Genomic DNA, 71,542 nt, shown 5'->3' on the forward strand with positions numbered 1-71,542 from the left:
AAAATAATCAAATTACAGCATTTACATTTATGTTAGACTACTTTTAATTAACTGCTTCAGCCCACTTACAATGAAAATTAAGAAAAAATCTTGTTCATGAACTGTGTAGTATGTTAACACTATTGGGAGTAAAAATAACTTGAAGTCCAATTTTGAAAACACAACCTTTTTTTTTATAAAGCTCTGACTTGTATTATGAGTTTGAGTCTGTGGTCTGGGAGAGAGTCCTGTAACTGTCTGTCTGCAAAATACAGTATATAATGACCAATGTTGGGCAATTATATAGTTACTTCTTCAAAACAAGTAACTGAGTTATGCAAACAACAACGTTTTTTGCAGCTGTTTACCTAAAAATGCAACCAAGGCGTTTTTTTAAATAAACATTTCAAACTATTTACAGAACAATCAGCTGTTCTGCATCAAATTCCACATCAGCCACGCTGCTTTGCTAGCTAAAACACTGTTGTCGGCACATAAGGACGCTGTCATAGCCTGTCGACCTTTATATATACGAATGTGAATTATGTGCATTATTGGCTGGCAGTGTTGGGGAGTAACGGAATACATGTACCGCCGTTATGTATTTAAAATACAAAATATGAGTAACTGTATTCCGTTACAGTTACCGTTTAAAAAGGTGGTATTTAGAATACAGTTACTTTGTTGAAATAAATGGATTACAGTATTTTCAAAATTTTTCCGTATTTTCCTGTTTCATATTGTGGTGGGTCAGGACTGTTTGGGTTTGTTTGACAGCTATGTTCTGTTCCTCCAGGCGGCAGCATTACGGTTGCCATGGTTACAGGATGACGCTCTCTCTCTGCGTGTTTCCTGGGTGAGAGAGCGTCTTTTTGTTGTTGTTGTGCTAAGCTGAATGCTGACAGAATGCTACTGCTCTAAAGAATGTAGCATCATGGGCAGTGTAGTCCGTGCTGCAGGGAGAATGGACTGCCATACTCGTTATGTGTCTGTGAGCGCCAGGAGGGAGAAAAAGGAGAGTGGAAAAGTACGATCTGTCATCGAGCAGAAACGGGAGCTGGAAGCATGTAAATAACCACTGCAGCCAAAAAGAGTGCCTGACGAGCCCAGTTGTAAGTAAGCTATTAAGACTCGACTGTACGCTGTGTTCGTGTTTTCCTCCGAAACAATAAGTTCCGTTGGAGCAGCCTTTCAACGCCTCTCCACACAACAAAGTAAAGCTATTTTTCGGCTACAGCCCGACATGGAACCCGAGGTATTAGCCAGAGGTCCCTTTACTATGGTTCGGACCTTCAGTAACAGTAATAAATCACACAGCAATAGTACATTCACGTAGTTGTAAAAAGCATGATAATATATTAAGTAATCCAAAGTATTCAGAATACGTTACTGTCATTGAGTAATGTAAGGGAATACGTTACGGAATACATTTTGGGGCATGTATTCTGTAATCTGTAATGGAATACATTTTAAAAGTAACCTTCCCAACACTGTTGGCTGGACTATGGGATAAGGTTCTAATCCCATACGGGAGCAGCCAGTCACTTACTGACTAACACTGCAAAACAGAATTGTTAAAGTATTCATTTTAATTTCAATTCAGGTTAGATTTTTTTTGTGCGCAACGCAGATTTTCTGTGCGCAGAGACCGTGCCAGCAGTGCGCAATTGCGCACGCGCGCAGCTTAGAGGGAACATTGCTCGCTACATGCTTCCTAACTGCAGCATTTCATCTAGGCAAAAACTATCCCAGAGAAGTAAAGCAAGTGTGTAAGCTCATCCCTGAATGTTTGCATAGTATTTACACGTTAAGCTTAACAACTGATATAGCCTATTGAGCCACAGCTGGACTGGCCATCGGAGTTCCATATTGAAGTGAAAAGGACGCGATTTGTCCCGTACTTCAGCGAGAATTAAAAAATAGATTTATAGAGTTATTCTGTCTTTGCTGCGCAGTTGCATCTACTTCCCTCATTCACTCCCCCTTCCTCTCCTGTTATGACTTCAAACATGAAACTGATCAATGATCAGCTGAAAGTCCCGTCTTTCTTGTTTGTTTATCGCCCACTTTGCGCTAGAAAGAGGAGATCAGCGGATAGACAGCAGCAGCACATTTAAGCGTGATAAGCTGTTGTTAGAATGTATTTAATATTACTTTCTAGTATCAGCTGAGGTTTGCTGGAGCCACAGCTGTAAAAGCTGCTGGTCATGATGTCAGTTTGGATATCCTGGTGAGAGGGAAACATGAAGGTGAATAAATATTTTTCTATGTTATGTCATTTAAAAACTTCGAATAAATAATTATCTGAATCTTACAACAAAATTGGTCACCTAAATGTCACCTAAATGTATAAATGTATAGAAATCCATTATTGTATATAGTAACTAATAAGTCTAATATGCACCCTAGTAAGCTATAGTACTTTTTCCTTTGGGAAGGTACCATCTGTGCAGTCTGCAATTCTGTTGAAGAAAGATGTTGAATCTATTTAATTATAGTAGAAAAATAATTGATTCCTGTGCATTTGTTTTACACTTGCATTAAATTAAAGTTGATTACATCGATTAAGGGCGGGGGGTGGTTCCCTAATATTTTTGCTGGGAGTTGGCAACCCTATTAGTTAGGTAGGTAAGTACTCTTTAAAATACCAAAATAGGGAGGATGGTGTAGGTTTAAATTTTTTAGATTAATCAGTGTTGCTGAACTATAAAATGTTTTGGGTGGAGTGTATTTTTTCCATACAGGTATAACAGAATAGCTTCAGTCTCTTGTTTTTTAAAACTTGAGTATGAACTTATACAAAATGCAGCAAGATATTTATAAAAAACTGTTTTATTGATTACAAAATACGCTATATCGGATTCATATCGGTATCAGCAGATATCCAAATTTATGATATCGGAATCGGTATCGGACATTAAAAAGTGGTATCGTGCCATCTCTAATTATTATTATTATTTATTAATTATTATTGGCTAATGATCAATACACACATGTTTATTAATACAAACTGTCTCCCATATAAACAGTAGAGTATAAATATAAGTGTCCTGAGCTGTAAACATCAAACGACAGCATGCATCAGTAGTTTTGCTGAAATATGCTGAGGAGTACAGACCTTCTGTGTGTGTAAGGAAGTGGTTTGGACGATGACACTCGGGTGAATAATGTTATTACTACATGTAGTTTGCTGCATGATTAATATTATTATTATTATTAATTTTACGTAATATTAAAATGCTTACAAATAAAAGAAAAATGCCCAAAAGCTTCACAGATGTGCTCCATCTTTACAAGCTGCAAATGAAAAGTTGTACTCCTGTTTTTCTTTTATTAGAATTTTTTCTAATTGTTGTACTTTATCAAATTCATGAATACTGTGCATACAATGATGTGTTTGTGTATAAATAATTTTTTAAGGAGTTTATTTGGAGAAAACAATTAAATATCTCTCCTTGTTACTGCGTCACTGCTGAGTTTTGGATCAGCTGAGGGGGTTTCAGGGAGGACAGTGAGGAATCGCAACAGTCCAATCTCAAAGTAAGAAATGCATCTCCGCATTCAACCGGAGGTGAAAGGTCAGTGTGATATTAAATGCTCATCAGAGAAGTTTGTGTGCAAACTGTGGTTCACTGTGATCAGCTGCATAATGGATGTGATTAGCAGTCTTTGTATGATGGAGATGGAAAATGAGTCTTATTTCTTGTTCCGTTGTCTTTTCTGTGATGAGCTGAAAGACGTGCATTGCAGCACAGCTGCCTCGGTTTCTACTATATTCCTTTGATAATAAAATATTTAGAAATGTAGAAAACACAGCAGCATGTTGAGTTTCCTTGACGCGTAAATCTAAAGCTTGACTTAGATTTCTGCAGGAAATTTAGGACCTAACTTATGTAGCAACTCCTTTTATGCCTACAGGGAAACTTCTACATCATCCAAGTCACTGTGGTACACGTGGAAGACACCAGCAGATGAAGGTTATTTTTACCACCAGGGTGTAGAAACAAGCTGCCAACTGCAAATCTAGGGAAACATTCCCATTCAGCCCCATCAGACCTCTTCATATGTCAGCATGTGTGACTCGTTAAACCGTTTGTATCTGTGAGGTGTAGTGCACACTGACGCCTCTGGGGGGCATCCGTGTGAAATCTTTAGTGTTGATTATCTGATTTGAATTTCCTGCTGAGCGTTTTCTCTTTTTTCTTTGCATTTTCCCACCTCTTTCTCTGTTTTCATCCCCCTGTTTTGAGGAATAATTACCTCCTTTCTATATATTTTTAATGTCTCACAGTCTGAGCCTCAAATAAAAAATTTACTCTGTCGCCTCAGGACTTGGGCTCATTAAACCATATTTCAGTCCATGTCATTTAGGAGTCTCACGGCAATGAGACTGCACCTCATTTTAGGTTCCGGTCTGCAGAGTCTGAAAACCACCCACACGTTAATAGAATTCATGAAAAGAGCCTTTTTCCTGTTTCAGCCAGACCGCTCAGACAGGAGGGACATAGAAGAGTCAAGACTGAATTTATTTAGGCTCAAAGTCAAATTTTATTTTATTCTATAAATGCCATCAGGGGTTCATATTTTCTACAAAGAAAGTGTTATATCATCCAGTGAATTAAGTAGCCATGAAAGGACATTAAAAAGAGCGTGTTGCCCTGATAGTCTGCTCAAAGAATGAGTTTGTTCACATTACCATGCCATGAATTACATCCAGGGTTCATAAACAGTCAGGAGTCGTAAAAGGTGTAGATTAGAGCTCACAGCATATCGCACTCAGTGTTGGGAAGGTTACTTTTAAAATGTATTCCACTACAGATTACAGAATACATGCCCCAAATGTATTTTGTAACGTATTCCATTAAGTTACTCAATGTGAGTAATGTATTCTGAGTACTTTGAATTACTTGATATATTGTCATGCTTTTTACAACTACATAAATGTACTATTTCTGTGTGATTTATTAATATTACTGAAGGCTACTCGCCACCGAGCTAACATTGTTAGTTCATAGACTGTTAGACTTAATGGATAATATTAACAACGTGCTAGCTGCAAATAATCATGTGCAGTTCTGAAAACAATACCAACTAGATTTTAAAATCTTAATATAAAATGAGTAACAGTAGGGTGGACATTAGGTAAGGCTGCACTTTTTGTAGTGATCTCGTTCTTTCTGTCTGCTTTCAGAACAGCAGCTAGCGGGTTGTAATGCAGCCTTCAGTAATAGTAATAAATCACACAGCAATAGTACATCGAAGATACTCAAGTGGCAGATAACCCAGGTAAGCTACCACAAGTAAAACAAGGTAGCTGCAGCAGGCTAACGTTAGTTTTTAAAAATGAACTTACTTCCAGATGTTTCTTTAGGTTGGAGTCTTTTGAGAGAGCAGCTTGGTTGCTCAGATTGCATCCCTTTCTTCTTTAAATGTGAAGTGGTTTCTGATTTTCCAAGTAAGAAATGCATTCCTGCTAGCTCTGTTGTGCTGGCCCCAGGTCCGTGGTGTAACTGACACCAACAACATTAACAGGACGCTTACATTAGAGCCTCTTATTGTGTGGTTTTTTTGGGGTTTACACCTGCATGGAATTACCAAAATTAGAGAGAGGCTAGAGAGGGGATAGCATAACATATGAAACATATGAATCCATTTATTTCAACAAAGTAACTGTATTCTGAATACCAGCTTTTTAAACAGTAACTATAACGGAATACAGTTACTCATATTTTGTATTTTAAATACGTAACGCCTGTACATGTATTCCATTACTCCCCAGCACTGATTGCACTAAAGCTATCAGCAGGGTCCTCATACACACATTTAAGCACAACGGAACTAAATGTGAGAAATGAAAGTATTACTTTATGGAAAAGGTATTGATTACATTTCAGTGACTAAACTAAAATCTAAAGCTTTATTTTCTTAAAAACGTTGACTTATTTACTCACTTTACATTTACTTTACATTTTTGAGAATATAACAGAAAAATCCAAGCTGCTAAATTGAGATTTTGAGATAATAACCCAAAGTTTTGACTTGTTGACCACAATTTTGTTGTTTTAAAAACTGAACCAAGCTTCTATACTGTAGGTATGTGCATGTTATGAAACTAGCTTCTGCATAAATAGAGAAAGGAACAAAAACAAAACGTGTTTTAATACTGCTTTTATTTGAAATAATGTCAATTATTAAGCGTTATTAGGCAATGCATGTCTATGCAGTAAGCGTGGATAAATTTCTTCACATTTCTTCCAATAAGGACATTTCTATACCAACATGAGTTTACAGGCAGTGTGCTTTTAAACCCATGCTGCTTCTTCAGGACTCCATGAGTCATGATGTGTATTAGCATTACTTTATTTACTGGATCACTTTAGGAATTCCTCTGGAATCACATGTTCTGTCGCAAGAATGCTACTATGGGAGGCGGAAAAGGTCATCCGTAATTGAAAACATGACATTGAAGAGGTAAAACAGAAGGATAATTAACGGGCCTCCCTGAAACTCAAAGATGAAGTTATTCTGCCCTCTAGTGTCAGCAGGAGGCAGGTACATTTTTCACATATTTTTCTTTTCTATTATATAGGCCGTGACTTGCTGATGTTTACTATCATGTCACCACCTCGCTCATCGAGCCAGTCACTGTTTAGTCTAAATTTAAGAGAATGACCACTTATCACTTATATAACTCAAACACTTCAGCGGTTTTGTTCCTGTTCAGATTTTGTGGAAGTAAATGTTTTTGAGCCAAATCAGAGAGTGTTTGTACCGGTTACCAGGTCGGCTCACGCTGATGTGATTAACCTGGATGCAGCAGTGTTGAGCGCCATACATTTGATTGGAAGAACTATGATATAAGAAAAAGATTCAGTGGGTTAGATCATCTATTATAATCTCTGGAAGTCACATGATGCTGTGACACAATCCACGATTTTTAGTGTAACACACACACACACACAAACACACACACACACACACATATTTTCATATCTTAGTGAGGACATCTAATTGACATAATACTTTCCATAGCCCTAACCATCAAAAATGAATGCCTAACCCTCAGCCTAAACCTAACCATAACCTAAGTGTAATCCTGACACTAAAACCACATTTTGAGCCTCAAAAAAATGCCTTAAACTTGTGGGGACGGGCATTTGGTCCCCATAAGTAGAGAGGCATGCCAATTTTCTGTCCTCACAAAGATGTCTAAACATGCACACACACACACACACACCACATTTTCTATCTGCCTGACCATCTTCCTGGTGACCAGTCCACCTTTACCAGGTCCATATTATCAGTCCAGCTAATACAGAAGGAATTTAACGTTTTGTAATTTGGTCATTTGTAGTTTGATTCCTTCCAAAAATGTATTAAATTGGAAAATAGCATGTCACTTTAATTTGTTCTGTACATCTCCTTTTTTCTATGTTCTGATAGAGGGAGACACTTTTACTTTATGAAACCTTTATTTTTCAAAAAAAGAATTCATACAATAGGTTTCGAGAATGATTGTGGTGAAGTCTAAAACCTGTTTTCTCTCGCTGAGCTTCTGTATTCAGAGAAACATATCTGCATAAATTCCTTTTGCCATTCCCAGCAGTACTGAGTTTCGAGTTCCTGTGAATAAACCTTTTAAAACTGCTGTCGGCCTCTGGGTTAGCTGTTTGAGTCCAACCTCTGGTAAATGTGACAAAGTTGTTTGTGAGTCATAGAATTTCTCAACTTTCACAGTGAAGAAATGTAAAAATGAAGTGATCACTTTGTGTAGACACACTGAGAATTGCATTTTGTTCTCTTCATCACAATGAACACGTGAACTATTTTTTATTAAAAAACTATTTTTAAGACTGTGCGGTTAATGTTTTTCTTCACCCTCCCCTGCACAGCATTACCCTCAGGCAATGGAAAGTTTTTGAGCCACTTGTCCAGATAATATCTACTGGAATAATTGCAGCTTCAACAAAACAGCCAAAAAAGTTTTCATACTTTCAGACAGCTGGCCTGGATGGCATTCATTCAAACCTGTGAAATATGGTTCAAATAATTCATTCTGTGTTTCTGCTGCCAATGAAAGTTTACCAGTCACTCATTTAAGATATATGAGACAATACCTCACACTGGCCAATAGCATGTACATGTGGATACACAGGAACTCCAGAGGTTATTGTTCAAAAATATAATGTGCACCTCTGTTTCACAGTTTAGTATTACTGCTTTTCTAAGTTTCACACTGAATGAAAGCTCATTATGTGATATGACAACATACATGACACAGCCGTGTATGAAAGCATGACAAAACAGATCAGACATGGGGTATATTTATTCTTTATGGCAAGGAAACCCCTCTAAGTTTACGATACTAACCAACCTGTAGATTGTTTTTCATCCATCCATCCAATTCAATTGAATTCAATGTTATTTATACAGCGGCAAATCACAACAACAGTTGCCTCAAGGTGCTAATAATAATACATACATAGAAAAACCCAACAATCATATGACCCCCTATGAGCAAGCACTTTGGCGACAGTGGGAAGGAAAAACTCCCTTTTAACAGGAAGAAACCTCCAGCAGAACCAGGCTCAGGGAGGGGCGGGGCCATCTGCTGCGACCGCTTGGGGAGATATAAGGAAGACAGGATTAAAGACATCCATCCATCCACCTACCTACCTACCTACCAGCTCTTCCAAGTCAACAATAAGTTGTTTGTAGGCCAGCTGAGATACATAATCTCACCGGGGTGTCCTGGGTCTGCCTGGCCAGTCTCTGCCCTGTGGGATATGCCTCTAACACCTCACCCAGGAAAGGCTCCCTGGAGGCCACCTAAAATGACTCAGTTTGATGTGTAGGAGCAGCAGCTCTGCTCTGAGCCCCTCCCACATGACTGAGCTCCTCAGCCTGTCTCTGAAGGGCTCATTATTGTCATCCTCACAAACAACCGAGAGCTGCACTTTGGTGTAACTTCGGCCAATAATGCATCTCTCCAGTTTATAACCCAACAGGTGTACACCTGCTACCTTCCTAACCAGCTTAAAAATCTGAGGGTTTTTTTTTTTTTACTGCTGCTTCAATGATCTATCAGTGCAGAAGTTCAGACTCAGATTCTACAAAGAGAGATGCTGCAACAGCTGGGAGATGTGACTTCCTGGAGGACAGTTCTCCTCCTCTACCAGCGCTGATATGAAGGTTTGTCTGAGCAGTGACACCCATCATTCATGAGCAGGTACCCACGGCCTCAGAGAGAAATGTTGATGTCTGCTGTTTACAAGGAACCATAATGGGGCCCTGAGGTTGAGCCCACCCACCTTTGAGGAAGCTCTTTTCTGACACTCCTATCTTCTATCTCGTTCGTTCAGACACCACCCAGAGCTTGTGTTCATATGTAAGGATGGGATAAAAGAATCAGCCACTTCGCTCTCTCTCAGCCCTCCTCTCCCCTCACTTGGGGCAGTGTCTTTCATTTTACTCACTTTTCTAAGTTAACAAACCAAAACTGTCATTGTATCGAAATCTGTCCTAATAATACAACTCTGGAGATAAATGTTTGGGCTTTTCAGACTGACTTTTATGTGAAATGATGTAATGCTTGTCTCAATCTGTAGTAAAAGAGTGACAGGAGAAACAAACACACTGTTTTGTTTTTGTTTTATTTATTTTTTGGATAAGTCAACGGGCCTCTTGGCTGCTTCCTTGTTCCTTATTATTTCCCAAGCAGGTAGATCTGTATATTTTATTTGGCCCTGATATCACAGTGGATGTAGTCCCTGACCCGGCCTGATTATCCACTTTAAGTTCCCTCCTGGAATCGAACCAAAAACATCTGAGATCCTGTCAAATTAAAAGCCTCAATAATAACTTCAACATATCAGAATCAATGGTTGCCTTGTTGTTTTGAGTTTCTCAACTTTAGGAATATTTTCTATATGATGTTCCCTTTATTTTTACAGATGGACATTAATGGATCAGCACTGAGCTCATGTATGTTTTTTCATTTCAGGGAAAGCTGAAGGGGAGGAGGGAAATAGAGGAGCTGCTCTTTGCTGGTTGTTTTTTTTTTTAAAAAAAAAACCTTTGTCGGTCAAACTTGACTCACTTGTGTTTTCTGGTAATTTTCCATAAAGTACGAAAGCGCTGTGTCTCTGTTATCAGCGTCTTATCGCAGGGTGGAGCACGTGTGGAGGTGCAGGAGGAAAGGAGGGAGTGTTCACCACAAAGACATAAGGTCATGTGATTTCAGGGGAAGTACATGTGTTTACAAATGATTTAACCCCTTCACATCCAGTTTACGTTCAGCTGGTTTCTGTTTTATCTTTTTCTTTTTTCTTTGAGGCTAAATTATATTTGTGTGTTCACTCCCAGCACAGCACAGAGTTTAAGCACATAAAGTTTAGATGTCTTCTCATTTGGATCCTTAAATTAAAGGACAGAGTATGGATGCTGCGCTCAGTGTTACACTTGTATAATGCACAAGAATGTTTCCTCAGTAATTTACATTTTTGTGACAGACTGAAGTTGATGTGTTTTTGTAGCACTTTGTTGTTGGTTTTTGTGTTCAAAGTTTTCATATGAATATTTAATATCTAACATCTCTTTTTTGTTGTCTGAGTTTATTTCCAGCTGTTGTTGAAAAATATTGCAGGATTTTGACAAAATAAGAAGGATCGATACAACGTTGATATCAGCCTCTGTTATAAAATAGAAACAAAGCTCCACTTTTGTCCCAGTAACTCACATCTGGTGCCTGAAATGTTGTTTTTCACCAAAGCAGTGAGCTGAAAAGTGGAGATGATTCCGAGCTGCCACCCTGTTTCCTTCTTAATAATTACAAGGAAGGTCAAAAGCAAAGGACAAAAGCCCCGGGAACTAATAATTAACTTCAGTTAACTTAAAAAGACCTTTTACAAGACAGCGGACGAACAGTTTCCTTTTCCATGCAGCTGAAGGGCAGAAAGATACAGGAGACAGAGGACACAACAATAATGCCGTGCAGTTTTGCCATATATCTCCAGTAGGAGTGATACAGAGAAGAGCAGCAAAGGAGATCACCCAGCAGCCTGAAGCTGCTTAACATAGAGGTGGTTTGAGTTCACATAATCCAGCCCTAACTATCAAAGAGGAAAGTTTGAAGCCTATTCTTAAAAGTAGAGATAGTTTATGTCTCCTGAATCCAAACTGGAAGCTGGTTCCACAGAAGAGGGGCCGGAAAACTGAAGGCTCTGCCTCCCATTCTACTCTGGGATACAACAAGTAAGCCTGCAGTGTGAGAGTGAAGAGCTCTGTTAGGATAATTCAGGATTCTGAATTATAGGAGAAGGATTTTGAACTCAGTTCTGAATGTAGCAAGGAACCAATGAAAAGAAGCTAATATGGGAGATAATATGGGAGCGACCTTATAACAGTGAGTTACAATCAGAGATGGGCAGTAACGCGTTACTGTAATCTGATTACTTTTTTCAAGTAACGAGTAAAGTAAGGGATTACTATTGCAAAAACGGTAATTAGATTACCGTTACTTTCCCGTAGGAACGCTGCGTTACTGCGTTACTAAAACCGTGATTTTTTTTTGCGAGAATGTCTCATGACAGTGACGTAAGCGAGTGACAACAGCTGTGTGCAGATCAACAATTGATCAGTATGAGCGTGCAGCGTTTAAAGCGTGGAAGTACTGACCTTACTTTGAGTTTGATTCCATAAAAAGTGACAAAAACATTAGTGTCCGTTGTGCGTGGGAAGAAAACTTCTTTTTACACTGAAAAAAAAACCCTAAACAAGCTCTGAGTGCGCAACGATGTAATGGGAAATTCACAGAGAAACTCGCGGATTCTTCCACTGACTGCTGCGGCACACCTGCACCAGGATAAACCTCCGCCTACGCCACTCCTGCTTTACAGGTGAAAATAGAGCAACAGGACCGCTGGTCTTTGATTTTATTTATTTTCTGCTGTGTTTTACTTGCATCTATTTGAAAGACTGAGTGTAAACACGAAAAAATATTTTATTTTATGTGCTGGAATGTGCAGAAAATAGGTTTAAATATTAAACTAATTTCTTCAAGTCAGAGAATGTTGCAGATAATTTAGTTTTTGCTTGGTGCATAAAGTTAAAAGATTAAAACTGATAAAACAAGTTTAAAAAAAGAGACTTTTCCATTTGATTACATTTTGTATGATGGATTATGCAGAAAAAGTAGAATTGGGCTGAAAGATCTCTCGCTTTATCACCTATTCAGGTTGTAAATCGTGTTTTTAAAAAGTAACTAAGTAACTAAGTAACTAAGTAATTAATTACTTTTGAAAATAAGTAATCAGTAAAGTAACTGGATTACTTTTTTGGGGAAGTAATCCGTAATTAGTTACTGATTACTTTTTTCAAGTAACTTGACCAACACTGGTTACAATACACAGGAAGTTGTTTCTGCTCATCTGGATGTTGGATTTTCAGTGGAAGAAACATCTGAGTGACTTCTTCAGTCTCAGCTGACTGCAGGTTTCCCCAACCTTATAAACAATGCTTCTGCGTAACGGCTGACACCAGCACCATGACTAAAGGTCAGGTTTCATGGTCATTAATATGCAAATTGTTGTGACCATTGATTAGCAACCATGAATAACATTCACAGATAGCTGGCTATAATCACAGCATTGTAAGATCGTGACAGATTTCCCTTCTCCTCAATTCAGAGATGGCCATTATCATGTAAACGCTGGAATACTGTAAAGTAGTACTAAATGCATGAACTAGTTTTTCAGCATCACTATGACACAGGATGTTTCTCATTTCAGAGATATCGCACAAATGGAAGAAAGCAGTCCTACATATTTGTTTAATATGTGCATTGAAGGACATATCCTGGTCAGAAAGGACTCTGAGGTTCCTCACAGTGTTGCTGGAGGTCAAGCTATCATCTGGATTTAGCATCTGGTTAGATACCATATTTCTAAGATTTTCAGAGCTGAATACATTTTCACTTTTATCTGAACTGAGATGTTTTGTGGCCTATGCGATATAAGTCCGTTTTTTTAATACGTTGTGCATTCAGCATTGCACCTTTTGAATAGCTCTGTGTTGTTGTCTAAAGAGCTTGGAAAGAAAAGCATCTGGACTTCTTTAAGTTGCTTGAAGACATTTCACCTCTCATCTGAGAAGCTTCTTCAGTTCTAAGGTCAAATGGTGGAGAGTCCCAGATTTAAGTCGTAGTGTCCCCCAAGGGGGTCATGAACCCCCTGTTGATCCTTTACTTAATCACACAAGCCAAGGTGTGAAAATGGGTGTAGGTCACAATCAGTGTTGGGAAGGTTACTTTTAAAATTTATTCCACTACAGATTACAGAATACATGCCCCAAAATGTATTTTGCAAGGCATTCCGTTGCGTTACTAAGTGAGAGTAACGTATTGTGAATACTTTGGATTACTTAATATATTATCATGCTTTTTACAACTACATGAATGTACTATTGCTGTGTGATTTATTACTATTACTGAAGGTTACTTGCCATACCAATGCCAACTAGAGTTTTAAATTTTAATATAAAATGAGCAACAGTAGGGTGGAGGCTGCACTTTTTGCAGTGATCTCGTATAGAAAACTATTCCGCGCATATATAAAACAGGTCCACTGCTCCAAACCGTAAAGGCGTAAAACCGTAAAGTGACCTCTAGCTAATACGTCGGGTTGTAGCTGAAAACTAGCTTTACTTTGTTGTCTGGGTCAAATTTGCTAGCGAGAGACAGAGACAGGCGTTGAAAGGCTGCTCCAACGGAACTTATTGTTTCGGAGGAAAACACGAACAAACTGTACAGTCCATCGAGTCTTAATAGCTTACTTACAACTGGGCGCGTCAGGCACTCTTTTTGGCTGCAGTGGTTATTATTATATTTACATGCTTCCATCTCCCGTTTCTGCTCCGTGACAACTCGTACTTTTCGTCCTTTTTCTCCCTCCTCGCGCTCACAGACACGGGCAGTCCATTCTCCCTGCAGCACGGACTACACTGCCTATGAGGCTACATTCTTTAGGGCTGTGCCTGTAACACTCTGCCTATTACCTTCTTATTAAATAATTTTTGTGAATTTTTTTTTTAATATTTCTTCACGTCATTTTGTGGGCTACAAATAGAGGTGACATGGGCTGCGAGATTGAGACCCAAGCATTAGACCCTCTTAATGCGCGTTTTGTTTAGGTTTCCACCGGCGTGGAATTACCAAAAATAGAGAGGGCACAGCCTAACATAGAACAAACAGGAAAAGACCGCCGAGTAATCTATTTATTTCAACAAAGTAACTGTATTCTGAATACCACCTTTTTAAACTGTAACGGAATACAGTTATTCATATTTTGTATTTTAAATACGTAACGGCAGTACATGTATTCCGTTACTTCCCAACACTGGTCACAATCAGCCAAGGATGAGCCTGCTGTGAAACCTAGCCCCACCGTATCATGTGACGTCTTGAGGTCAATGTATTGTTATATGATTTGAGGATCCTTACCTTATAGTATAAAGTTCATCGAGGTGACTGTTGTTGATGCCACAAAAATAAAACTGAAATCCTATTTATAAGCAGTTTGTGTAACTGCAGTCTTCAATTTGTAACCCAGGGGTGGGGAAACTCCAGGCCTCAAAGGGCCGGTGTCCTGCAGGTTTTAGATGTGTCCTTGATCCAGCACCGCTCATTTAAATGGCCAAATTACCTCCTCAACATGTCTTAAAGTTCGCCAAAGGTCTTGTAATGAACTAATTATTTGATTCAGGTGTGTTGAACCAGGGTGATCTAAAACCTGCACGTCACTGGCCCTTGAGGGCTGGAATTCCCCACCCCTGTTGTAACCCTTCTTGTTTTTATAGAAATCAGATCTTCATCAAACACCTTCTGTGATGTTCTCTTTATTATTGTTTTTTTTTTTTTTACTTTTCCCTTCAGCAGACAATTTTTATCCAGCTCAGTCTGTTTGAGTGCAGCTCTGTTTCACAGCTGTGTCACTGATCACACTCCACCATTCATATATATGAAGTGTATAGAAGATCAATATAAGCACAAGCTGCTTTAATTACATCCATGATGATCATTTTACATCACATACAGGAAGTTACTTTTTCTTGTCGGTCTTTAAGAGTTTTACTCTTATTGGGCAGGCTGAAGTGAAGTAGGAGAAAGGTCAAAGTGTGCAGCAGTATCTGTTTTTCTGCTCAGCTTTCCTCATGGCTCATTTCCATCCCGGCCTCTCTATAGGCCGCATAGCTTTGGATAGCTCACTCCTGATTGGCCAGCAGAACGGCCTCACAGATTCAGGCTTTGCTCTGATTGGTTGCTAGTGACAACTCCCGGAGTTACCTTCTATAAGACGTTTTTTTTCCTTTCTTGTGAAAAAAGTTTGGGCCGATACATGATCAGCGGGAGCCGCCGGCAGCAGTAAGTGTTCTGTCCCGTGGAGAGCGCGCAGACTGTGAGATTACTGGCGTGGGGCGCGCAGAGCAGCTCCGAGTGGAAGATGCAGACCTCCAAAAGTTTCCGCGTGGATGATTTCATCGCAGGATGGATTGCAGGTGAGTTCCTCAGTCAGACACTCCGTCAATGCGTGTTTTCAGTGGATCTTTGTGGGGTGTGTGGGGGCGAACTGAAGATGGCATGGGTGGGAGGTGGAGGGAGGCTCAACAGCGCGTTTGTTTGGGTCCAGTGAGCTTCACACAGAGCTCCACAGACACGCACAATCCTCCGTTGTTGTCCTGTAAAAACACGTTTATCAGGGGAAAAAACGTCATGAGCTCCGCGTGCATCCTCATCCAGATAAACAATGGAGGCTCTGCGCAGACTCCCACCCCCACCCGAACCCCTCATGTTCCCACAGTGTCACCGCAACGCAGGCTCACCGCCTCCGTTTACTCGGAAAGCTGCTCGCTGAATGCTCTCTCCCCTCGGGGGCTATGGATGGGCTCAAAATGTGGTCATAAATATTTTGTACTTGTAAAAAAGATTTGTATGTGTAAAAAAGATTTGTGTGTGTGTGTGTGTGTGTGTGTGTGTGTGTGTGTGTGTGTGTGTGTAAAAAAAGATTTGTGTGTGGACTTAGCCAAAAAAACCCTGCAAGTTACAAGTACGAATTTTGACCCTATTTTTCTTCCTTTCATCTGATTGGTCAATGTCATGTCAATCGCAAATGTAACAATCCAATCAGAGAACAGATGGGTTTGGCTGTCGGAGGGGCGCTTTTTTTTTTGAACTGCAGGTCTTTGAAGGGAATAAATGCCCTTTTACATGCCAACCCAGCGTTTTCCTTCATCACCACGAAGGAAAACAGTCTGTGGTCGTCCGAGTTTGGTGATTTTTGTGTCACAGGACTAGTGTTTAATACAGGGACTTCCACAGCCTTTTCAGCAGCGCTGCGGACTGCGGGGTGGGGGCGGGCAGTGTTGTGGAAATGACAGTCTTCATTACAAAGCTTTCTTCGTTATGAATTAGCATACATGTTTTTATTGAACATTTGAAGAACCAGCAAAAAAAACAGAAACTCTTGTAGAGGACATAAAGTCAGAGATAGAAAAGACAAGGAGCAGGTGCATCTAGTACAGGTAGAGCTGCTGCAAAAACCCACAGAGCTCAGCAGCCAGCGCAACAAATTCTGGATCCTTTGCTTTTAGTTAGCAGTTAGCATTAGCAGCACATCCTGCGTCTGATGTGAAAGGACTTTTATGCTGCGCACTGTGACTCACAGCAATGGTCCCGGGTCAGCCCTGACTTTGTGTTAAACTAATCCTAAAGTAATAATGGTATTTCTAACCACTGATATACCACAACTTTTTCCTTTCAACAGCTACTGAAAGTTAGGGGACCTACCTGCTATCGGATATTTATATAGAGATCCTCCAGCTTCAAACTGTATCACCCTTCAAGGACCTGCAGTTCAAAAAAGCGCCACTCCGACAGCCAAACCCATCTGTTCTCTGATTGGATTGTTACATTTGTGATTGACATGACATTGACCAATCAGATGAAAGGAAGAAAAATAGGGTCAAAATTCGTACTTGTAACTTGCAGGGTTTTTTTTTTGGCTAAGTCCACACACAAATCTTTTTTACGCACACACAAATTCTTTTTACACACACAAATCTTTTTTACGCACACACAAATCTTTTTTACAGGTACAAAATATTTATGACCACATTTTGAGCCCATAGATTCAGTCTGCGTGCGTTTTTATTCTAAGGACAAAAATTCGCTTTTTCCAAGCTTAGTGCGTGCTGTGTCAGGGCTAGCCGCTAGGGGCTTTATTTTAATTATTCTATGAAACTGAAATTATAAAAAGATGTAAAACAAATTAAAACAAAAGCACATAAAGCCCTGCAAAAACACATTATGTTTAAGCTGTCATATAGTGATATTCTAAATCCCAGCTGTAATACAAAACACAGAAAAACCCTGACATTGTTAATATTCAGCAAGTCTGGTTTGGATGGGAACCAGCTCCAGCTGAAAAGCTAAGACAGTCTCTGGGCTTATTAATTAATTTTGATAAGCTTTATTTTGCAATGTGAAGCCATGCTGCCAGTTGGACATTGCATTATTATGATGTCAGAGTCACAGCCGTGGAGCTTTTGCAGTCACAAAGAAAAGATTACACAACGAGCTGATGCCGGAAATCTATGTAGACCTACTTCTTTTCTCCAAATGTTCAGCTGAAGCAATAGCAGTGATCCTATCAATAAAAGCTTTTTGGAGGCCGATGATGAACTCAGAAAAACCCCACAAGTTTGGTTCAAGTGCAGGACTTCTAATCTGATTTTAAACTACAGTGTCCAGGGGCGCATTGCATTTTTCTGTCATCACCAAGATTTCACGTTTTTTGGCTGCTTTGCAAAATGCAATTAAATTTAAATTTAAAAAAAAAGAAGAAGAATAGAAAGCTAGAAATAGACCTTAAAGAATATCTCACAGATTTCCCTGAATGTTATAAAATGTTAAGAAATATGTCCGGCCTCATTTGCAGCTTCACTTTGTGTTTCACTGCCTTCACAGCAAAGGTGAACTGACGTTTTTAAAAAAAATATATAAATTTTGCTGGGTTACACTGCTAACAAAGCACTAATTCAATATGAAATCACTGTGATTTTTAATATTTGCAATATGTCGACCAACCTTCCAGTTCTATAGCAGTATAACCAGAATACCAGCAGCTGGCAGCCAGTTGAGTCTAGTCCCCTGAAGTTGTGCTTGATGATAAAGACTCTTTCAGATTGGTGGCAGCATGCTGTCAGCCTGTTTGCATTCATAAATTAGACAGAAGTTATTTAAAAATCCAGTCAGACTGTGACTGTTTGCAGAAAGGTTTGCTTCTATCGGCCCACCTGTGATCTAAGTCTTGCTCAGTGTGCAACACCTTCAAGCTGTGGGTAATTATTTAGTCTCCACACTCCAGTTGGTCACAGAAGGTGGAATAATCATGAGGTACCTTCATCAAGCTGTGTGTGGATGGTTTTGATGTAATGTTACGTTTGCTCTGCTTCCTGATGGCGGTGCGTGCGGCAAACCCTCTTGTTTTTTTTTATTTGATATTTGGTGTCCTTGCATCGATACAATATCGCCACACAAAATACTGCAGTACTATGCAGTATCAGTTTTCCCCGCACTTCTTGTAACTTTATGAAGTCACTGAATACTAACAGAAATTCTGTGGCCATGCACTCCTGGTTCTTATCTGGGCAACAACTGAGCAAGATCCTGTGGCATGTATGTTGTGTGTATGTTTGATACCCACTCATGCACACATACAGTGGCTCGCGTTCCCCCCTGTGATGGCTGCTCATTTGAAGTAAACTTTAAGCCCTGACTGCAAACATGCAGGTCTGATGTCCTGCAGTAAAAACAGTTTAAGACGCTTTAGTTTTTGGCTGAGACACGTTGCCTTTCAGCATGTTGGTTATGAGTAAAACTCTTGAGATTTTTGTGGAAAGTTGTCTCTGTTTTTCTCTCTCTGGCATTTTGTGCTTCATTCCTCTTTTCTTTCTGTTTTGGCTGCAGGAGCTTCCAGTGTGGTTGTTGGCCATCCGCTGGATACAGTAAAGGTATGTCAGACCTCTGGAATCATTTTACTGCAGCATTCCTCCACTTTTGTGTTATAGCTGTTATAAAAATGAACAAGCCTGCAGCTCATCAAGTCATATACACTCTGTTGCACATTCTTTTGGGCCATTCTTTTTTTTATTTACGTCCTTATCCATCCTACAAATCAGGATCTGTGTTTGTATGACACACAGAGTCAGTTTCGTCCCTATAATTATAATTGAATTGATGTTTTGATGTCACATATTTCTTTTGCCAAAAAGAATTTAGTATGTGTAGCAGCTAAGGAAGGAAGCATTTATCAGAAATGATCTGAATGTGCTCAAAACCACTGTGAGTGTTATGAACTGTCTTCAGTCAGAGATGTGTGCAATGACTCCAAGGTGAAAAGCCTGAATATTTTTGTCCAACAAACTCCAAAATAAGAAATCTGAAAACATATGTTTCACATTCGGGGGGAAAAAACCCCCAAATCAACTTTATTTATTCCTCATATGGAAATTGCTTGTTTGAATAAAGTCAGTGGCACTGTTTCAGACTCGGCTCCAGGCAGGGAATGGCTACAAAAACACTCTGCACTGCATCCTCACCATCTACAGGAAGGAAACGGTAAACATTCAAACTTCTTCTCTTTCCTCCATTTCTGCATCGCTCCAAACAGTATAAACGGTAATAAGTTATCTGACATGCTTTGAAAATATGCTTTTCATTCACCCTGCAGTATATTTAACCAAATGCTTTGTTGGCTCTGTTGTGTGTTTTATTTGGCTGAAGCTATGGCAGTACAAATGCTGGGCAGCAATCAGAAACTTATTGATATATATTGTATCTGTCCCAGTGTTTTTCCACACAACTCCGGTCAGTACATGAGAGTCCCTCAGGGCCAGGGTTAGGACAGATTTATAGGATCTGGACACAAAATGTGGTCCTTCAGAGCCTAAGATCGAGTTAATCATTTCATCATAGATTGGACCTAAAACCACGTTCAGCTCAGAGCCAGCACTGCACAATATGCAAACATCCACAGTCATTCTGTCGCTTTAAGTTGTTTCCACAGCTCCCAGTCGCTTTATTTCTCCTGTGACCCAGTTTCCCAGCTGGATGCTTTAAGCTGGACCTTTTGTTTACCACCACCATGAAAAGCTTAAACCAGCTGAGTGATGATAGCAGCTTATTTTACAGAAAAATAATACATTTAGGTGAGGCTAAATATGTGCAAAAGGTTGAATTTAAGCTGCATCTATCGGTTTTATCTCTTTGGGGTGTCATATGATAAGAAGTTTTCGGTGTGTCCGTTACAAATCACAGGCCTGCTGCTCTCAGAGGTCACATGATTTATTCAGCTATGTTTTATTCCCAGCATATGTCTCCCCAGACTGTAACCGCCTCCTCAGGTTGGCCCGAGGAAAGGTTTCCATACTATTTGGCAGCAGCTGCACCCCGTATTTAATTCTGTGCATGTCATCAGTGTAAACACCTCACTTACAGTTCTTTACTGTTCCCTCCACACTTTTCCTGCTTTTACCCGTGCATATGTATGTTTTTTCCACATGTTGTGCTGACCTTCTTGCTTCCCTCTCGACTCTTTTTCAGGTCACAGGATTCTTTAAGGGCATGTCTTTCCCCCTGGCCAGCATCACGGTCTACAACTCAGCCGTGTTTGGCTGCTTCAGTAACACTCAAAGACTCATAAGCAATTATCGCTATGGTGACGGGCAGCATCCCTGCAGCATGTTGGACCTGACCATGGCCAGCATGCTGACCGGACTGATGTCCGTGAGCCTGGGAGCTCCAGTGGATTTGGTTAAGATCAGACTGCAAATGCAAACGCAGATGGTTCTAGCAGGTAACGTGGGGATCACTTTTTTCAGGTTGGGACCTTTTGTTTTTGTATCTTAGCCTTGAAAAAAAAGTTTTGCTGTTTTTAACTTCTCTAAGATTTTGGCACATAGACAGCACACGCCCAGATAAAAAGCAGCCTTGTTAGCATAGTAACAACTTTGTCCCGAATACACCTCTGTCAGAGGAAGCTCAAATAATGGCTTTGTTTTTAATCCTCGTTCTTTTCTAAAATTTCAAAAAGAACAAGTTGACTAAGGATCGCATCAAAGAGAGTTAAGCTGTGCCCTTTCTGCTCGTTAATTACCGGCCAGCCACAAACTGCCATGTGGCGTTCATCAGATGACATTAATACATGAAATGCTGACACAGCTCCAGCTTCTGTTCTGCAATGTTTCCTTCTTATTACATCATGAGCTTCTGGGGATACAAAGTTCTCACCGAGCTGCTGTCTTTGATAGTCACACTTCACCAGCTGGTTGCAGAATTGTTGCCAGTAGGAGTACTTTTTTTTTTTAAATTTTTTTAAATAGTTTACTTTTGTATTTATTATCTAAATCGAGCAAGACCTATCTAGACTGAGTGTCACGGTAACATAGCCTCAGAACTCAATATGAATATGTCCTGATGACACAGACATCAAAACATGCTGCAGAAAACATTTCTGCTCGTGTCATCTTTTCCATAACTACATGCTGATATTCACTGATACACAGAATAACATTACAGCATCTATAAGTGTATCAGGATGTTTGACAGCATATGGTAAATATTAATAAAGAACGTTTAATATGAAAGTGGCCATAAACAGCTGCCAGAGAGGTAACTGTTCATCTAAAAGAGATCTGAGAAGAACACAGTTTCCCTTCAGTTCTACTTATTAACCCTTTATCCCTCATATGCACCAATGCAGTGCTGGTAGAGGGTCCTGGTCTTTAAGTGTGCTGTCATATTGTGTACAAAGATTTTTATTTTCTAACAAAATCTAATTTTTCTGTGTTTGTAGCATTTTTAGGACCTTTGAATGATGGATTTAAGGACTAAATGTCAGTTTTCTCCACAGTTAGGAACCCATTCTTGCATGAATACAAAGTCTGTCGTTATATTGTTTCTTGGTCTTGTGATTTCTGGCCCGCGTCTTTCTGTTAAACAATAAAATAATAAAGCCGAGCACAGAGGGATTCCAGTCAGACATTTATAGCTTTCTACATGTTTACAGTGTTTGGCAGGCTCATACATCTTCCACCGGTCACTGGGATTAGTCCATTTCTTTCATTATCTTCCTCAGTGATACTTTGGACTTGACTTTGAATAGAGCCGACTCATTTATGATGGAGCAAAGTGTCAGCGAGTTCAGCCAGGGTCAAGAAACCATTTCACTGTAAACTCAGCATTACATACTGCGATTAGCATGACTGACTTACTAAGCCCGATACTTGGTATGATCACCGTCACTAAAACAGAAAGTCATTTCACTCTAATGTAAAAGGACTGCTACATATTAACGGTATTGTGTTTGTCGGTTGGTTCTTTTCCACGTGATATGGAAAGACTCGAGCACCTTCCTGTGTTTCAGACACCAACGTTTTTGGACTGTGAGAAAGAAACAAAAAAAAGTTTGAAAAACGTTCTGCTGAGACTGAAAATCCCCTGAAGTTGAAACACCTTTGCTTAAAGTTCCCAGAGACGAGGACACGGAGAGGAGAACAAACTGGATGAAGCAGATCCCTAACTAACCTGCTCACTGACTTCACTCTCATATATTTTTGTTTTTTAAACAGAGAACCTCCACCTTGCGGGCAACATGTCGAATGGCACCAACATCCGTCTGCGCTCCGTCAGCATTCCCAGCCAGCAGCAGCTGTACCGAGGGCCCATCCACTGCATCAGCAGCATCCTGCAGACTGAGGGCCTCCAGGGCCTGTACAGAGGAGCCGGAGCCATGATCCTGAGGGACGTACCTGGATACACGCTCTACTTCATCCCTTACACCATCTTGTGCGACCTGCTGAGGCCGGACAACACTTCGAGCCCACATCCATGTTCCATCTGGCTGGCAGGAGGACTGGCAGGTAAATGTCACCAAAACAAAGTTTCCTCTGATATTTTCAGTGTCATTAGCGTTGTTTGAGTTATTGGTGACTTTAGACATCAGTTAAATTTATGCCTGTTGCCACAGACCTGTGAGTCAGATGTACAGGAAAACATTTGTGGAAGTTCTTTCCTCGTCCACTCACCGCTGAACTGGGTGATGGGTCACTGTGCACCAAATTAACAACAAAGGAGAAAAGGAGTGAACAGACAGCTGTCCGTACTCAAAGTGCTGATTCTGGGTCTTTGGGAGGAAGCTGATGACTTTGTTAGGACACACAGTAGCTAACATTAACCTGTGATGTCAATGCAGCAGTTCTGACCCTTTAACGAGGGGCGTGGCAACGCTGTCCTGAAGAGCAGCGTGTTGAGTCAGTGCTAACATGGAGGGTAATGAAGTGCGTGTTTCTGATTGAAGTGGCAGTTTCAATGTGAGCCTGACTGGACTGGATGTGATGTGGCAGCGCTGCAGCGGTAGACGAGCCTTAGGTGCACAGTCAGAGCACAGTTAAACCTGCTATTAAAACCTTTGTTATTTATTTAAGGTTTTATTTCAGAGTCCAACACGTTTGAAAATGTTTTGAGACCTTCACACACTCTGAAGTGTCTGCCTTAACCTTAACATAACCTTGTTCTTCAGAGCTGTCCTTCTGTTAGTAATGAACCAGAGGGGGTCGATGTCAGCTGAACATGTGAGAATAAAAGCGAATAGATCATAAGGTTTTCTTCTTTCGTATTTTTGCTAAAACCTCTTTATATTTCTCTACTTGTATCAGTTACAGTTACACTGGCAGAACCTCACAGAGATAATAAAAGTTCATTATTAATAAGATATAAGTAAACGCTTCCGCTGATGCCAGTCGGCATTAAACCAAACTGTTGCACAACCAGAGCCAGCAGTAACCCCCAATTACAAGGAATTTGGCAAGAAATCAAGAACTTCTGAACAATGGTCAGAAATCACTCTGGGTCTGTCAGATGGGACTAGAGCACGGACAAACCAGTATTTCCATTAAGTGATAAATCTTTGAGTATGTTACTTTTGGTTTTTTTTTTGGTTTTTTTTCCCTTCTATCCTATCAGCGTTGTAGAAGCCGATTCTTGACAGTTGTTGTTTTTTTGTTTTTTTTCTTCAGCTTTATGAACTGAGACTCGGATGAAACTGTACTGTAGAACAACAGCTGACACTGTTTTCTTTTCTTATATAAAATGACAGAAAACACATAAAGTCTGAGATATTTTTAGTTTGGGGTCAGATCAGTGCTATTATTGATACTTATTGATCAATACTTTTACATAATTAAGTCACTGTAGCATCTATTCAATGTCCAAAAAAACTAAAGTTGCACATTATCTTTGCCCTCGCTCCTCTGATTCAGTTATTGATGAAACGTCGCAGCTCTTCAGTTGTCTTATTTTAACAATTCATGACACTGAGGCTAAAATGTGATGAAGTCATTTTTAAACTTGGTTCAAGCTGTAATGTTCACACTGTTAACAAGGTATGAACTGGAACGGCCTCAAAAATGTGGAGAATCATTGCCTCCGACGGTTTGGCTGTAAATAGGTCACTGTTATTATTCGGTTCAGAGGGTTTGGGGATAAAATCCAGACCTAAAGGTAACTTTGTTTTTTTAGTACCTTTATTTTTCCTTTACTTTCCTCTGCTGACACACATCATTGTCCTGCTGTGTCCCAGACCTTCTGCTCTGTACATAAACACCAGTATTGATCCGAGCAGGTCAGACTGAGCTGTGGGTGGTTTCTGTTTGTCTGACCGGCCTCTGAATGACGTCCGTGGGCTGTTATTAACCTGGCGAAGACTCTACATGTGACCTTATCTTTGTTCATTCGTAGGTTCCACAGAACTGCAATAGCAAGAAATCAATATGAGTAAACACATCTGAGACCAATCAAGTTCTGGCTGGTGCAAACGGATGCATGGAGTCGGAGGCTGGAGTTTCAGGGTTGTTTGGTCTCAGAGGTTAAAGCAGGCTCCACATGCAGACCAGCCAGCTGTGAACATCTGACTGAGTGAAAAATGTAGTGCGAGAGCTTCAGTCAGCTGGACGGCATAAATCTGAAATGCTGCCATGTTTAGCCTCCCATTAGGCCTGAATCCGTCGTAGTTGAACTAAAACTCAGACAATATCCTGATGATTTTTCCTCCAAACCTTCAACAATGAGTTGCAGTAAATGTTTTAATTATGTTCTGTACGTCTTAAAGTCTAAATGACCCTTAAAAACTCGTGTATCAGCTGATGTCAAGTCATTTCCTCCTTACTGCTGGCTGTGTGAGTGAATCTATTACAGATGTTATAAGGAGCGCCTGAATGCAGCATGTAAAGTTTGTGCTGAGCCCTGTAATCCTCATTTAACCTCCTAGGACTTGGCGTCCACATATGTGGACATCACATTTTGGGTTATTTAGACCAAAATACTCAATTTTGCTCTACATGGGCCTGATATCCACTTACAAGGACATTATACTGCTACTGTTCTATCAAAATTCTAAACAAATATCCTCATATGTGGCTCTTATTTATCTTAAAAACAAAAATAAGGTAAAAAAAAAAATGTGGTAATTCTTTGTTTTTGCATTCATCTGGCCCCAATATGCCCAAATATCAAAGAGAAATTAAAAATGTATGCTGGGGAAGAGTTCGGGTCTTAGGAGGTTAAAGATCCTCATTTTTGGCAAACTCTCTAAAAGGTTCCAGAAGCTGAACTGTGATCTTTGGTCCTACACAATAAAATGACAACATCTCAGTATCAGAGGAGACTTTCGCAGTCTGAGATTTTGTTATGTGTTTGCTCTAGTCCTTGTCTGGTTCCATATGTGACTTCCACCTGGTTTAGAGTCCTTGCACCATGACATCAGCAGGAAGTTCAGAGCTCTCTCCTCTTTCTCAGGGTCCATTTCCTGGGTCACAGCCACACCAACCGACGTGGTAAAGAGTCGAATGCAGGCTGATGCTCAGCTGCAGAGGAAGTACAAGGGAATTTTACACTGCATCATCCACAGCTACAAGACAGAGGGAGTACAGGTGAGTAATGACTTCAACCAGCCAAAACTATAAGAACACTGTTTTTAAGCACCTCGATCTGGCTCCACACAAACAGCAAAAACACAATGCAAACTCAGCTACCTGCTGTGTTTGGACACTTAGCTGTGTCCATGTGAGCTTTGTATCTGAGGATCCAGCAGAGCACACAAGTTACTGCAGCTTGAACACTGAAGCTTCTGCCTGAAGAATTCAACCAAGATGCACAAAGTTTGTCCATCAGAGACACTGTAGTACCGATCTCAGGGCTTCCTGAATGAATGTTGTGTGTGCTTGGGTCAACATGTTGTCCCTGAAATCGTATGAATATCTATTTTAAAGAAAAAAGAAATTTTACAAACATCTTACCAAACTGAGCCTCGATGACACGCCTCCACATGGGTAAGTCATGACACTCCCTGGGCATCAATGGGCCATATAGCTGCTACAGACATCTGTCCAATAAGCAGACTGAATGCTCTCACATGTGTGAAGTTTGAAGTTCACTTTTTGGTTCCTCAAATGTTTCTGCTGAAAATATTTAAATTACAAGGAAAGAATTCTCTCCAGATACTTGGCATGAAACCTCTTCCCCAGCGAGGCTTAAAAGGCCTGTTACACCTGCCTTTGTCACCGCCAACACCAAAAGTGATGTCAGAGATGCTGCTGAAAGTTGCCCTTTGGTGTTTCCACTCATCCTGCACCTCCAGAGATTTCTAGACCCTAACATGGACAACAACAAGAATTATATTTTAGGATTAAAAATATCATTTCCATGAAAGAGGCCGTTCATACTGCTGATAATTGCAGTAATTATCAGTATTGTTAGTTTAGGGCAGCTGTGGCAACAAACCTTACTTTGGGTGGTGGTCTAATAATTTTGCTAAGACCTGTACAGGATGAAAAAGTGAAACTCCTCGTCGTAAAAAAATATCCTCTTATAAAATAAAACGGGCTACATGCTGCAGAAAACCGTATGTGGGGTTATGTCAGGTCAGCATTTGCCACACGGCTGGTGTCCTGGCCTGAGACGAGCAAATGTTGCATCTGTGTGTCCGACCCGTGCTGTTCATAATGTCAAGGGTTGAAAACTGTAGACAAGCTATCGCAGTGTCCAGAAATCAGGAGGGGTCAGGTTCTGAGAAAGTAAACTGGACTGTTGATGTGAACAGAGGCCAGTGAGTTGGGTTACTACAGGCCAGCGTCCCCAAAGCAAAATCAATGTAACACTGCGGTCTGTGGGCTGTGTTCACCTTCACTCGTGTTTCCTGTCAGCACGGCACCAAAGATCTGGAATGATAACAGATGCGTGTAGACAGTTTAACATATTTAATTCCAACTTTCTCTTTTTTTTTTTTTTTTTAATGTTCAGGTGTTCTTCAGGGGAGCATCAGTGAACGCCATCCGAGGCTTCCCGATGAGCTCCACCATGTTCCTGACCTACGAACTCTCTCTGCGGTTCTTCAGGGGTCTTTAGGACACATTTTACTAATTAAAGGAGTCACACTGAGTTACTTGGAAAAATGAGCACAAAGCAAATAGAGCCCAGCGTCTCTGAGACGAGAGACCGGTGACAGTGCAAGTCATCTGATCAAACCTTTAGCTCACAGTCACACAGACAGTTTTATCACACCGGTGGCCAGCGATGTTACGCAATGCTGCTTGAGTTATTCAGAGATTAAAGATTTTAGTGTTGGTGCTGCAGAGTGATTGTGTGGAGCTATTTTTATAGTTTTCTAAATTGGATCAGTTTCAGGTGAATTGCAATTATTGGTCAAATCAAAAAGAATCTTCTTGTTATGTGTAGTATAATAGTTGAATGACATGTTGATGTCAGAATTTTACTGAAGTTGAATTTTTCTTTGCTGCATATTTACCAAAGAACTCTGTGTGTTCCTCCGAGGTTTGTTTTTGGGGCAAGTCTGAACTTCCTGTGAAAAAGACGGTCAGTATGGAGGTGATGTGCACAGTAATATTGTGTTAATACACAGTAGCGCACTGTTAGCATGTGATTGGTGATCTGTTGGGAAAAGAAAGGAAGTCCGGTGATGAGGAGTAAAACTGACATAGATGTCATGTGTAGTCATCAGCGCGTAATGTTTCATACTGAATACGATCAGCTAAATGATTTTTAAACAGATCTCATGTACAACTTAGCTATTTCACTTTGTAACCTCCACATGTAGAAGTGTTTAGCTGGCCTTTATGTGCTGCACTTTATCTCAGAGAGATAAGCTCAATTGACCAAGTCAATGTGAAAAGATGAGTTTGACATTTTCAACACAAGCAGAGGGTCAACATATTCTGTTACCTCTTAGTTGTAGGTTTACTTTATGAACTGGATGTACCTTACATATATTCAAAATGATAAAACGGATCATTTTAATGAGTTTTAGATGTTCTTTCTTCTGCTCTCTCGTTCTGTACTTTAAAATCCTGTTTATGTTGAAAATGGCACATCCACAGAGTCATAACATGAAATGTTGACTTCCATGCGGACTGTATGTGTGTTGCACACTAACGTCCTCTTGTACATTTGTGCGTTTCTTATATTAAGAAAAGTGAGTTTTACAAGTTTATAATTAAACGTCCTGCTAACAAACTTTCCACAGACTGCAGTTAAAAGCTTTGGCGTTTCACTCTGAAGTCAGATTAAAATTATAACAGGATTGAGTGTTTTTAAAACCCTGACATGTAAATATGTGTAAATATGTTCGCTGCCATTCCACATGACAGAGGGCCAGAAATTTCTTATTGTACATAAATAAAAGCTTTTAATCACACTGCTCTCCTTTTCTGAATCGGCTCTTCTCAGAATAATGTGACATTCATGTGACTTGTCATGTGACAGCTCGTCTACTTAGAGATAATGGCCTGCTGTCAGATAAACACTCCGTGATGTCGACACATGCTACGAGAGCTGATTTTCGTGTCATATCTGAGGCCTAAAGCGAAGACTCTGGCTTCAGTAGAATTGCAGACAGGCGTTGACCTTCTGCCTGCAGTCGGCTGATAAGAACCTGGAGCTCTAAAGTCACTTTCATAACTACAGTGAAAGCTGTTTGTTATTTTCACCTGAACTTCCCTCTGAGGGCTCACAGCACCCACTAGAGGGCAGCATCTAGCAACAAAACTCAATGAAGCTGCTATTCGCACAAATCTTCCCACGATGCACTGAGTGTTTCTTCTTTTTAATCTGTGGCGCTCTTCCATAGCGTGCCTTTGCCCCATCCCTGATACTGGGTCTGCCAGTGGTTTCTTTCTGCTAAAAACAGTTTTTCCTTTCTGCTGTCATCAAAGATTGATTGGTCGAGTTTTCTTTGTATTACTAACTTGCAGTATAAAGCGCCTCGAGGCAACTGTTGTTGTGATTTGGCGCTGTATAAATAATATAAAATGAATCAATTAAATTGAAACTCTTTAGTCAATTTGTAATAGTAAGAAGGCTTATTTTTAGTCATTTACACATTTTTCATATAACAGTTTAATAATGAACACTGTTAATATAAATTGTTCTTCTTTGGAACTTCAAGCAGAGTTTCTATTGCAGCAGGTCCTCCTTAAGAAAAAGAAAAACCGCCTAATAATGAAAACAGCTGCGTGTTGGTGTCATTTAGGGTGGTACATTGCCACATTGTGGAATAAACTGTAATCAACCTTTGTAAATACTGCATATCCCAGCAAATACTGTATTAACGTTATACTGCAAGAACTCTGCAAGTATAACTTTATTTTTTTTATATAATTATTATTATGGAAAATCTTCTGGTTTGCAGATAAACAATACTGTGCACAGTTTATGGTTTTTGACTTGACCAGTAATATTCATGCAGTGTTGCTTTGATTGTGGCACAGATGCTCATACATGTAGTTAAAAAAAAGAGTAAAGAAACTCTGTTATTATATTTGTCTCACTTTAAGCAATAATGGGTTCATAAATTCTTGCTTTGATCGGGCTGACGGGCAGTGGGGGGAGCAAGAGAATTTTAATAGGGGCTGGCAGCCTGAGATTATTACTGATACAGCACAGAGACACAGAAAACAAATCTGTAATATTATTTAAAACATAAAAACAGATTTTCCTTTAATGTGGTCTGGCAGGATACAGCACTTAGATGTTTTGGCTGTTGGTGTTAGTGTGGCAGATGTAAAGTTCAAGGAGAAGAGACGATTTGTTCGCTTGGCTGACAAATCCTTCCCTCTCTGTAACCTCTGCCTTCACGTCTCGTCTAGGAGTTTGCTGTGGACACTGAGAAGAATAGTAGCACGTGGAACAAAAGGAAAACATTTCTACACTGTGAAGTGTTTGGTCAAACTGAGGCACTCGGTATAAACTGTAGGCAAAAAGTTTCATTTTTAAAAGTGTCTGTGAAGGTTCTCAGTCATCCAGGTCATCGTAGTCAAAGGAGCTTGCAAAGAAAAGCGTCTGGACTTCTTTAAGTTACTTGAAGACGTTTCACCTCTCATCCGAGAAGCTTCTTCAGTTCTAAGGTCAAATGGTGGAGAGTCCCAGATATAAACCTAGTGGGAGTATCCCCCCACAGAGGGACAAAAGGACCCCCTGATGATCCTCTAATCGCCTGAGCCAAGGTGTGAAAGCGGGTGTGGGTCCCAATCAGCCAGAGTTTCGGGTGTGTTCATTGTGAAACCTGGCCCCACCTTATCAAGCGAATTCCTGAGGTCAGATAGCCCAGGATGTGAGTGGGCGTTAAGGCGTCTGGGAAGGGATCTCAAAACTGGATTATAGATGGCAGAGAGTTGGTGTCGTAAACCCCCGCCTCTGTTCAAAGATGGTCGCTATTGTAGCCAACCTTTACATGGAGGAAGTGGAAAGGAAGGCTCTTGGCTCTTTCAAAGGAAGAGTACCCAGCCACTGGTACAGATATGTGGACGACACCTGGGTCAAAATCAAGACACAAGAAGTGGAATCCTTCACTGCGCACATTAACGCTGTGGATAAAAACATCAAGTTCACCAGGGAAGGCACAAAGGACAACTGTTTGCCTTTCCTGGACTGCGCTGTGCACATTGAAGAGAACGGCAAACTCAACATCGAAGTTTACCGGAAGCCCACACACACGGACCAGTACCTCCTCTTTGACTCCCATCACCCTTTGGAACACAAACTTGGAGTAATTAGGACCCTACATCACCGGGCAGAACATGTTCCCTCTAAGCCTGAAGGAAAAAAGAAGGAACACACACATGTAAAGGAAGCACTCAAAACGTGCGGCTATCCTAGATGGGCGTTCTTAAAGTCAGCAAAGAGGCACAGAAAAGAAGACCAGACACCAGCGAGGGAGGATAAGAAGGACAGACGCAACAACATTGTCATCCCCTATGTAGCCGGTGTATCAGAAAAACTTAGGAGAGTTTTCTCCAAGCATGACATCCCGGTGCATTTCAGACCCAGCAACACGCTCAGACAAAAACTGGTTCACCCGAAAGACAAAACGCCAAAACACAGACTTAACAATGTGGTGTATGCTGTACAGTGCAGCGAGGAATGCCCAGACCTCTACATTGGAGAGACCAAACAGCCACTTCACAAGCGCATGGCACAACACAGAAGAGCCACCTCCACAGGACAAGACTCAGCAGTCCATCTGCATCTTAAGGATAAAGGACACTCTTTCGAGGATGCCAATGTTCACATTTTGGACAGAGAGGACAGATGGTTTGAAAGAGGAGTGAAAGAAGCCATCTATGTCCACTGTGAGCGACCATCTTTGAACAGAGGCGGGGGTTTACGACACCAACTCTCTGCCATCTATAATCCAGTTTTGAGATCCCTTCCCAGACGCCTTAACGCCCACTCACATCCTGGGCTATCTGACCTCAGGAATTCGCTTGATAAGGTGGGGCCAGGTTTCACAATGAACACACCCGAAACTCTGGCTGATTGGGACCCACACCCGCTTTCACACCTTGGCTCAGGCGATTAGAGGATCATCAGTGCTAAAAGACTGTGCTGCGGACCTGGCGGACGTCTTCACCTCTATATATAACACCTCGTTGTCCTGTTCACTGGTGCCATCCTGTTTCAAAGCAGCAACCATCGTTCCCATCCCAAAACAGTCAAATGTCACATGTCTGAACGATTTCAGACCTGTGGCACTCACCCCCATTCCCGCCAAATGCCTGGAGAGACTGGTCATTAAACACATCAGAGCTGCTTTTCCACCATCCCTGGACTCGCACCAGTTTGCATACAGGGAGAACCGGTCAACCGAGGATGCGATCGCCACAGTGCTGCACACATTACTGAAGCACTTGGAACACAGGAACACCTATGCACGGCTCCTCTTTGTAGACTACAGCTCGGCTTTTAATACCATCCGGCCATACAAACTCCGTCCCAAACTCCACCAACTGGGACTTAACTCCTCTCTGTGCAACTGGATTGTGGACTTCCTCACTAACCGTAGACAGAGTGTCAGAGTGGGTAAGAACACCTCTTCCACCCTTGTGGTCAACACCGGTGCCCCTCAGGGGTGTGTCCTGAGCCCTCTGCTATACACTCTCTTCACCCATGACTGTATTTCCTCCTGCGCGTCCAATCTCATTGTTAAGTTTGCCGATGACACTACAGTGCTCGGACTTATATCCAACAACGATGAGACAAACTACAGGACAGAGGTGCAACAACTAGAGTCATGGTGCCACGACAATAACTTGGTCTTAAACACCAAAAAGACCAAGGAGATCATTGTAGATTTCCGGAGGAAGGGTCATAACAACCATCTGCCTCTCTTCATTGGCAGTGAGGCGGTGGAGAGGGTGAGTATTTTTAAATTCTTGGGGGTAACTGTGACCGAGGACCTGTCCTGGGGCAACCATATCACCTCAGTTGCACGGAAGGCCCAACAGCGCCTCTACTACCTGAGGAGACTGCGGAGCGCACACATTCCCAGATCTCTGATGTTGAACTTCTACAACTGTGCCATCAGCAGTGTTCTGACGTATGGATTTCTAGTGTGGTTCCCCAGCTGCACCAAGGCCGATCAGCAAGCACTCCAGCGGGTGGTGAAAGAAGCTGGCAGAATTATTGGAACAAGTCTGCCAGAGATTAGTAATATCTTCCCCACTCGCTGTCTGAGGAGGGTGCATAGTATCCTGCGGGACCAACATCACCCTGCGCACCACCTTTTCCACCTGCTGCCCTCAGGGAGAAGGTACAGGTCTATACAGGCCAGAACATCCAGATTGGCCAACAGCCTGTATCCACAGGCTGTGAGGCTTCTGAACTCTCTGCCCCCCTCTCACGGACAATAACCATATCCAACTCTTTAATAGCACTGAACTGGTCTGCATTGGTGCATCATATCTTTATTCTCTTTCCCCCTCCTGTCCCCCCCCCTCTTTCTTAAATAGATAACTATCATATCTGACATCATATCTCACAGTACAATAATAATATTGAATGGGTTGCATTGTTGTACTTTGTCATGTTTCTCAGGTCTTTGTCTGAATTTCTTATGAACATTACTTGTCATGTTCTCATGTTGTTGCTAAGGATTGTCTTATTGCACTGGAGTCACACTGGGTTAAATATTTACACTTGGGTTTTAAGGGGTATTTATTATTTTCTTTATTATTGTATTTATGGGTTGTACGGAAGCTCCAAACACAATTTCATTGTTCTCTGACAATGACAATAAATACTTATCTATCTATCTATATCTATCAGGGGGTCCTTTTGTCCCTCTGTGGGGGGATACTCCCACTAGGTTTATATCTGGGACTCTCCACCATTTGACCTTAGAACTGAAGAAGCTTCTCGGATGAGAGGTGAAACGTCTTCAAGTAACTTAAAGAAGTCCAGACGCTTTTCTTTGCAAGCTCCTTTGACTTTCATTTTTAAAGTTATGAACAAACTTTGATGGAGTGACATGAAGCACAGTAAAGTAGCTCTTTTTTTTTTTTTTAATGTTTTTGTGGATGAATTTCTTGGCCCATTTAAAAATCCTGCCTATCCTGCCCACTCCAGCCTAGCAGGGGGCAGTATTACTCCTACATGTTTAAAAGAATAAAAGAAGAAGAGTCGTAGCAAGCCTTCAGTGACGTCATCGCTTCCTGGTTATTTACTTTAATTTTATGGCTTTGTGAAGCTGCAGATGATTGTCTCCGTGTAGAGGTGAGTAAGGCCTACGGTTCCCTGCTGGGCTCTGACTCTGATTTGCTTCACTCAGAGCGGTGAGTTTGTGACACTCAGAATGAGGAGAAATCTTTTTTTTTCTGCAGGTTTCTGTGCTTCAGCTGACTCTGTGATGTCGCTGTGTGAGAACAAAGTGGAGCTTCCTCCTCCCTCTAAAGCCACTCTGTGTGGAGACGAGATCACCAAAGCTCAGAGGTCAGATGACTTTCTTTACCGCCAGGGACTCTTCTGCATGCTACAGCTCTGCATTTAAATCACTGCACCATCATTTTTATTCACATGTAAAAATGTGTGTGTGAAGCCCAGAGAAGCAGCACAGACCCCACACAGCCCACCGTGAACCTGAACCCAGCTGTATGTCCGTGATGAGCGACCAGTCAAATGAGCGATATATTGATTTCAAACAAGGAGCACAGGAAACAAAGTGAGTTTTTGTCGGCATTAAAACTTAACAGTTACGCTGAATATGTGACCTTTGAAACATTTATCAATATTTTATCAGGATACGTCAGAGAAAACGATCTCCTAAACCTGAACTCGTCTGTGTGTCCACGATGAGCAGCAGCTCAAATGAGCGATATATTGATTTCAAACAAGCACCAGTGGAGACAAGCTGAGTTGTTGTCAGACATGTAACATATATGTTAAAAAAATTTTTTTGCATATTTGGCATATTTGCCACACAAATCTTAATATTAGACAAAAACAAACTGAGAAGATACAAAATGCAGTTTTTCATTTAAATTTATTAAGGCCAAAAATCTATCAACTCTACCTGCCCTTTGTGGAAAAAGTACTTTCTCCTAAACCTAATAATTGGTTGTGCCACCCTTGGCAGCGTAGACTGCAGTCAAGTGTGTGCCAGAAACATGTAAATTTTACAAAGAAAAGGAGGCAAATACTTTACCACTGTATTTATTTATTATATTATTTTAATCTGTGACAGTTAAACTGAATTTGTGACCTTTGATACATTTCCTATTGTTGTATCAGGGGTCATCAGATTCCCGATGCTTCTAACCCCAGATCCAGCTGTGTGTCAATGATGAGCGACCAGTCCAATGAGCGTCATATTGACTTCAAACAAGGATCACAGGACACAAAGTGAGTTGTTGTCAGCATTAAAACTTAACAATTTATTCCCTATTGAAATATTTTACAGTTAAGCTGAATGTGTGACCTTTGATACATTTACCGATATTTTATCAGGACACATCGGAGAAAAAAATCTCCTAAACCTGAACTCGTCTGTGTGTCCACGATGAGCAGCAGCTCAAATGAGCGATATATTGATTTCAAACAAGCACCAGTGGAGACAAGGTGAGTTGTTGTCAGACATGTAACATATATGTTAAAAATTGTTTGCCCCTTTTTTTTGCATATTTGCCACATAAATCTTAATATTAGACAAAAACAAACTGAGAAGATACAAAATGCAGTTTTTCATTTAAATTTATTAAGGCCAAAAATCTATCAACTCTACCTGCCCTTTGTGGAAAAAGTACTTTCTCCTAAACCTAATAACTGGTTGTGCCACCCTTGGCAGCGTAGACTGCAGTCAAGTGTGTGCCAGAAACATGTAAATTTTACAAAGAAAAGGAGGCAAATACTTTTCAAACCACTGTATTTATTTATTTATTATATTATTTTAATCTGTGACAGTTAAGCTGAATTTGTGACCTTTGATACATTTCCTATTGTTGTATCAGGGGTCATCAGATTCCAGATACTTCTAACCCCGGATCCAGCTGTGTGTCAATGATGAGCGACCAGTCCAATGAGCGACATATTGACTTCAAACAAGGATCACAGGACACAAAGTGAGTTGTTGTCAGCATTAAAACTTAACAATTTATTCTCTATTGAAATGTTTTACAGTTAAGCTGAATGTGTGACCTTTGATACATTTACCAATATTTTATCAGGACACATCGGAGAAAAAAATCTCCTAAACCTGAACTCGTCTGTGTGTCCACGATGAGCAGCAGCTCAAATGAGCGATATATTGATTTCAGCCGAGATACAGAGAACAGTCAGAACCTGCCTGCTAATGAAGGGTAAGGATGGAAAGCTACCAGAAATATTTAACAGGACTTTAGCAAATAAAACATTTTAACCAGGAGTTAATTAACTTCATGCTGTTCATTGTAATTATGTGTTTTCTTGCCCATATGCAGCTGGTTATCCTTCATAAAGAACTGGATCATGGATGTGATCGTGAATTTATTACAAAGATTATTTGTGAAACAGTAAGTCGTTGCATTACATCTTACTAATTATTCATTGTGTTTGTCTCTGCAGAGCTGCAAGGAGACGAAGCATGTGGTTGAGAATGTGACTAAAAGAAACCTGAACATAGAGATGTAGTGGTAGCACATCTGTCCACCAAGCCAGACATCAGCTGTTTACAATAACATCTGTCACTCACTGCAGCCAAGGGGCATCTTTTCTTCTTCAGTTAACCTTATCTGCTGTTATTCAGGTTACAACAGATACCAGCATCTTCTGAATCTGATTCATCAGCACCCACAACGTGCGATGAATCTGTTCTTCATAACTCCAGCGATGAACTCGACTCTGTTAACGAGGCGTAAGTACTTCAGGATGATAGTGAAAACTGAATACTAGCGCTCATCTTAGTGAAACGTTGAAGTTTCCAGTATAACCAGTCGGAGAACCTAAAGAGGAGCAGTAGGAGGTTATAGATGACTTGCTTCAGAGAACTTCAGAAGTTTACAGTGAAGGAGGGGGAGTTAGTGCAAGCTGTTAGGACTAGACCCAGCTGAGGATGCTGAAAGCTACAGAAACATGTTAATTCTTAAAAGCTTCAGCTTTGAGTGACTGAACAGCTCACTGTTCAGTCACTCACATTCACTGTTTGAGACCAAATGTTACAGATGGACCTTGCCTTGTGGTTGTTTTTGTGTGAACAGATATGATGGGAGCTAATTTTTCACAATTCTTCCAGATTTGACGAGGAAAGTACAGAGGCTCCAAGTGATCAGTCTACCCAGCAGCATCAATCACATCCGGACTCAGTCTTTATGGTGTGTACAACAACTTCTTTTACATGTGTTTTGTTCCCAGTCATCTCCATGCACAATGTCTGGTCATTGTGATTATTTAAATCTGGTTTCATTAATTGATATATCCTGTTCAAGCTGCTGGAGGACAACATTATCACTTTTGTGAAAAATGAGCTGAAGAAGATCCAGAAGATTTTGTTTCCAGATAACTCAGAGAGTCAGATGGAGGAAGAGACGCTGCTGGGGGGTGAGGGTGAAGAACACAGGAACAGAGAGTCATTGGTGAAGCTCGCCCTGCATTTCCTGAGGAAAATGAAACGGAACGACATGGCCGACTGTCTGCAGAACAGTAAGTAAAATGAGCCTGATCAGTAAATGTGACAGATCATTGCAGTCATTTATCTGTGTTTTCATGGATGAGCAGTTCTCGAAAAAGCTGATATCTAGCATGCTAAAAATTGACAGGAATTGCAGATTGTACTATATTTGATCTGTTTGGGTGCAATTATTTAAAAATTCAGTTCCTGAACCATATACCGATTCTGCCTTTTAATTAGAAAATTCCTCACTTAGCACATTAGCACTCATCACATTAGCAGTTTTGGTCCTAACCCCCCCCAAAAAAAAACCTAATAACTGATTTCTGTGAGTGTAGAAATTCTCAAATAGGGCTGTGCAATATCATATTGTCTATGGTAATATAACTATAAATTAGTATGTGATATAAGGGTCGCATCATGATATAATTTCTACAGCAATGCAATTTAAGTTCCCTAGTGCATGAGACAAACGCAGGCATGTCTGCAAGCAAGCGCTGTCTGTCAGCATCTAATAGCAATATAGTACCAAAGAAACAACGCTGCCCAAAAAATAACGAAGGAACAGGTTAATTCAACTTCTGGGGATTGTTTCAACTGCTTTGATGTTCAAGAAACAACAACAGGTGTACTAGAAGGGGAACAATGAGGCAACACCCAAAAGGTGGAGGAACTGACATTTTTCTCTCCTCATCCTTTCTGATGTTTTTTTCACTGGTTTTGGATTTGGCTGGGGTCAGTGACACTGGTGGTCCATACTCAGACCATTCAGAGACCTCCTATGCACTGAGTGGTCTTAGTTTTTTGGCTATGGCTGCCCCTCTCTGAGCCTGGTTTTAGTTTTTAGTTTACTTCCTGTTAAAAGTGAGTTTTTCCTTCCTACAGTCACCAAGTTGTTGCTCAAGGGGGCCGTTTGATTGTTGGAGTTTTCTCTGTATTATTGTAGGGTCTTTACCTTACAGTATAAAACAGGGGTGGGCAACTCCAGGCCTCGAGGGCCGGTGTCCTGCAGGTTTTAGATGTGTCCTTGATCCAACACAGCTGAATCAAATGGCTAAATGACCTCTTCAACATGTCTTGTAGTTCTCCAGAGGCTTAGTAATGAACTAATCCTTTAATTCAGGTGGGTTGAACCAGGGTGATATCTAAAACCTGCAGGACACTGGCCCTCGAGGCCTGGATTTGCCCACCCCTGGTATAAAATATAAAGCGCCTTGAGGGGACTGCTGTTGTGTTTGGCACTGTATAAATAAAATTTAACTGCTTGGCAGGATCTGGGCCCCCTGGCACTGTTGGGCCCCTGCTGGGGGGTGGGGGGCACTTGGTTCTCGAGTCTGTGTGCCTGGAGCTCAGACTGCTCTGGTGGAGCCTGCGGGGCTCTCCTCTGCTCTTCTCTGAGTGGGGGTCGCGGTTGTCGCTGCAATGGCCGTCCTCGGGCTCAGGCTCTCTCTCCCTCTCCTTCTGTTAACTTTTTGACAGTTTCTCTTTCTTGTTATATAAAATATGTTTTATAATGTGATATTATTGTGCAGTTCCTAAAGAGTTACCAGTTTTAGTTACTTTAGGTGTTGTTAAAATAAAGTATTTAGCAGTTATTTTATACTGAAATTTCCAGTGAAAACACTACCTGAGCTACATTTATGCTTACGTGTCACTACTATTGCGCTGCTGCTGCTGGTACCTTGTTTCAGTAGATTTAGACTTCAAATTAGGTGGTCTATAATTGGTTACAGTAACACATTAAAAAAGAAGGATATGAAATGCCCTTTATTTACTTGCACTTATAAATTGCGCTGCCTGCAAGGATCAATAAAATGTTCAGTATCTTTTTTTTTTTTTAAGGAGTTTTGTCACATGACACCATGCAGAGGTTGCTCAAGAGTCATTCACCACATTGGACTTGAATCACAGTTGCTATGGAAAAATGTGAAAATAACTTAAGTTACACTCTCGTTCCCAAATAGGAACTGAACATTTTAGATTAAATGAGAATCTCTTCTAAGTGTATCCAATAACACTAAATGAACATGAAATTATACTGCCCTGTTTTTTTTTGTTTTTTTTTCAAATTCGTTTTTTTTACTTTAATTCTTAAGTTACTGGTTCATTTACTCTTTTACTGATAACAAGAGAAGAACCATAACAGCATATTCTGTTGTATTTCATTATATTTCTGCTACCTTCTGAATTCTTCTGCCATTATTATCCCAAGATGGGAAAATAACAGCACCTACTGTTCACAAGGTATATACAGTACTGTTACTACTGTAAACTTTGTTTGTGCTTTTATTTGGTAGATTTTTGCTCACAGATGCAGAGTTAATTTACTCTTTTACTCCTAGCAGTAGAAGAACAGCACGTTCTGTTGTACTTCATTTTGTTTCGGCTACCTGAATTCTTCTGCCATAGTTATCCCAAGATGGGAAAACAAGGCATAGACAGTACTGTTACTACTGTGAACTTTGATTGTGCTTTTATTTGGTAGATTTTTGCTCACTGATGCAATTTCTGTCCATTTAGAACTTTTTGCTCCACAATGTCAACGTAAACTTAAAAGTAATCTGAAGAAGTCCCAGTGTGTGTTTGAGGGGATCGCTAAAGCAGGAAACTCAACCCTTCTGAATCAGATCTACACTGAGCTCTACATCACAGAGGGAGGGACTGCAGAAGTCAATAATGAACATGAGGTCAGACAGCTCGCAACAGCATCCAGGAAGCCAGACAGACCAGAAACAACAATCAGAGGAGAAGACATCTTTAAAAAGTCACCTAGAAGAGATGAACCAATCAGAACAGTGCTGACAAAAGGAGTGGCCGGCATTGGGAAAACAGTCTTAATTCAAAAGTTTACGCTAGACTGGGCTGAAGAACAAGCTAACCAGGACATCCAGTTTACATTTCCATTTACATTCAGAGAGCTGAATGTGTTGAAAGAGAAAAAGTTCAGCTTGGTGGGACTTGTTCATCACTTCTTTACTGAAACCAAAAAGGCAGGAATTTGCAGGTTTGAACACTTCCAGGTTGTGTTCATCTTGGATGGTCTGGATGAGTGTCGACTTCCTCTGGACTTCCACCGCAATGAAACTCTAACTGATATTACACAGTCCGCCTCAGTGGGTGTGCTGCTTACAAACCTCATCAGGGGGAAACTGCTTCCCTCCGCTCGTGTCTGGATAACCACGCGGCCTGCAGCAGCCAGTCAGATTCCTCCTGAGTTTGTTGACATGGTGACAGAAGTCAGAGGGTTCACCGATGAACAGAAGGAGGAGTACTTCAGGAAGAGATTCAGAGATGAGGAACAGGCCAGCAGGATCATCTCCCACATCAAATCATCACGAAGCCTACACATCATGTGCCATATCCCAGTCTTCTGCTGGATCACTGCTACTGTTCTGGATGATATGTTGAAAACCAGAGAGGGAGGAATATTACCTAAGACTCTGACTGAGATGTACATCTATTTCCTGGTGGTTCAGTCCAAAGTAAGGAAGATCAAGTATGATGGTGGTGCTGAGACAGATTGTCACTGGGGTCCAGAAAGCAAGAAGATGATTGAATCACTGGGAAAACTGGCTTTTGACCAGCTAGAGAAAGGAAACCTGATCTTTTATGAATCAGACCTGAAAGAGTGTGGCATTGATATTAGAGCAGCCTCAGTGTACTCAGGAGTGTTCACACAGATCTTTAAAGAGGAAAAGGGGCTGTATCAGGACACAGTGTTCTGCTTCATCCATCTGAGTGTTCAGGAGTTTCTGGCTGCTCTTCATGTCCATCTGACCTTCATCAACTCTGGAGTCAGTGTGCTACCAGAGGAACAAACAGCATCTCAGACATCTGAAACACCTAAAAATAAGATTGCAAAAACAGACTTCTACCAACGTGCTGTGGACAATGCTTTGCAGAGTCCAAATGGACACCTGGACTTGTTTCTCCGCTTCCTCCTGGGTCTTTCATTGCAGTCAAATCAGGATCTTCTAAAAGGCCTGCAGACACAGACAGAAAGCAGTTCAGAAACCAATCAAAAAACAGTCCAGTACATTAAGATGAAGATAAGTGAGAATTTGTCTGCAGAAAAAAGCATCAATCTGTTCCACTGTCTGAATGAACTGAACGACCGTTCTCTAGTGGAGGAGATCCAACAGTCCCTGAGTTCAAGAACCCTCTCTGTGGATAAACTGTCTACTGCCCAGTGGTCAGCTCTGGTCTTCATCTTACTGTCATCAGAAAATGATCTGGATGAGTTTGTCCTGAAGAAATACTCTGCTTCGGAGGAGGCTCTTCTGAGGCTGCTGCCAGTGATCAAAGCCTCCAAAAAAGCCATGTAAGTACATAGACAGGTACATATTTATTGAAAACAGGAAAGCAGCATTTCTTTTGTTTCAGTATTTAAAAATCTGTTTTGTTTTTTTTCACATCCTGTTTTTAGACTGACTGACTGTAACCTCTCAAAGACAAGCTGTGAAGCTCTGACTTCAGTTCTTAGTAACCCAGTCTCTAGTCTGCTTGAGCTAGACCTGAGTAACAACACCCTGCAGGATTCTGGGGTGAAAGCACTTTCTGTTGAACTGGGGAGCCCACACTGTAAACTGGAAACTCTAAGGTATGGATAAATAATATAAATAACTGATGTGGTCAGATCAGACATTTAACAATCTTTAACCTGTGAAAAAACAGGTTATGGAATCACAATGAGTGTCATGTGTCCTCCCTCTTTCATCCCTAACTAAGCACCATCCATTACAAATGGATACTGAAAATAGAAAATGAAAATAAATTGGACTTGTGTTGTTTTCTGGTTCGGCAGACTGTCAGGCTGTCAGATTACAGAGGATGGGTGTAGGTATCTTGTCTCAGCTCTCAACTCTAACCTTACCCACTTGAAAGAACTGGACTTGAGCTACAATAATCCAGGGGACTCAGGAGTGCAACTGTTGTCAGATGGACTAGAGCATTCATTACGAAAGTTAGAAACTCTGAGGTCAGTTCTTATGATTATTTTTAATTTTTCTCTTTTTGGTATCTTTGTTTCCTTTTTGAGGATTTTCGGTGTGTGCAAAAAACTCTGCTCTTTTCATATTCAATTCAATTCAATTTTATTTATATAGCGCCAAATCACAACAGCAGTCCCCTCAAGGCGCTTTATATTGTACAGTAGATACAGAGGAAAACCCCAACAATCATATGACCCCCTATGAGCAAGCACTCTGGCGACAGTGGGAAGGAAAAACTCCCTTTTAACAGGAAGAAACCTCCGGCAGAACCAGGCTCAGGGAGGGGCGGGGCCATCTGCTGCCACCGGTTGGGGTGAGCGAAGGAAGACAGGATGAAAGACATGCTGTGGAAGAGAGCCAGAGATTAATAACAGATATGATTCAATGCCGAGAGGTCTGTTAACACATAGTGAGTGAGAAAGGTGACTGGAAAGGAAAACTCAGTGCATCATGGGAATCCCCCAGCAACCTATGTCTATTGCAGCATAACTAAGGGAGGATTCAGGGTCACCTGATCCAGCCCTAACTATATGCTTTAGCAAAAAGGAAAGTTTTAAGCCTAATCTTAAAAGTAGAGATGGTGTCTGTCTCCCGAATCCAAATTGGAAGCTGGTTCCACAGAAGAGGGGCCTGAAAACTGAAAGCTCTCCCTCCTATTCTACTTTTAAATACTCTAGGAACAACAAGTAGGCCTGCAGAGCGAGAGCGAAGTGCTCTAATAGGGTGATATGGTACTACAAGGTCATTAAGATAAGATGGGACCTGATTATTTAAGACCTTGTATGTGAGGAGCAGGATATTGAATTCAATTCTGGATTTAACAGGGAGCCAATGAAGGGAAGCCAATACAGGAGAAATATGCTCTCTCTTTCTAGTCCCTGTCAGTACTCTTGCTGCAGCATTTTGGATTAACTGAAGGCTTTTCAGGGAGTTTTTAGGACATCCTGATAATAATGAATTACAGTAGTCCAGCCTAGAAGTAATAAATGCATGAACTAGTTTTTCAGCATCACCCTGAGACAGGATATTTCTAATTCTCGAGATGTTGTGCAAATGAAAGAAAGCAGTCTTACATATTTGTTTAATATGTGTATTGAAGGACATGTCTTGGTCAAAAACGACTCCAAGGTTCCTCACAGTGTTACTGGAGGCCAAGGTAATGCCATCCAGAGTAAGAATCTGGTTAGATACCATATTTCTAAGATTTTCAGGGCCAAGTAAAATAACCTCAGTTTTATCTGAATTAAGAAGCAGAAAGTTAGCGGCCATCCAGGTCTTTATGTCTTTAAGACATTCCTGCAGTTTAACTAATTGGTGTGTGTTATCTGACTTCATAGACAGATAGAGCTGGGTGTCATCAGCATAGCAGTGAAAATATATGTTATGACTTCTAATGATACTGCCTAAGGGAAGCATGTATAATGTAAACAGAATTGGTCCTAGCACTGAACCCTGTGGGACACACCATAACTGACCTTAGTGTGTGAAGAGGACTCTCCATTTACATGCACAAATTGGAGTCTATTAGATAGATATGATACAAACCACTGCAGCGCAGTACCTGAAATACCTACAGCGTGCTCTAATCGTGCTAATAGAATATTATGGTCAACAGTATCGAACGCTGCGCTGAGGTCTAGCAGGACAAGCACACAGATGAGTCCACTGTCAGAGGCCATAAGAAGATCATTTGTAACCTTCACTAAAGCTGTTTCTGTGCTGTGGTGAGCTCTTAAACCTGACTGAAACTCTTCAAATAAGCCATTCCTCTGCAGATGATCTGTTAGCTGTTTGACAACTACTCTTTCAAGGATTTTTGATATGAAAGGAAGGTTGGAGATTGGCCTATAATTAGCTAAGACAGCTGGGTCTAGAAATGGTTTTTTAAGTAAGGGTTTAACTACTGCCAGCTTGAAGGCCTGTGGTACATAGCCGATTATTAGAGATGAGTTTATCATATTTAGGATTGAAGAATTAATTAATGGCAGGACTTCTTTGAGCAGTTTTGTAGGAATGGGGGTCTAAAAGACATGTTGATGGTTTGGAGGAAGTAATTATTGAAGTTAACTCAGAAAGATCAATTGGAGAAAAAGAGTCTAACTTAACATCAATGGTACTAAGAGTAGCTGTAGATAATATTACAATGTGGGATGATTATTGGTAATTTTTTCTCTAATGATAAAAATTTTATTTGTGAAGAAGTTCATGAAGTCATTACTAGTTAACGTTAAAGGGATGGTTGGCTCAAAAGAGCTCTGACTTTTTGTCAGCCTGGCTAAAGTGCTGAAGAGAAACCTGGGGTTGTTCTTATTTTCTTCAATCAGTGATGAATAGTAAGATGTTCTGGCTTTGCGGAGGGCTTTCTTATAAAGCAACAAACTATTTCTCCAGGCTAAATGATGATCTTCTAAATTTGTGACACGCCATTTCCTCTCCAGCTTACGAGTTATCTGCTTTAGGCTACGTGTTTGGGAACTATACCACAGAGTCAGGTACTTCTGATTTGAGACCTTAGTTTTCACAGGAGCTACAGTATCCAGAGTCGTACGTAGTGAGGTGGTAAAATTATTAACAAGATAATCGACCTCTGTTGGGGTAGCGTTCAGGTAGCTGCTCTGCTCTGTGTTGGTACAGGGCATTGAAGATGATAACAGTGGGTGGATTATATTCTTAAACTTAGTTACAGCGTTTTCAGAAAGACATCTACTGTGATAAAGTCTACTCTCCACTGCTGTGTAATCAATTATTGTAAATGTAAATGTTATCAGGAAATGATCAGACAGGAGAGAGTTTTCAGGAAACACTGTTAAATGTTCAGTTTCTATGCCATATGTTAAAACAAGATCCAGAGTGTGATTAAAGTGGTGGGTGGGTTCTTTTACATTTTGAGAGAAGCCAATTGAGTCTAATAACAGATTAAATGCCATGTTGAGGCTGTCATTTTTAGCATCTACATGATTGTTAAAATCACCCACAATAATTATGTTATCTGAGCTGAGCACTAAATCAGATAAAAAGTCTGAGAAATCAGACAGAAACTCTGTGTAAGGTCCAGGTGGACAATAGATGATAACAAGTAAGACTGGTTTCTGAGTTTTACAGCTGGGGTGGACAAGGCTAAGCATCAGGCTTTCAAATGAATTAAGAGTCTGTCTTAGTCTTTCGTTGATTGATAGGCTGGTGTGAAGAATTTCTGCCACACCGCCCCCTCTGCCTCTGCTTTGAGATTTCTGGTAGTTAGAATGTCTCGGGGGTGTTGATTCATTTAAACAAACATAATCATCCTGCTGCATCCAGGTTTCTGTAAGGCAGAGTAAATCGATTTGCTGATCAATTATTAAGTCATGTAATAACAGAGAGTTGGAGGAGAGAGACCTAATATTTAATAATCCACATTTCACTGTTTTACTCTTTGGTTCAGATGTGGATACTGTATTGTTCTTTCTTTGTGATTTTTTTTTTTATGTTTAAGTTGTTTATTGCTGGTTTTTAGTTTGTTTTTCTTCTGTTTGGGAGCTGACACAGTCTCAATGGAAATGGGGTTTTAGGGGGGGGTAACAGGAGGAGAGAAGCTGTAGAGAGGCGTGTAAGACTGCAACTCTGCTTCCTGGTCCCAACTCTGGATAGTCATATTTTGGGGGGTTTAATAAATTTGTCCATATTTCTAGAAATGACAGCTGCTCCATCCAAAGTGGGATTAATGCCGTCTCTCCTAACAAGACCAGGTTTCCTCCAGAAGGTCTGCCAATTATCTATGAAGCCCACATCGTTTCTTGGACACCACTCAGACAGCCAGCAATTTAAGGAGAACATACGGCTAAACATGTCACTCCTGGTCTGATTGGACCAGAGAAAACTACAGAGTCCGACATTGCCACAGATTTTCATATAGCCACAGATTTATTGAAGGGGGGATGCCTTACATTATGAAGTGACTTGAGACCACTGTTGTTGTGATATGATGCTGTATAAATAAAACTGAATTAAATTGAAATATTGTGACTTTGAGGAGTAGCTGTGGGAGTAAAACAGCACAGCAGAGAACTTTATCGATCCTTTAAAAGCAGATACAAGTACCAACATTTTTATATTTGGCCATCTGGAGCCATTTGAGTTACTTCATGATTGCTAATGGCATATAGAGCACTTAACCATAGTATACATGCTTGCATAAATCAAATATATTTATTCAATTTATGGGTACATGGTTTTCTTAATCCAGTTATTTATACAAGACGTTATCTAAAAATTCTCTCAGTGCCTCTTAAATCACAAGGTGTGAATTCTGAACTAGTGCTGTCCCCTGAAAAGTTCAGCTTACTGTGCTTTACCCTTACCTAATTTAATCGTGTGTAAATTGTCTGGAATGTGATTTCAACAAAACGTCTACCTGTATTTGTACATACTCATAGAAAATTATGGGAAAAAATGTATTGTACAGTAGAGTTTGTAAATAATCTGAGACTATTATTTACAAATAATCAGATTTTTAAAGTATCTGTATAAAAATGTATGATTTGACAGTAAGATAACTTAAAAGCCAATTATGTTTTCTAATATGTTGCGCCAGACCATGACCCTAAACACTGCTCAAAATCTACTAAGGCATTCATGCAGAGGAACAAGTACAATGTTCTGGAATGGCCATCTCAGTCCCCAGACCTGAATATTGTTGAAAATCTATGGTGTGACTTAAAGTGGGCTGTCCGTGCTCGGAAACCATCAAACCTGACTGAACTGGAGATGTTTTGTAAAGACGAAAGGTCCAAAATACCTTCAACCAGAATCCAGACTCTCATTGGAAGCTATAAGAAGTGTTTGGAGGCATTATTTCTGCAAAAGGAGGATCTACTAAATATTGATGTAATTTTTCTGTTGGGGTGCCCAAATTTATGCACCTGCCTAATTTAGTTTAAGTAACTATTGCACACTATTGCTGATCCAAACAACCAATGATTTATGAAGGAAAAACATGAAAATTATCAGGAGTGCCCAAACTTTTGCATACCACTGTAGTTGATAAGATTTTATGCTCATTATTAGATTATTTGTTTATTCAAACCAATCACTGTGTCCTATTCATCATTGTCTTTTCAGACTGAGTGTCTGCAACCTGTCAGAGAAAAGCTGTGAAGCTCTTTCGCCAGCTCTCTCCTGCCAGTCATCGAGTCTGAGAGAGCTGGACCTGAATAACAACAACCTGAAGGATACAGGAGTGAAGGCACTGTCCACTGGACTGGAAAGTCAACACTGCAAACTGGAAATTCTCAGGTTAAGATTAGCCTCTGCAATCAGTATTTACACTGTGAATTAAGATGACTGTTTTTCTGCTTACATTGTTATATTATAATATTTATTTTTATTACATTTTCTACTGGGACACCTGATTATTGGTTGAAGTTAATGGTCTGGATTATAATTAAAGAAACAAAATGTGATGATAATAATCAGCTTAATTAAATGATAGATAACAGTACCTCAGCGTTTTGTTGCTTTAGTAGCTTATCCAGCCTCATTTTGTGTGCCTCCAGGCTTTCGGGCTGCTTGATCACAAAGGATGGCTGTGCTTCTCTGGCCTCAGCGCTGAACTCCAACCCCTCTCATCTGAAAGTGCTGGACTTGAGTTACAATCATCCAGAGGATGCAGGAGTGGAGCTTCAGACTGGAGTAAAGGATCAACGCTGGAAACTGGAAAACCTAAGGTTGATGAGATGACATTATTGTTAATGACTGAGCACCATGGGTGTTGATACACTGGATGTAATTTCTGTTTTTGCATGTTGAAAGATATGGTGCTGATACTTGTCATTTCAGGGTGGAACCTGCTGGAGCAGAGTGGTTGAAACCAGGATTGAAGAAGTGTAAGTGTTTTGTTTTTTTAATTCATAAAAATAAAACAGTAAATATTAAGCTGTCTTTATATTTTGGTGTCATTCTCTTAAGATTATCACTGATATTGTGAAGTGTTAAAGGAACAGCCGGTAGATTAACTGCAGCTGCATTGTGTCTCTTTTCTTGGCAGATCTCTCTAAACTTACAGTCAACACAAATACAATAAACAAAAATCTCAAACTGTCTATGAATAACATGAAGGTGACACATACAAGAAACAACTTCATATATCCCGATCATGCTGACAGATTTCTTGACTGGTGTCAGCTGCTGTGTAAAGATGTTTTACATGGTCGGTGTTACTGGGAGGTGGAGTGGGCAGGTGAGGTTGACATATCAGTAAGTTACAGAGGAATAGGAAGGAAAGGAGAACGAAAAAACTGCAGATTTGGAGAGAATCCTCAGTCCTGGAGTCTGGACTGCTCTAATGCCCGCGGCTACACTGTGTATCACAATCAGAGAATATCAGTCATTCACCCCTCATCCTCCTCATTCCCTTCCTGTGGTCCTAAGCGAGTAGCAGTGTATGTCGACTGTCCTGCTGGCACTCTGTCCTTCTACAATGTCTCCAGTGACTCTCTGATCCACCTCCACACCTTCAAAACCACATTCACTGAACCTCTTTATCCTGGCTTTGGAGTCTGGCACCATTCATGTGGTTCCTCAGTGCGTCTGTGTTCTGTGCAGGTAGAAGTATCTCCTTCTGTTAGAGAAGCTGTGTAACTGCAGATGCACAGACAAATCTGCAGGCTCTCATGGACTCAGAAACATGTTTAACGTCTACATGAAGGATTTCTTAAGAATTTAAAGATTGTGTCTTTAAATTGGGATTGTGTCTCATTATTGCAGTGATTCTGTAACTGCTGAGTGTCTTTAGTGTCTTATGTGAACCATTCTGACCTGCCTGGTTGATTAAAGATAGATGTCTTTCATGTTCACTCTCACTTTTTGTTTTAATATTTAGACCATCTGTGTATGTTTTATAGTTTCACTTTTTTTTTTTTTTCTCTGAAATGGGACAAAATCGAAAACGTAAACTTTGAAGACCAAATGAAACTTAAACTAGTGTTGTAAAATAAACATTTAATGTACATAGTATACATGCAGTATTATATAATTGATATAGAAGGGTGTGTTGTAGATATGTATAAATCATTTTATTAAGTATTAGAGGGGAAAAAACAATTGAAATACACCTTCTGTCTTTGTGCTGTCTTATCAGCACAACTGGTATTAGAAACAGACGACTCTGGAGCGCATGTCGAAGTGGGTTTCCTTGCCACCAGCAAGTTTCAAACAGTTGTTCACTGGCACAAACTGCTCAATCCAGAAAAACTAAAACTTTGTGAAATTCACCTCAAATATAAATGTGTTTGTATGGATTTGAATATTGCAAACAGAAATAATGTCCCAGGTTGAAGCTGAGTTGTTGTTCGCAATAAAAGACTACTTGCATAAATACACTGACATCTTTTTTTTTTTTTTTTTTTTTTTTTTTTTTTTTTTTTGCCTGTCCCGTTTGGTTCTTTTGCCATCAGAATTATTGTCTAAAGGCGAAGAAAGATGCCCAACGGATTTACTTTACCAAATTGACCATCCCAGCCTTGCCGTAATGGTCTATTTGATTCACCTTTTATTGTTTATTTTGTTTATTTTTTTATTTTCACTTGCTAGATACGGGACAGACTTGAATGAGGAAAAGAAAAGGGAGAAAGGAAGAGGGGGAAAAACAGCGGAGAAGAGGGACGGGGATAAAGGGCAAAAAAACAAAAAACAACTAAATAAGCAGACAAAAAAAAATAAATACATATATCAATCACCTGGATCACCTGTTGAGAAAGAAAAAAGAAAACAAGCAGAAGAAAACGAGAGTAATACAATAAACAACATCACAATGATATATGGGAATATAACAGTAAATACTAAATATTAAACATTATTGTGCAGCACCTAAGATCGACAGCGCACAGTGTGCTTTGAGGTAGGAGCCAAAAAGGGCTCCTACCTCAAAGCACAAGAGACCAAGGACGACCAACAGAGGGGCAGCTGCGCCACTATCCCAGAAAGAGCTGAGGAGAGTTCCAGATGAGGGGTCACTCAGCAGCCGCGGAGCAGAAGCCAGGGGGGGTTGCAGTGACGTGCCCGTGAGCTCCGCCGGCAGCCAGCTGCGCCAGAGTGACCGAGCCCCAGGCCGAGGGCACCCCACCCCCGAAGTGGCCCGAGCGAGCCCCAGGCTCCAGGCCCCGACAAGCAGCCAACAAGGAGTGAGCCGGTGTGTACCTGGGCGCCCATCCCCGGACACAAAGAACCACCAACGCACCGATGTCTGAGGGCGTCTGCCACTGGCAGGGGAAGTGGTGGGGGGAGATAGGCCTCCATACCTTTGAGGGCCTGAGATGTCCCCAGAGAGGTGGCGTGTGATACCCAACCTGACATATAGACACAGACATACAGGCACACACAGATACAAACATCCATTCCCACCCTCATGCTCTCATATGCAATTACTCTACACTCAACCAACGTGGAGACAGACATAGAGAGACACTGTACACCCAATCACACTCCCCAAGCGTACTCTACGAACCGGGTCTAGGTACCTTTGCCCCTGGAGGGGGAAACTGCACCCAGACCCAGTCGCAGAGAACGGGGGTGTGAGAAGACTCCAAAACCTCCTTCCGCCCACTCATATGTAGTGTTGATGCATGTGTGTTCTAAGGTGCATTTAAAACCCAGGAGGGCGTGGAGCTACCTGCCAGAGAGCAGCAGGTAAGCGCACAGCCCCTCCTGATAGCCCTCAGTGTCGACGTGTACTTAAAATTGAGAGGTGGGCAACGACGCCAGGGGTGAGGTGTACACCCTGATGGTCTTTTGGATTCCGTGTAGCGTGCCCACCCCCAAGATCCTATATGTATGTGTTATGAGAGTGTGAGTAATGTGAATGTCTAAGTTGTGGGATAAAATTGAGGCACAGGCAAGCCAGAAGGGGACAGAGGGGGGAATGCCTCCCTTGCACCCTGGTGACACACCTTTACCCCAAGGCCCTGCATGTGTGGGTGATTGTGGTGGAGCGGGAAGAGGGAGGCAGCTGGAGCTGGGGAGGGAAGGAAGGGAGGGGCAAGTGACCTCTCCCTGGGGCCAGCTCCCCCGCTGACCCCAGTAGGCACCCCCATACTCCGCAACCCGCCAGGGAAAGGGGGCCCAGGCCCATCCGGACCGGGGCCACAGAGCCCGGGACAGCCCACCTGACCCCACCAACAGAGCCCCTAATAGGCCATGACCGCTACCCCGGGTTGAGCCCCCCGAGGAAGATGCTCCCGGGGAACCCCCCGACGCCCTAAGCCTGTCCCTACCCCCACATGATGATGAAAACTGAATACTAATGCATTAACCTAAAGAGGGGGAGTAGGAGGTTGTTGATGGCTTGCTCCAGAGAACTTCAGAAGTTTTTAATGAAGGAGGGGGAGTTAGTGCAGCCTGTTTGTGGAGTGAAACCGTGGAGCAGTTTGAGTGTGGAGTTGAAGCAACGTCCAAACATAAAGCAGTTCAAAAAGAGTTATTAAGACACGATCTTCATGAGATTAAAGAAAGGGAAAATGATGAATTTCAGTGAATGCCGCTATTTAGAAAGTTATTATTTCATGCTTATTTGGAGAGTACACTTAACTTCTCAAAACTGGAGATATTGGCTTTGTTGTGTGGAAGTTAGGGAGTCACAAAAACATGATGATATGATAATAATTTGTACTTTATGTGGTGTTTATGTTGAAAATATGTTAATTGTTATTACTGCAGTTTATATCCATAAGGAACCTGAATAAATATTAACTCATAACGTATGATGAAGGTGTGGGATTAATTAAGTGTGCACTTTTTCCCACTCAGAATCAGAACAGATGAAGTGATACTGAAGTGTGTTTTGCTTTATTTTGTATAGCATTTGTTTTTCTTTTCTTTACTAAGTGAACTTCTGGATATGGTTTATATGGTCAGACATTTGGACACAAACAAACAAACCTGTTAGGACTAGTCTCAACTGAGGATACTGAAAGCTACAAAAACCTGCTGAGCAAGTTGTTAGTTCTCAGTGAGTTCAGCATCACTCACTGCTCACAGTCACTCACGTTCACTGTTTGAAGCCAAATGTTACAGATGGACCTTGCCTTGTGGTTGTTTTTGTGTGAACAGATATGATGGGAGCTAATTTTTCACAATTCTTCCAGATTTGACGAGGAAAGTACAGATGCTCCAAATGATCAGTCTGCCCAGCAGCATCAATCATGTCCGGACTCTTTATTGTGTGTACAACAACTTCTTTTACATGTGTTTTGTTCCCAGTCATCTCCATGCGGCACAGACCAGTGGATTATGTGTCTGGGTCTGATAGTTATTGTGATGATTCAAATCTGATGTCATCATTTGATATATTCTGTTCAAGCTGCTGGAGGACAACATTATCACTTTTGTGAAAAATGAGCTGAAGATGATCCAGAAGATTTTGTGTCCAGATAACTCAGAGAATCAGATGGAGGAAGAAACGCTGCTAGGGGGTGAACAGAGAGGAATTGATGAAGCGCGCCCTGCATTTCCAAGGGAAAATGAAACAGAACGAGTTGGCTGACTGTCTGCAGAACAGTAAATAAAAATGAGCCTGATCAGTAAATGTGATAGATCATTGCAGTCATTTATCTGTGTTTTTATGGATGAGCAGTTCTTGGGAAAGCTGATATCCCAAAACGTTTATTTATTAAACCTGGAAACATTGCAGGAAACAGTTATTTAAAAAGGAAAAGAAGAGTTTTCCACATATGATTTGATTTACATTTTAGTATAAAGGAAGTTAGTATAAAAAGGACATTTCCACGATAACTGAAACCAGCCCACTAAATGAACAATGGGCTATGAGGTCAGTTCCTTGATCTTTAATATGCAAATTGTCATAACCACTGATCAATGGCCATGAAAACCATTCACAGAGACCTCATAGTTTCAGTTATTTTGCAAATGTACTGTTTATAAGGTTGGGGAAACCTGCTGTCAGCTGAGATTGAGGAAGTTACATGGTTGAGTGACCAAACATTTCTCCCACTAAAAACATCCTGATGAACAGAATCAACCTTTTGGGATTTACTTACCTGGATGACTGAGCATGCATCAAGAAGTTAGTTTAACAAACTCGAACAAAAGTATAATTCTTTGGAAAATATGCAATAAAATGATACCAAGATGAAAACTTGTTTCAAAACTTGAGGCAAAAACACACCGTTGGATTACAACCATGCCTGTCAGATGTCCAAAATGGTGAACAGTCACACAGTTTGTGGCCACGTGTCTGCAAAACCTCAATATCTCCAGAAATATTATCACAAAATATTACCCTGTGTGTGCGACACTGAACAAACATGAAATTATACTGAATATTGAACATTTTTACTTTAATTCTTAAATTACTGGTTAATTTACTCTTTTACTCCTAGCAGTAGAAGAACAGCACGCTCTGTTGTACTTCATTTTGTTTCGGCTACCTGAATTCTTCTGCCATAGTTATCCCAAGATGGGAAAACAAGGCATAGACAGTACTGTTACTACTGTAAACTTTGATTGTGCTTTTATTTGGTAGATTTTTGCTCACTGATGCAATTTCTGTCCATTTAGAACTTTTTGCTCCACAATGTCAACGTAAACTTAAAAGTAATCTGAAGAAGAAGTCCCAGTGTGTGTTTGAGGGGATCGCTAAAGCAGGAAACCCAACCCTTCTGAATCAGATCTACACTGAGTTGTACATCACAGAGGGAGAGACTGCAGAGGTCAATAATGAACATGAGGTCAGACAGCTTGAAACAGCATCCAGGAAGCCAGACAGAACAGAAACAACAATCAGACGAGAAGACATCTTTAAAAAGTCACCTGGAAGAGATGAACCAATCAGAACAGTGCTGACAAAAGGAGTGGCCGGCATTGGGAAAACTGTCTTAATTCAAAAGTTTACGCTAGACTGGGCTGAAGAACAAGCTAACCAGGACATCCAGTTTACATTTACATTTACATTCAGAGAGCTGAATGTGCTGAAAGAGAAAAAGCTCAGCTTGGTGGGACTTTTTCTGTGGCTGTAGCTCAGGTGGCAGAGCAGGTCAGCCACTAATCAGAAGGTCGGTGGTTCGATCCCAGGCTGCCTCCTGGCTGCATGCCAAATATCCTTGGGCAAGATACTAACTCCATGTTTGCCTACTGGTGGTGGTCAGAGGGCCCGGTGGCGCCAGTGTCCAGCAGCCTCACCTCTGTCAGTGCGCCCCAGGGCAGCTGTGGCTACAACGTCGCTTGCCATTGCCAGTGTGTGAATGACTGAATGTAGTGTAAAGTGCTTTGGGGTCCTTAGGGACTGAGTAAAGCGCTATACAAATGCAGGCCATTTACCATTTTTCTCTTCTTTACTGAAACCAAAAAAGCAGGAATTTGCAGGTTTGAACACTTCCAGGTTGTGTTCATCTTGGATGGTCTGGATGAGTGTCGACCTCCTCTGGACTTCCACCACAATGAAACTCTAACTGATGTTACACAGTCTGCCTCAGTGGGTGTGCTGCTTACAAACCTCATCAGGGGAAAACTGCTTCCCTCCGCTCGTGTCTGGATAACCACGCGGCCTGCAGCAGCCAGTCAAATTCCTCCTGAGTTTGTTCACATGGTGACAGAAGTCAGAGGGTTCACCGATGAACAGAAGGAGGAGTACTTCAGGAAATTCAGAGATGAGGAACCGGCCAGCAGGATCATCTCCCACATCAAGTCATCACGGAGCCTACACATCATGTGCCATATCCCAGTCCTCTGCTGGATCACTGCTACTGTTCTGGAGGATATGTGTAAAACCAGAGAGGGAGGAATATTACCTAAGACTCTGACTAAGATGTACATCCATTTCCTGGTGGTTCAGTCCAAAGTAAGGAAGATCAAGTATGATGGTGGTGCTGAGACAGATTGTCACTGGGGTCCAGAATGCAAGAAGATGATTAAATCTCTGGGAAAACTGGCTTTTGACCAGCTAGAGAAAGGAAACCTGATCTTTTATGAATCTGACCTGACAAACTGTGGCATTGATATCAGAGCAGCCTCAGTGTACTCAGGAGTGTTCACACAGATCTTTAAAGAGGAAAAAGGGCTATAGCAGAACCCAGTGTTCTGCTTCATCCATCTAAGTGTTCAGGAGTTTCTGGCTGCTCTTCATGTCCACCTGACTTTCATCAACTCTGGAGTCAGCGTGCTACCAGAGGAACAAACAGCATCTCAGACATCTGAAACACCTAAAAATAAGATTATAAAGACAGACTTCTACCAACTTGCTGTGGACAAAGCTTTGCAGAGTCCAAATAGACACCTGGACCCTCTCATCTGAAAGTGCTGGACTTGAGTTACAATCATCCAGATGATGCAGGAGTGGAGCTTCAGGCTGGAGTAAAGGACCAGCACTGGAAACTGGAAACCCTAAGGTTGGTGAGATGACATTATTGTTAATGACTGAGCAGAATTACGGTGGATGTTGATACACTAGATGTAAAGTCTGTTTACATGTTGAAAGATGTGGTGCTTACACTTGTCATTTCAGGGTGGAACCTGCTGGAGCCAAGTGGTTGAAACCAGGTTTGAAGAAGTGTAAGTGTTTTTTTATTTATTCATGAAAACCCATTTTAAAAATTCATCTGTCTTTTGATTTTGACATTATCAAGTGTCAAGTGAACAGATGGTAGATTTTCAGGGCCGAGTACAATAACCTCAGTTTTATCTGAATTTAGAAGCAGAAAATTAGAGGTCATTCAGATCTTTATGGCTTTAAGACATTCCTGCAGTTTAACTCATTTGTGTGTGTTATCTGGCTTCATGAATAGATAAAGTTGAGTCTCGTCTGCATAGCAGTGAAAATGTATGACTGCCACTGCAGTGTAATACCTACAGCATGCTCTAATTGCTGTAATAAAACAATCAGAATCACAATATTTTATTAATCCCTAAGGAAATTACACAGTTGCAGTTGCTCCAAGACAACAAGGACAGTAACAGACTGAACTAAATTAAGTAATACAATTGATTACAAAGTTACTAAATATAAGCAATAGCTCTAATATATATAAATAGCTCTATTATAAATATTACATAGTTTAAATATATGTGATTGACATTTTGTTCTAAAGTGTAAAACTTTGTTATTTGTCAATTTCAATGTAGAAAATATGCAAAATGGTCTAACTATTGCACTGTGTACTGTGCATCAGATGGAGGAGTTGTACAGTGAGATATGAGACAGGCAGGAATGATTTCCTGTGTAGTTCAGTGGTGCATTATGGGTAATCTCAGTCCTTCACTGAATGTGCTCCTATGACAGGCCAGCATGTCATGGAGTGGGTGGGAGATATTATCCAGCATTGTCTTTATCTTGGATAACATCCACCTCTCTGGTGCCACCTTAAGGGAGTCCAGCTCCGTCCCCTCAAAATTACTGGCCTTGCACATCAGTTTATGCCCCAGCATGCAACAGCATAGAGAGAGAGGGGCATTGGCCACAACAGATTCAGAGAAAATCCGGAGCATTGTCCAACAGATGTTAAAAGACAGCCGCCTCAAAAAATGGAGACAACTCTGGCCCTTCCCTTTAACTTGCAGTAGTGTTTTTAACTCAGTCCAGTTTATTGTTAGTGTGTACTCTGAAATATTGTGGTCAACAGTACTAAACGCTGCACGGAAGTGTAGCAGGACAAGTACAAAAATGAGTCCACCGTCAGAGGCCATAAGAAGAGCATTTGTAACCTTCAATAGTGGTGTTTGTGTTTTGTGATAAATTCTGAATCGTGACTAACTGATTAATAACTGCAGCTGCATTACGTCTCTTTTTCTTGACAGATTTCTGTGAACTCATAGTTGACACAAACACTATAAACAAAAACCTCAAACTGCCTACCAACAACAGGAAGGTGACACATGTGAGAAACGATCTGATTTATCCTCATCATGATGACAGATTTCTTGACTGGTGTCAGCTGCTGTGTAAAGATGTTTTACGTGGTTACTGGGAGGTGGAGTGGACAGGTGAGGTTGATATATCAGTAAGATACAGAGGAATAGGAAGGAAAGGACAACGAAGGAACTGCAGATTTGGAGAGAATCCTCAGTCCTGGAGTCTGGACCGCTCTAATGCCCGTGGCTATGCCGTGTATCACAATCAGAGAAAATCACCCATTCACCCTGTGGCGAGAATAAGGCACGGCGGGACCACGGAGTATCATTTAGAGCCATCTTTATTCACATCTCACCACAACACAACCCCAACCCCTGAGTCCCCGTGTTTTAACACGGCGGGCATGATTGCGGATGCCGTGCAGGTGCGTCCGCACAGCACCGCAGACCACGCCCCACCACACACCCCTCCTCCTCGTCTCCTCCCTGTGGTTCTAAGCGAGTAGCAGTGTATGTGGACTGTCCTGCTGGCACTCTGTCCTTCTAGAATGTCTCCAGTGACTCTTTGATCCACCTCCACACCTTCAACACCACATTCACTGAACCTCTTTATCCTGGCTGTGGAATCTGGCACCATTCATGTGGTTCCTCAGTGTGTCTGTGTTCTGTGCAGGTGGAAGAATCTCCTTCTGTTAGAGAAACTGTGTAACTGCAGATACACGGACTCATTGATGAAAGATGCATTTTTGTAACTTTCACTTACAGAACTGTTTTGTACTAATATTTGGATAAAAACTGAAAAGTAAGCTTTAAACACTAAGTGAAATTCACACTACAATTACACTAATGTAAGATAAGTATATTGTTTAATATGGTACTTTACAAAGGATATACTATGCATGTGGTAGATATAAGTATCTCAGTTGATTATGTATTAAAGAAAAGAAAACAACTCTTGATCAGGTATTGAAACACCATCTATTGTCAGCACAACTGTTCTTAAAAACAGATTTACATACGTCATTAAGCGTTCACTGCAGTCAAGTTCTGAAGGAGAATTAAAACGAATGATTCAGCTGAATACAGTTTAAAATCACATTTCTCTGTGTAGATTTTGAATAAAATGATGAGCATTACTTGTCTTTATTAGCACTGCACTGTTCTTTTCATTATCTGATTATCAGAATTATATCTTTCTGACATAAACATTAACAAGATAGAGTAGTTACTCATTGTGTCCATTGGAGGGCAGTGATTCTCATAGATTATGTCCCTTTACCAGTTTTCCATTTACAAGTAAATACAACTTCAAGTTAAAATAAATGAGGATTAATTTAAAGACAAAAAGAATATCATAGAAGGAGAAAAAAATACATTACACGAGAGAAAGAGGCAAAGATTTCAAGACAAACACTGTAAGTTTGTATTTTGGTCGCAGAGTAGAAATTAATAACTAAGTGTTGAGTTGACTGTGAAGAGCCCGTCAGACTGGCCTCACTTGTGTGCTTCAGCTGTACTGACATTTACATACTTTAGCAACAATATTAATCAATAATGAAACTATGATTTCAGTCATACTGAAGAGGGATGGATAGATGGTCTTATCAGATTGGCTGATTGGTATTTACTGCACTCAGCACGTCACACAATGCTCACAGCCTGGCAGTCAAAATGAATGTACACCGTAAAAATAATTACCACAAACATAAAGCAGATAAACTCTAAAAGCAAACAGATACAGGGCAAAATGATTTAGCGGACATGATAAAATATAGAAATGCCAAACAGAAAAACAATAAACCACTTTCATGTCCATGTGGGAAGCAACTTAATTTTTATATAGAAACTTGAACAATTTCTCTATTAAGGCTGCAGCTCAAAGAATACTAATATATCCTGTAACGTTACACATATCACTGCTTTTCATAGTGATATTTATATTAGAAATACTGAGTATAGACATGCATTGAATAATACTGTCAGACTTCAAGAAATAACCAGTTGCTGCATTTCTGAGAAAGTGGAAACAGTTTCTGTGAACCTGTAAATTTGTCTTTTATCTTTTAAAGAGCGACTGGCCTTTTCTGACGTTCCTCAAACGCCTCACTGTGTTATGTGTGTTTCAGTTTCATTGTGAGAATGACAGCGGAGCAGATGATGTTCTCCGTGAGAAACCTCAATTTGAAGGTAATGGGTGCAGATTTGAATGCTTTGCTCGTTGACAACAGCAGTGGTTCGGTTACTTACACTAGTAACTTATAATCAAGTAACTTATGTTCAAGTAACGGAGTCAGAACTTCTGTTTATTCGACACATCAGCTACGGGCTGGAATTCGTCCAAAAATGACTTCACGTGTCCTCTCCCGATGGCTTTTTCTTTCATCAAAGAAATTTGTGAAGAATAATTGATGAGGACTTGGGAAAAGAGAACCGCTGTTAATAATACGATGACGTGTCTGTCTGCCATGTTTAAACTTCCTGAAGAAGTTTAAACATGGTAAGAAGCTCATCTTAGATTCTTCACCCATGCACGGGCGGACTGACCCTCGACTAACAGATCGAGGAAATAAGCTGAGGGCACCATCAGAAGCACGCATCAAAAACAGGCACACACTCAGCCTGTTTGTATCATTATTGGTCATGTTTACTTTCACTGTTTGACGTTTCCTGATGCTTTTGCTTGATGATGTTGTCGAGTATAGGCTATGGATTATAAGTGTGTTCGTACTTCTTTCTACTTCATTTCGGACTTGATGTGTTTATTAATTTATTTAGAGCACATATGTATACGCAGCTATCGGTGTATATGTGTTTATTTTATATCTCCGTCCGGTTATCACCATCGTCATCATCACCATCAACTATATTCTTATGGACTCGCATTAAATGATCACGTCGTTGTTTTGTGTGTCAGTGTCCCGCTCTGTGCTTTGTTGTGACCTTTGGCTGGTGTATAGTAAGTTTGTGAGAGTGACCGAGGCTTCAGCATGCTGTTAAACTCGGGTTTAAACTGCGCTTCAGAGAATGAAACTTTCTGTTGTTTGTACATTTTGTCCCCCGCAGCAAGCATGGTTGAAATAGTGACTTTAGCTCTTTTAGCTCTGTGGTAAAAACTGGCATGGCAGCAAAAACTGTTCCATGGATAGACAGGTATTGTTTCCATGGAGATTAGTAGTCCAGTCATACTTTCCCTGACCAATAATAATAATATTAATAATAATAATAATAATAATAATAATAATAATAATAATAATAATAATGATAACAATCTGTTTCATTTAAATTTAACTGTAGTTACTGAATACTTTAAAACTGTACACTCAATAAATTAAAAAGGTGGAGAAAATGTTAAGATAATTTTCATTTTCAATATCAAAATTCCAGTTACTAGTATTTTATGGCATCTTCATTAAACTGGGTTCACCTTCATCTGAACTGAACTGGTTTCAGCCGTGAGCTGTGTAACTGTGTTGTATTAACTAAAATAGATAAGATCCGATCAGGGAAATGCAGCGGGACTTTCTCCAGGCTGTAGTTTAAGGGACATTCATGTTGAAATGACCTGTGGTGTGATTTCTTGCAGACTGATACTGATCCAGGGATGCTCCACCTTCCTGCATAGTTTCTTTTTCATTAACCTTTTTGGGGATTTCACAGCAGTTAAGTTAGAGCCTGTAATTATTGTCTTGTCTTAGCAGAAATCATTAAAACAGCCATGCTGTCTAGCCCCATCACTTGCTTATAATGTGTTCAGGTGACAGTTACCTATGAATCCATTAAATTTCTGTCATCACCAACATTGCACACTGCTTCATCTTAATCCTCAGTCTTGTCTCAAAGCTTATATGAATATGATTCATTTCCAGTGTTATTGTAGTTGAACGTGTGATTGTTAGTCCTCCTGACACATCATGACAGTCGGGATGCCATTGCCTCACCTGCATATGTTTCCAAAGACCATCACTGATCCACCACCGAGGTGGTTGTGCTTGTTTGTACAGAGACATTCACACCTGAGGCCTGCTGCAGGTAATTTTGTAGTGCTGGCAGTGCTCCTTGCATAAAGGAGTAGATAAAGCTGATGGGTTAAGAACCTTCTACAGCTCTGCTATAGTAACTGCGCGTGTTCTGGAACACTGCACTGATAGCAACATTTATCTCCGCAGTCCCACTACTGCACAAGTATTTCACAATTTTTTTCATGTATAAAGGGCAAATATAAGAGCAAATATTCAAAAGCCAAGTAGAGATATAATATTTACTAATAAGTGTTTCTGAGAAGCACAAGTCGTTTCTCATTATAATATCTGATTCTTTGAACACAGCTCAGACAGTCTAACCTGTCAAACTGGTCACAGTGATGTAACGAAGGTGTGGAGAAACATGCAAGCACGTAGAGAGGAAGAAGTGTTGCTTCGCTTCATCCTATAAAGGTTTAACATACAGAGCAAGACAGCTGTTGTATACAGAAGTGCTCGGGACACCAGAGAGCTGCACACTGATAGATTTTGTGTCTGAAAGTCCAGTGAGTAGATCACTGATCGGTTGCAATGGTATTAGCCTACTGTTAAACATTAGCAGTTTGATTATGTTCTCAGGAAAACAACTGAGGGTGAATGTGTTATTTTTGCGGGTGTAACATAATATTTGAATCACTCAAGAAAGCGTTTAATAATAAAAGATCTGAATCACATTATCAGCTCCATTGACAGACGTTTCATTATGTTATGTAACAGATCTGTACAAGACACATGAAGTTATTTGAGACGTTACAGAGCTACAGAGACTTTACTGCTGTCTGTGTAGAAATGTGTCTAAAAAACAGAAATACTGCAAACCCATTGTATCACTGTGAAAACTATTTTGGCTGCTTGTCAGTTTCAGTTTATTGTATGTGTTTTGTAACTGGCAACTAATCTTCCCCTACCTATAACTCAGAGGACCAGAATAGGTCAGGATGAGGATTCAGTGAATAGTAACAAGACAAAGCCAACGTTTTAGAGTTATGTATATTTAGAGTAAATTGCCCAACACAAATATAAATAAATCACAATTTTATCATTCTTTTAATTATTCTCATCACCCTATTTTGTCCACTTAAAGAAAACCTCTTACTAATACATGTGAAAGAAGACCAAACACAAACTGCATCCATGCCTTTCCTTCCCTAAGCTGACACTGTTTGTCAGTAGCTGAGCATCCACAGTTTTGGGATATCATTTTAAAGTATATTGCGACAATAGAAGTCTTTTCTTTGCACTGAATCCAAGCACTTTGCAACCTGTTCTCTAATGTTATTTATTCCTCCTGTCTTACTATTTATATTTTGTTCTGTCACAGTTTGTATGGAGCATCCACAATTTTGTTGTATATGTACAATGACAATAAAGGCTATTCTATTCTATTCTATTCTATTCTATTCTATTCTATTCTATTCTATTCTATTCTATTGTGTTGTAATAAAAAAAAAGCTTTAGTATAGCCCTTCCCCTTTGGGGGGATTTGTACTCTCTGACTTCTCTGTGACACTGCACCTCAAAGTGCTTACAGTTTCTTTACTCTGCTGTGAAAACTTTCACCTGCATGTTCTCAGTGCTGAGGTCAATAAGCTGCTGCAGTGCTTGATAGCTTTAATCGAGTCAGAGGTATAATGTGACTCTCCCCCCAGCTTGATGTTTGTGTGAAGGTCTAGGCTTGGGTATGACTTGGATCTCTAACTATCCACGACTCTTCTCTGTATCAGAGCTCAGCACCTGATTATCATTCACAATCCCTGCTCTGTGTGTCCTTTGTATTGAAGCCTGAGCAGCAGCAGCAGCAGCAGCAGCAGCACATGCCACACTCTAATGGACCTGCTGGACCTGAAACTGGAAATAAACTAAATTCTGTGTCCATGAAAACTGACCAGCCAATGGAGTCTTATTTAAAAAAATGTGCTGATGGAAGGTAAATTTGGAGAGGAATTTTAGACACAATACGTTTTTTATTAAAAAAAAAAATATTTACAGAAAGTCATTTATTAACATTTATCATTGCTTTTTCATTTCAGGATTGATCACAGACTACAATCTTCTGGATCTTCACCCAGCTGTGTCTCCTTCAACAGCAACAAGTCAAAAAGCATGATTTATAAGTTTAAAAAGCAAGATCCTGATGAGCTGAAGTAAGCTGTCAGTAAAATATCTCTGATGTGTCTTTGAATTGTTGTGTTATGGTTCTTACATCTGGTGACAGGGCAGGAGAGCTTTGCTAATGTACACAACTAACACACACACAGACACACACACTGATATTAGGAATCGATATTTCCTGCTGTCAGAAAGCTTCAAGCACAGTGTACGTTTTAGTTAAAGATACAAACTTTTTTAAATCTAATTTGTCTCTCATGAGCCTCCTTGATCTATACTTCTTCCCTCACAGTTTAAAACTCAAACTTTTTGGAGTCATAATGTCTCAGGGAGATGATGATATAAGGACATTGTCATAATCTTTCCACCAATTGAACTGGTTTGGTCATCATTTGCTATTTCTCCCTGCTTACAATACAAGGATAGACAAACTGTAGAACCAGGAGCAGTTATTGCACCCATAGAGGAGGATAACAAATTAACATGTGTTAAAATCATTAGGCATTTCTAGTGGTTCAAGGATTAGGTGGGACAGCATAATGTCAAGCTTGGTCCGGATTCATTGATTTGATGCTATGCAGATCTTTGCAGGTAGACATCTACATGTTGTAGGAGCAGCGTAAATTTTTAAAAAATATATATCAGTTGTAATGCTTGTCCTTTTGTTTCCCTGCTGCACAGAAAACATGATTAACTGTAGCAATTATGTTTTGTAGTGAAGTTCTTAAACAGTTCATTGTGCTTCTTTGAAAGCTGCTATAGCACCTTGTTTTCACCCTGAAAGGGGCATGGACGTTCTGATTTTAGGGCGACTCTAATAAGTTATAGTGCTAATAAGTTATAGTGCTAAATAATGTTGGCAGGCACATCTTTGTAGAATCTGGACTCTATAGATGTGGGACCTGGAAAAGTAAACCCTTATCAGAACAAGGATAAAGGTTTACTTTTTTTAAGCATTTATTCCTATTTATACTATTTAATGAGAGATAATATAAGCTAATTATTTTATGGTTCATCCACAGGATTGAGGACTGGGAGAACTCAGAGGATCAAAGTCATCAGTATGACGTGGACTCCAAATTTAGGGTTTGTCCATGTTAAAACTAATAGTTTAAATATGGTCAGTTTACAGACATACCCATGCTATATTTTGCAAACCTGTGGTTTGCCAGTCTGGCCACCATAGATCTGATGTGTGGCTTCATTAGTCTAATTGTATTCTTCATTTACGTTCTATTACAGCAACTGGAGGACAATATTATCCCTTTTGGGAAAAATGAACTGAAAAACCTGCAGAAGAGTGTGAGTCCAGATAACTCAGAAGGCAATGAGTGTGAGGATGACAGATTTTTGGGGTGTGACGACAAACAGCAGAAAGATTCATTTCTAAGGAGCACGCTGCACTTCCTAAGAAAAATGAACCAGGGGAAGCTGGCTGACTGTCTACAGAGCAGTAAGACAACCTTCCAAAGATTTACCCCACTGAATGAAGACTAAATGGCTGATCGACTGATAGATTCAAATACTCATGCTTTAGGAGAATGCATAATTGGTGGTAGGTTTGATGTACCTTTGTACTTCTAAAAATCCTGCTTTGTGTGTGTTCTTTCAGAATGCCATGCTGCAGTTTGTCAGCATAAATTTAAATACAGTCTGAAGATGAAATTTCAGTGTGTGCTTGAGGGCATTGCTAAAGCAAGAAACCCTACCCATCTGAATCAGATCTACGCTGAACTCTACATTACAGATGGGGATACTACAGAGGTCAATAATGAACATGAAGTCAGACAGCTTGAAACATCATCCAGGAAAGTAGACAGGCAAGAAACAACAATCAAACGAGAAGACATTTTTAAAGGTTTACCTGGAAAAAAGGAAGAGATCAGAACAGTGCTCACAAAGGGAGTGGCCGGCATTGGGAAAACAGTCTTAACTCAGAAGTTCACTCTGGACTGGACTGAAAAGATAAGCAACCAGGACATCCAGTTCACATTTCCATTTACTTTCAGAGAGCTGAATGTACTGAAAGAGAAAAAGTTCAGCTTGGTGGAACTTGTTCATCACTTCTTTACTGACATAAAAAAAGCAGGAATCTGCAGCTTTGATGAGTTTCGGGTCATGTTCATCTTTGATGGTCTGGACGAGTGTCGATTTTCTCTGGACTTTCACAACACTGAGATCCTGACTGATGCTACACAATTTGCCTCAGTGGATGTGTTGCTAATAAACCTCATCAGGGGTAATCTGCTTCCCTATGCTCACCTCTGGATAACCACACGGCCTGCAGCAGCCAATCAGATTCCTCCTGAGTTTGTTGACATGGTGACAGAAGTCAGAGGGTTCACCGATGAACAAAAAGAGGAGTACTTCAGGAAGAGATTCAAAAATGAAGACCAGGCCACAATCATTGTTTCCCACATCAAGTCATCACGGAGCCTACACATCATGTGCCATATCCCAGTTTTCTGTTGGATCACTGCTACAGTTCTGGACGATGTATGGAAGACTGGAGAGGGAGCAGAGCTACCAAAGACTCTGACTGAGATGTACATCTATTTCCTGGTGGTTCAGTCTAAAGTAAGGAAGATCAAGTATCATGGTGATACTGAAACAGATCCACACTGGAATTCAGAGAGCAAGAAGATGATTGAATCTCTGGGAAAACTGGCTTTTGACCAGTTACAGAAAGGAAACCTGATCTTTTATGAATCAGACCTGACGGAGTGTGGCATTGATATCAGAGCAGCCTCAGTGTACTCAGGAGTGTTCACACAGATCTTTAAAGAGGAGAGCGGACTGTACCAGGACAAGGTGTTTTGCTTCGTCCATCTGAGTGTTCAGGAGTTTCTGGCTGCTCTTCATGTCCATCTGACCTTCATCAACTCTGGTATTAATGTGCTGGAAGATCAGCTAAAAATGCCTTTATGGTCTAAACTGTTTAAAGAAAGAAATTATTTAAAATATCTCCACCAGAGTGCTATTGACAAGGCCTTGGAAAGTCCGAATGGACACCTGGACTTGTTTCTCCGATTCCTCCTGGGTCTTTCAACTCAGACCAATCAGGGTCTCCTTCGAGGCTTACTGACAGACACAAAAAGACATTTTGAGAGCAATCAGGAAACAATCCAGCACATTAAGAAGAAAATTGGTGAGAATCTGTCTGCAGAGAAAAGCATCAATCTCTTCCACTGTCTCAATGAACTGAACAATCGTTCTCTTGTGGAGGAGATCCAACAGTCTCTGAGATCAGGAAGTCTCTCTATAGATAAACTGTCTCCAGCTCAGTGGTCAGCTCTGGTCTTCATCTTACTGTCATCAGAAAATGATCTGGATGTGTTTAACCTGAAGAAATACTCTGCTTCAGAGGAGGCTCTCCTAAGGCTGTTGCCTGTGGTCAAAGCCTCAAGAAAAGCCGTGTAAGTACACAGGTACACATGTATTGAAAACAAAGTGTATAGATATTTGAAATTAGTGAATAGTCTTCTCTGTGAAACAGAAAATAAGGCTAAATAAATGTCTTTCCTATGTTGTTTTACCTAGATTGACTTTCTGCACCCTTGCAAAGAGAAGTTTTGAGGCCTTGTCTTCAGTTTTTACTTCTGAGTCCTCTAGACTGAGAGAACTGGACCTGAGTAACAACAACCTCCAGGATTCAGGATTGAAGATATTATCTGCTGGACTTGGGAGTCCACAGTGTATGCTAGACAATCTCAGGTCAGATGGATATAGTTCTGCCTTACTTAAAAGAAAGAAAATCCCGTTTTGCAGTTGATTGTGGACTTTTTAGTAGTGAGGAAATTTTGCATCTGGATTGGACAAATGTTTGTCGTACCAGTCTACATGCTTAGATGCTTAATTTTATACACCTGTGGCTATGGAAATGATTGAAACACTTGAATTGAATGATTTAGATGTTTGACTGAAAAGTTCTACCGCCCAACACCCATTTCACCTGACCTCTTTGGCACTTCCTGTGGGTGGTGGGCTTACAGGACAGGAAGCCCATATTGCTTTTTTGGGCTGCACCCGGCCAGGCCCCATGGGCTAAGGCCCAACCACCAAATGCTCTCCCTCCAGCTCCTTCCTTTTTAGTCTGTGGGACTTTGGAGGCTGCTGATAGGTACTGGCAGTCCAAGCAGAATGTGGAATAGGCGGTAGCTGAAGCAAAAACTTGGAGCTTGGTCTGATCTTTTGGCAGTAAGTCGAACTTATTCTCAGTGGGTGTCTGACTCAGCCCTTTGTCACTGAATACATTCATAATTTTTATGGACAGAATTTCTAGTTGTAGCCAAGTGACAGAAGGCTTCCACTTTGGTGGCCTCAGAATCTCATCTCTGCTTTTAGAAGAGGATGTTGTTGTTGGCCTCAGGTGGTGGTCTCGAGCTCTCACTGGTGTGATTTGCAGCCGAGTGTGATTTGCAATCCGGTCCTCAGCCAAAAAAGGGTGGAGTGCTCACTCCAGGTCAGAGATGAGTTTCTGCCCCAAAGCAGAGGAGTTTAAGTATTTCAGGGTCTTAAACTCCTCTGCTTGCGATCCTTGAGGAGAGAGGGGACTGAAGGGAGAGGGGAGTGAGAGATTGACCGAGGTATCAAGCAGTCGGAGAGTGATGGGGATGCTGTACCAGTTTGTCATGTAAAGAGAGAGCTGATCACAACAGCAAAGCTGTCAATTTAACGGTTTATCCCTATACTCACCTTTCACCACAAGCTCTGTTTATTGACAGAAAAAATGATATCACAGATACAAGCAGCAGAAATTTGCTTCATGTAAAGGTGGCTGGCCTCTTCCTTATTGATAGGGTGAGGAGTTCAGTCAAGAGGGTTTCAGAGTAGAGCCACTACTCCTCCACGTTGAAAAGAGACAGTTGCGGTGCTTTGGCCATCTAATTAAGATTCTCCTGGGCACCTTCTGCATGAGGTGTTCCAGGCATGTCACACGAGAAGGAGGCCCCTGGGGAGACCAAGGACACGCTGGGGGAATACCTACCTTTTTTTCATATATTATCTCACACGCAGTTATGGTCTCTCATTGATAATTTTATGCTTTCATGATTTTCGTGTTTTCTGTTCTTCAAACAATAGTAATGTGGGATATGTAAGAGTTAGTGCCACTTTTAGATAGATTAGACGGGTAGATAGGATTACATCTTATTCAAAAACGACTGACATGTCACTTTAACACAAATATTACTATTCATCATTTTCTTCAGGCTGAATGGCTGTTTCATAACAGAACGAAATGTTGGCTCCCTGGCCTCAGTTCTCAGCTCCCAAACTTGCAGCCTGAGAGTGCTGGACCTGAGTAACAACAACCTGCAGGATTCAGGAGTGGAACTACTGTCTTGTGGCTGGCAGGGTCCTTCCTGCACGCTAGAAACTCTCAGGTCAGATTGCAGTACAGTGCTGCTCTAGGGAAAACAGTTAGGGGAAAAGAAGTTGTTTCAATACTATCTCCAGTATCACCAATAAAGTCAATTTAGTTAATAGAACTATTTTATCACAGTCATGCTAAACACCAGATGACTGTATAATGTCAGACTGTACTGTCTATATTAGTGCTGTCAGCGTTAATCTCATTAAAATGACGTTAACGCCATAACCGCATTAACGCGGCAAATCTCAGTTAGCGAGTTAGGGCGGATTGCCCCATGCGTCAACGCGTTTGCGTGGTTAGCTCGTTAATGCATTAGCACCGTGCAGCCCCATTAACAGGGCAATGCGTGCTAACTCGCTAACAAAGATTTGCCGTGTTTTGCGGTTATGGCATAATGGCACTAGTCTACATATGTCTTTACTGTCTAGTATTGACTATACCGAAGGTATTTAATTGGGCTATTTATTTTTACAAGTAAACACCCCAAAAATGTGATAAGATCTTGATAACTTGTTTCACTTAAAATGTTATTTCTCTTATTGTCTCTTTAGACTGAGTGTCTGTAACCTCTCTGAAGCAAGCTGTGCAGCCCTGTCCTCAGTTCTTATCTTGCAATCCTCTAGTCTCAGAGAGCTGGATCTGAATAATAACAACCTGCAAGATTCAGGAGTAAAATTGCTGTTGATAGGACTGAAGAATCCACACTGTAGACTGGAAACTCTCAGGTCAGGTTTCTCTAACCTAATCAAATGGTCATCTTTAAATTTAGTATAATCTTTTTGTGTGTCACACCAGTTGCACATCTATTCTGTTTCTTCCTATGGTACCATTTTTCAGGTACCTTTGTTGATTTCAACATCTCAACAGTCTAGTCCAGTCTAAAACACACCTTGGCAAATTTCTATACAGTGGCTTTTATTATTGTTTAGATATGAATCTATTTCTCTGAGAGCAACAGATCTTTATCATTAAAATAAATTAAAATATTGTATTTATGTAAAAACTGAAAATTTATAGTGTTGGTCAGCTTGTCTTAATACTAGCCCACATCACCTGCTGGTCAGGTTATTCTCTTCTATACATCAAGTTGGCAAAACTCATTTATGACATATAATATAGGCAGCTTTAACCTTCCCGCAGTTGCTGCACTCTTCATGCCACTTGGCAGAACAGATCCATACTGCCAAATATGAATACTTGCAGATGAAAATAGCAATGGTAATTTAACAGTAATGGTCACTGCTTTACAGAAAAAAAGGGATAAAATATTTAATTTCTTTGTGTGTTCTCAGGATATCAGGCTGTTTGATTACAGAGGAAGGCTGTGCTTCTTTAGCCTCAGCCCTGACTTCTAACCCCTCTCATCTGAGGGAGCTGGACCTGAGCTACAATCACCCAGGAGACTCAGGAAAGAGGCTGCTATCTTCTGGACTTGAAGATCCCTGTTGGAGACTACAGAGTCTCAAGTATGGAAAAATGTATTGCACTCAAAGATAATGACAAAGAGGAGAAAAAAGCTAAATAGGTATAGCCATAAGTAGATTAACTGGATAGTTACTGTATGAATGCTTCATTACTTTATTAGAAGAAACAAGGCAACAGATTTAGTGTGTACAAATTGTGGATTTGAAGTTTTCAAGTCATCTGAACTTTATTTGTAGAGGGACATTCCATGTACTTCATGAAATAGTAAAGTGATGATAACAGTAAAAAATAAATGAATGGTAGCTCAAAGCAGAACAGATCAAATAGACTTTAATCCTGTGTATTCAGCTTGTTTACAAGTGTTCCATACTGATGTAAAATGCATTCGTGAAGAACACAGTTATTACTCCAACACTGGCAGTAAATAAGTGAAGTGTGTGGATGAAAGTGCATTGTGAAAAGACTGTGTTGGTCCTGACAGTCCTCCTCCTTTCAGGTTGGAGCCTGCTGGTGTCCAGTGGCTCAGACAAGGTCTGAGGAAGTGTAAGTATGTTTTAAAATGAGTCAGGAAAAATTAAAATGACCAAAACTTACTGTGGATGAAGATGATCTCCAATGTTAGTTTTCATGAAAAGGTAATAATGAGCAGATTATGTCCTTTTGTCTTCATTAGATTTCTGTGAGCTCACAGTCAACACAGATACAGTAAACAAAAACCTTAAACTGTCTGACAACAACAGGAATGTGACATACGTGAAAGAAAATCAGTCATATCCTGATAATCCAGACAGATTTGACCAGAATCATCAGCTGCTGTGCAGAGATGGTCTGACTGGCCGCTGTTACTGGGAGGTTGAGTGGAGTGGAGGTGTGCATATATCAGTGAGTTACAAGAGAATCAGCAGGAGAGGAGAAAGAAATGACAGTTGGTTTGGAGGGAATCCTCAGTCCTGGAGTCTGTTCACCGATGGTGGTTACTCTATCTGGCATGATACAAAAGGAACATCCATCCCTTCCTGTTCCTCTTCTTCCTCTGTCTCTGGCAGAGTAGCAGTGTATGTGGACTGTCCTGCTGGCATTCTGTCTTTTTACAGAGTCTCCTCTGACAAGCTGATCCACCTCCACACCTTCAACACCACGTTTGATGAACCTCTGTATCCTGGGTTTGGACTCTGGTCTTGGTCTTACTTATCACTGGCTTCCTCGGTACGTTTGTGTTCTTTGCAGAAATAATTCACTTTTGTTAAATAAACACAGACTGTTGACTGTGTCACA

At 40.7% G+C, this 71,542-nt stretch overlaps 3 protein-coding genes and 1 pseudogene across 4 annotated transcripts in view; all 4 read left to right on the forward strand.

The window, feature by feature from the left end:
• The first annotated feature begins 15,219 nt into the window (after window positions 1–15,219).
• On the forward strand, window positions 15,220–28,799 carry slc25a48 (solute carrier family 25 member 48). The gene is made up of 7 exons (XM_084952907.1): window positions 15,220–15,531; window positions 19,001–19,044; window positions 19,580–19,651; window positions 20,636–20,888; window positions 22,663–22,953; window positions 25,886–26,019; window positions 27,389–28,799. The coding sequence occupies exons 1-7, from the start codon at window positions 15,477–15,479 to the stop codon at window positions 27,491–27,493; spliced, it is 954 nt and encodes a 317-aa protein (XP_084809033.1). The 5' UTR covers window positions 15,220–15,476; the 3' UTR covers window positions 27,494–28,799.
• A 5,265-nt stretch (window positions 28,800–34,064) lies between these two features.
• LOC146392760 (uncharacterized) lies at window positions 34,065–49,861 on the forward strand. Of its 2 annotated transcripts, XM_084952921.1 has the most exons (18): window positions 34,065–34,153; window positions 34,261–34,369; window positions 34,476–34,598; window positions 35,168–35,278; window positions 35,384–35,494; window positions 35,884–35,994; window positions 36,100–36,231; window positions 36,352–36,423; window positions 36,657–36,764; window positions 37,143–37,221; window positions 37,336–37,549; window positions 40,038–41,838; window positions 41,944–42,117; window positions 42,322–42,495; window positions 47,606–47,779; window positions 48,040–48,210; window positions 48,323–48,369; window positions 48,531–49,861. In XM_084952921.1, the coding sequence occupies exons 2-18, from the start codon at window positions 34,287–34,289 to the stop codon at window positions 49,121–49,123; spliced, it is 4,278 nt and encodes a 1,425-aa protein (XP_084809047.1). In that variant the 5' UTR covers window positions 34,065–34,153; window positions 34,261–34,286; the 3' UTR covers window positions 49,124–49,861. The 2 variants fall into 2 exon arrangements, with proteins under 2 accessions (XP_084809047.1, XP_084809056.1); XM_084952930.1 differs by lacking the exon at window positions 42,322–42,495.
• Window positions 49,862–55,079: 5,218 nt separating this feature from the next.
• LOC146392761 (tripartite motif-containing protein 16-like protein) lies at window positions 55,080–58,049 on the forward strand (annotated as a pseudogene).
• A 1,410-nt stretch (window positions 58,050–59,459) lies between these two features.
• Window positions 59,460–71,542, forward strand: part of LOC146392762 (NACHT, LRR and PYD domains-containing protein 3-like) — a 14,489-nt gene continuing 2,406 nt past the window's right edge. The window contains exons 1-12 of the mRNA XM_084952944.1: window positions 59,460–59,527; window positions 63,141–63,286; window positions 63,390–63,503; window positions 64,491–64,554; window positions 64,711–64,921; window positions 65,081–66,884; window positions 67,009–67,182; window positions 68,679–68,852; window positions 69,394–69,567; window positions 70,135–70,308; window positions 70,764–70,810; window positions 70,941–71,542. The exon at window positions 70,941–71,542 is cut by the window's right edge and continues 2,406 nt beyond it. Of these exons, the coding sequence (XP_084809070.1) occupies window positions 59,480–59,527; window positions 63,141–63,286; window positions 63,390–63,503; window positions 64,491–64,554; window positions 64,711–64,921; window positions 65,081–66,884; window positions 67,009–67,182; window positions 68,679–68,852; window positions 69,394–69,567; window positions 70,135–70,308; window positions 70,764–70,810; window positions 70,941–71,500 (3,690 nt within the window). The 5' untranslated portion in view covers window positions 59,460–59,479 and the 3' untranslated portion in view covers window positions 71,501–71,542. The remainder of the gene's footprint in view (window positions 59,528–63,140; window positions 63,287–63,389; window positions 63,504–64,490; window positions 64,555–64,710; window positions 64,922–65,080; window positions 66,885–67,008; window positions 67,183–68,678; window positions 68,853–69,393; window positions 69,568–70,134; window positions 70,309–70,763; window positions 70,811–70,940) is intronic.

The sequence above is a fragment of the Perissodus microlepis genome, chromosome 2, assembly GCF_051167445.1.
Source record: "Perissodus microlepis isolate ML-2025 ecotype Zambia chromosome 2, ASM5116744v1, whole genome shotgun sequence".
NCBI lineage: Eukaryota > Metazoa > Chordata > Actinopteri > Cichliformes > Cichlidae > Perissodus > Perissodus microlepis.

Coding starts and splice junctions, on each gene's coding strand:
- slc25a48 (XM_084952907.1), top strand. CDS start 15,477: ATGCAGACCTCCAAAAGTTTCCGCGTGGATGATTTCATCGCAGGATGG. Junction 19,652..20,635: donor CCATCTACAGGAAGGAAACG/GTAAACATTCAA, acceptor ACTCTTTTTCAG/GTCACAGGATTCTTTAAGGG. Junction 22,954..25,885: donor GCTGGCAGGAGGACTGGCAG/GTAAATGTCACC, acceptor CCTCTTTCTCAG/GGTCCATTTCCTGGGTCACA.
- LOC146392760 (XM_084952921.1), top strand. CDS start 34,287: ATGTCGCTGTGTGAGAACAAAGTGGAGCTTCCTCCTCCCTCTAAAGCC. Junction 35,995..36,099: donor CAAGGATCACAGGACACAAA/GTGAGTTGTTGT, acceptor ATATTTTATCAG/GACACATCGGAGAAAAAAAT. Junction 42,118..42,321: donor TGTAAACTGGAAACTCTAAG/GTATGGATAAAT, acceptor CTGGTTCGGCAG/ACTGTCAGGCTGTCAGATTA.